The sequence below is a fragment of the Phragmites australis genome, chromosome 10, assembly GCF_958298935.1.
Source record: "Phragmites australis chromosome 10, lpPhrAust1.1, whole genome shotgun sequence".
In the NCBI taxonomy this organism is placed as follows: domain Eukaryota; kingdom Viridiplantae; phylum Streptophyta; class Magnoliopsida; order Poales; family Poaceae; genus Phragmites; species Phragmites australis.
The window spans coordinates 24,964,165-25,035,783 of NC_084930.1; the positions used below are offsets into that span (position 1 = coordinate 24,964,165).

The 71,619-nt window shown below is 46.9% G+C and overlaps 4 protein-coding genes and 1 pseudogene across 4 annotated transcripts in view; 4 read left to right on the forward strand and 1 right to left on the reverse strand.

The window, feature by feature from the left end:
• Positions 1-7,953: 7,953 nt before the first annotated feature.
• LOC133930436 (protein MICROTUBULE BINDING PROTEIN 2C-like) lies at positions 7,954-11,758 on the reverse strand. The gene is made up of 5 exons (XM_062377086.1): positions 11,566-11,758; positions 11,369-11,437; positions 10,618-10,977; positions 8,814-9,032; positions 7,954-8,305 (listed from the first exon to the last, which is right to left on the reverse strand). Exons 1-5 carry the CDS (start codon positions 11,695-11,697, stop codon positions 8,156-8,158), a joined length of 930 nt encoding a protein of 309 aa, XP_062233070.1. The 5' UTR covers positions 11,698-11,758; the 3' UTR covers positions 7,954-8,155.
• Positions 11,759-28,462: 16,704 nt separating this feature from the next.
• On the forward strand, positions 28,463-39,891 carry LOC133930178 (uncharacterized). The gene is made up of 3 exons (XM_062376858.1): positions 28,463-28,684; positions 28,799-29,233; positions 39,880-39,891. Exons 1-3 carry the CDS (start codon positions 28,463-28,465, stop codon positions 39,889-39,891), a joined length of 669 nt encoding a protein of 222 aa, XP_062232842.1.
• Positions 39,892-40,110: 219 nt separating this feature from the next.
• Positions 40,111-44,647, forward strand: LOC133930438 (rhamnogalacturonan I rhamnosyltransferase 1-like). Its single transcript, XM_062377087.1, has 8 exons — positions 40,111-41,023; positions 42,056-42,123; positions 42,224-42,312; positions 42,428-42,593; positions 42,678-42,967; positions 43,086-43,290; positions 43,406-43,563; positions 43,977-44,647. Exons 1-8 carry the CDS (start codon positions 40,708-40,710, stop codon positions 44,218-44,220), a joined length of 1,536 nt encoding a protein of 511 aa, XP_062233071.1. The 5' UTR covers positions 40,111-40,707; the 3' UTR covers positions 44,221-44,647.
• A 242-nt stretch (positions 44,648-44,889) lies between these two features.
• Positions 44,890-46,623, forward strand: LOC133930179 (uncharacterized; annotated as a pseudogene).
• Positions 46,624-70,662: 24,039 nt separating this feature from the next.
• The window catches only part of LOC133930439 (phosphatidylinositol 4-kinase gamma 5-like), a 3,993-nt gene continuing 3,036 nt past the window's right edge, over positions 70,663-71,619 (forward strand). The window contains exon 1 of the mRNA XM_062377088.1: positions 70,663-70,941. The gene's annotated coding sequence lies outside the window, so the exon portion shown is untranslated. The remainder of the gene's footprint in view (positions 70,942-71,619) is intronic.

Consider the following 71,619-nt stretch of genomic DNA (forward strand, 5'->3'; position numbering starts at 1 on the left):
TGTTTTTGGTACTGAAAAGACAAGTTTGGCCTTTGCTCAACCAGGCCAGCCCTGCCAGCAGTGGCGGACCCAGGATTTAGCGATTGGATATTCAGTATTAAAAAAAATGTTCAATCCAAAATACGAGAAGTCCATAGTAACGTAAATTTTAAAGTATAAATTGTTCATAGTAGAGAAGTTTCAACTAATTAAAAGAAATTACAAAGCATTTAAACAAAATTACAATTTAACTTTGTGTTCCTTTATGGCTTGGAAGCGTTTAATGATGTCTCTATCCTTAACTTGCACAAAAAATTTACGCTCAACTGCTGATTGCCGAACTGGGTAGTCACAACATAAAGATCATAAATACCTGATATTTGTTGCTATGTGGGCTCTTTTTAGTTAGGGAAAAATGCAAACCCCCCCTAAAGTCACTTGGATTTTAACTTTCCCCTCCAAAAATTGTTTTGTTGCAAAAAAAAACCCCAAAGGTTTGATTTTGTTCCAAAAACACGTCCAAAAATTTAAAAAATTTAAAAAAATCACAAAAAATTCTAAAAAAAAACTAGAGACAATTATAAGACCTTTTGTGAAATTTGTTTTCAAAAATAATATCCTTTACATCATATTACATGGAGAGTAAGTTTGAAAAAAAAGAAAAACGTGCAACTCATTTATTAATTCGAGTTAAATGCATAGTTAATTATTTACTAATCCAAAAATTATGAAACAAATTTTTTTAGTCTTCTTACATGATCCTCTATATTGTAAAAATACATGAAATCTTAAAATAGTTATTGTAACGTGCAGGATTGAGTAAATATGTTGCAGATAGATTAATTCATAACTAATCCATAACACCCCAAAATTAGTGAAATCACTTTTATTAGTTTACTAAAACAATTAGTTTACAATTTGCTGAGTGGTCTGATGAATTGAAGCAGCAAAGATATATATACGTAGTATATATGCTATATACTTAATTTTTTTCAAAAAAGTTAGGTATTCAATTGAATACCCATGCATCATGGTGGGTCCGCCCATGCCTGCCAGAATCTATGTGTGTCCTCCCGCGCTATTCTTCTTCTTCACAAGCAACCTCAACCCCTTTCAGAATCTATCTCTGTCCTCCTGCGCTTATAAATACGCTCCGTGAGCTTGCTCCTTGTCTCCATCCAATCCAACACAGAACTGAACAAGCAAAGCAACAAGTGCATGCAGTTGCATTCAGGGTTCAAAAATGCGACGGTAACCGCCCAAAATGCGCGATTACCGACCTTTCCGCTGCGGCTCGATTTCAGAAATCGCTCGGTTACCGAATTTGAATTCAAATAATTCAAACCGAAATTAAAAAAAAATTCCAAAAAAATCTGATAAAAAACTAGAGATAATTTTAAGAGTATCTGTGAAAACGAAACTTGAAAAAAATATCGTTTCGACATCCAAATTGATGAGCAAAGTGCGGGCATATTTCAAATGGGCTCGTTTCTGTTCTGGGCCGAATGAACAGTATCCTCTGGCCCATTTGTGGCCCACGGCGAAAGGATAAGGTGGCGTTGGTCAGCGCGTCCAGGCTTGCAATCACTTTCCCCATTCAGCTCGTGAACGTTGCTGGAGCGGCTCCGGCGACCGGGCGACCGAATCCGTGGAAGAAGAAGCGACTCCGGCGGGGAAGGTTCGGTAACCGACCGCTTCACCTCGGTTACCGACCGACTTCATTCGGTAACCGACATCGTCAACTGCCCGGGCGCGGAGAGTGGAGCAACATCGGTAACCGATTTCCCCCCTTCGGTAACCGTTAAAAAGGGCTCGATTTTTGTTCATTATTGGTCGGTAACCGATGTAGTTAGCTCGATTTTAGCAATGTAGCTGTCAGTAGCATGTAATTTTGACGATGCAATGCATTATTACTTCGGTTGTGAACTGTGTAGTAGTTCTTTCATGTGAAATGCATTGTTCGGTGTTGAGCTCGGGTGAATCGTTGAGCTATAGACCTTATTACATTGAATTGTTCATGTACATGTGAATGATGGTAACATATGTGGTACATAATCGGTTATGTAGGTGTATATGATGCTAATATGCGGTCAAATTAGTTTATTAGTTAGGTAAGCATTGACAATTTTTGTTCAATTGAGTTGGGTAACGATTTGAACACATGTTGGCATATGTATTAGTAGGCTAACCTTCGAGATTATTTCTTCGTACAGAGAAATTGCAAACTAGTCAATGACAGATAAAGATGTGGTATGGCAGCATGGGGACAATTTGGCTTCGGGTTTTAGGTGTAATTATTGCAATAAGTCGAAGAAAGGCGGTGGTGCCACAAGATTGAAAGAACATTTGGCAGGGCGAGGATCAAATGTTGTACACTGTGATAGGGTGCCTCCAGATGTACGCGATTATTTCAGACGTGAGCTAGATAGGGCAAAAGATAAGAGGAAGGGAAAGACAGACGAGAGGCTTCGGAGGCAAGAATCAGCTAGAGTTCAAGTAGATGGTCATGCTAAATTTTTATATGATATTAGAAAACATATTATGATGGTTATATACTATTTTTCCTCATGATTTAGTGGCCAATTATTTGTTTATTATGATTTACACCTTAATTATTGAAAATGCATCCACACATGTCGGTAACCGCTAAAAATCGCTCGGTAATCGCACAAATGCGCTCGGTTTTCGACCTGCCGGTAACCGAGAAAACCGCTCGAATTCTCGAGCAAACCGCTCGGTAACCGGTCCAAACCGACCGGTTACCGAGACCAAAAAAATCCAATTTTTTTGCAAAAATTCAAAATTTGCCGAATGAATTTTCTCCGAATTTTTTTGAATTTTTGGACGGTTACCGCGCTTTTTCGGTAACCGCCGGAGGTCGGTAACCGACCTCCGGTCGGTAAGTAAAACCTTGGTTGCATTGGCTTTAAGTCTCCTGTGATCTTGCTCAGAGTCCAATTAAGCTGCCACGTAAACTCGTCGTCTTGTCGGTCGTGCTTAACTCCTCCAATGGCGTCGCGTCATGTGTTTCTGGCGCCTCTCCTCGCGCTGCTCTTCATGTCCAGTGCTCTAGGAGCTGCTGGGACGAGCGATGGCACCTCGGCTGGCAGCGTGAGCTCCTCGAGCAGCTCTAAAGCAGCTGATGCCGCGGCCACGGGCAGGTCGCTCGCGTCGTCGCAGGGCGTGTTCAGCCTCGACCGCTACGGCGCCCGTGGCGACACGCAGGCGCTGGCGAAGGCGTGGACGGCGGCGTGCGCCTCCTCACGGCCGGCCGTCGTGCTCGTCCCCAAGGGCAAGCTGTATCTGCTGTGTTGGGATTTTAGCAGAAGTATTACTAGGATCATCAAGCCAAGCACAAGATTAACACATAAGATACGATATTTTTTAATGAGATTTGATCAAGGTGCCTATATCCTAGGAGCATAATTACGAGTGCTCCTCTCTAACTGTTTCAGTCTTACCTTTGATTACAACAGTGGTGCTTTCTATTTAAAGGCCTAGAATTAGAGTTCGACTACAACTCTAATCCTAATCCCACCCAATTACAACTCAAGTCTATCTGTAACCTACTATGTACACATATTCATCACATATTCCAACAAACTCCAACTTGACGAATATGCACACCAACTTGAGTCAGCCATGTGTGAACCTCCGTGTATCTAGACTTGAGCCGTCTATCTCCGCTGCTCATCCTAAACAGTCCGACGAGGATGCCTCATCGCCAGAAACGTATTCCACAAAATTTGCAGCCCCTACCTCCATGATTTCACCTTTCAGCTTGTACTGATGACCTCCCGTCTTCTCACCTATCATCACAGTCTTGTCATCCTGCATCACATTCAATGTCTTCTTATCTGACATCGCCTGATACAGCCAACCTTCTCCATGCAGAAATCCAAGCGATATTAGATTCTTTCTAAGTCCCGGCACATGCCGCACACCCTCAAGTAGCACTTCTTGTCCATCATACATCTTTAGCTTGATATTGTCGACTCCCATAACACGATAACTCGTGTCATCTCCTAAGCGAGCAAGACCAAAATCACCTTCAGAGTATGAAAAGAACCACTCCTTGTTTGATGTTGTATGATATGAACTTGCCGAATCTAACAGCTATGCTTCACCATAGGACTTTTCACTTGATAGCACGAGAAGATCACCATCGCTATCCGAGTCATCTTTCTTGGAAACCACAATATTTGCCACGCCCTTCTTCAGTTCTGGACCATCTTTCCTTACATGTCCCCAATCCTTGCATTTATAGCATTGTGGACCCTTCTTCTTCTTTTTCTTGTCAGTCTCCCTGCCTTGATCACCTTTGACGAAAAAAGCATCTCCAGATGAACTCTCACCAGCATTGTTCTTCCTCCTTTGTTCATGAGCAAACAACATCGCAAGAATATCATCCACTTTGACTGCCTCTTTACCATACGTCAGTGTTGTGACCAAGTGCTCATAAGACCTTGGCAAGAAACACATAGGAATAATCGCATTGTCTTCATCATCAATTGTCACCTCCACCTTCACAAGATCAGCAATGACTTGATTAAAGACGTTTACGTGCTTAGCAAGATCCGACCCCTCTTGCATCTTTAGCCTGTACAATTTTTGCTTCAAATAGAGCTTCTGAGTCCATGTCTTGGACATGAATTGATCATCCAATTTATCCCAAATCTTCTTAGGTGATGTTTCATCCATGACATGGTACATGATCTGATCGGAGAGACACATCCTTATTGTTGCCGCCGCTTGTGCTTGCATCTCTTCCCACTTGTCATCATTTTGTCATCATCTACCGTGATTGGCTTCTTGTCGCTAAGAGCCTTCAGGATCCCCTGCTGCGCCAGCAAGTCCTTGACTCTCGTCTACCAAAGCCCAAAGTTGCCAGTCCCGTCAAATCTCATCACCTCGAATTTGGATGCCATCGATGCCATTTGCCTTTGCTGCAGACCGCCGAATCCCGCTCACGTGTGCTGAACGCGCCTCCGCACGCTCATACCTGTGCTCCGCTTGGACGCACCGCCCCGCACACGCCGAACCGCGCGTACGCTCGCCTCGTACACCGCTCGTGCATGATCCGCCGCTCTCAAGCCCCGTCGACAACCACGCCGCTTGCACAAGACGAAGTCGACCCGCTCGATCGCCGCCCATTGTTCACCATCAATCGCCAAAAAATGGTTCACGAACAGCTTGATTGCAATGTTCTGCAATCCCTCCATGAACTTCTCTTCGGTTCCTCTGTTTCTGCGCCTCTGTTCTATTCTATTGCCGCAGCCCTCGGCTCCTTTTATTGCCCGGCCACCGAAGCATTCCTATCCGACACGGCAAAATCCAACCGCTTGGTCTCCTGTCTGTTCACGATCCAAACCGAGCAGCTTCTCCCGGCCAAACACATCACGTGAAAGAAAAAAAGACTCCACCGACTCGGTCTCGATCTCCTGCTGTCAACATAAAACTCCAAAACCGATGCTCCTTGACGCCCGCATGCAGCCACAATGGACCGTGAACCCCGTGACCATCGGACGGGACTCAAGAGGCACGGCCGCCCAGGCCTTATCCAAAGCCGCATGCAAACTCCAGCCGAATCACCATGCAATATTTTAATCCCATATGCATGCATGCTTTGCTAGAACACACACATCATCTAAGCCCATGCAATATTTTAATCCCATATGCATGCATGCTTTGCTAGAACACGCACATCACGTAAGCCCATGCAACTCCACTACGAGACAGGCTTCCGTATCCGACTCCGTATTTCTATCAGCTCGCAGCCACACACGACCTGCATGGCCTCGCCTCCGCGTAACCTGCCATCGTGCATCGCGTCCGGCCAAGCAGCCATAATACAAGTTGACTGTGATAGACACCAAAACGCATGTATAGCATGCAGACTTGCAAAGCACCGCACATCACCTGGCCGTCCTTACCCACCGACCGCACGATGTCGAACACCTCGCGCCATCACATCGCAACTCTTAACACTTCCAACAACCTCCGAAGTTCACCATGGTTTTCAGCCGCACCGTCGAACCTGACCGTCACATCTGATCAACCCCTATCGAACAGCAGCCCCCAGCCGCCATCAACCCGATCTCCACGTCTGGACGGATCCCCGTTGATGTAGCCTATCGGACGGTTCAAGCCGCAACGCTCAAAGTGTCCGAATCCACCGATCGAGTTGTCGATCGCCGCCATGCTCCACCTTGCGCCGTCCTTCCTCGGACCCGTGCAAGCCTTGCGTGGTGTGGAACATATCCTCGTGTCTTCCCTTGATCTTTCTTCATGGCTTTGATACCACTTGTTGGGATTTTAGCGGAAGTATTACCAGGATCATCTAGCCAAGTACAAGATCAATACACAAGCACAATATTTTTTAATGAGGTTCGGCCAAGTTGCCTACATCCTCGGGGTATGACTACGGACGATCCTCTCCAACTGTTTCAGTCTTACCTTTGGTTACAACAGTGGTGCCTTCTATTTAAGGGCACATAATTAATGTTCGACTACAACTCTAATCCTAGTCCCAACTAATTACAACTCAAGTCTATTTGTAACATACCATGTACATATATTCGACACATATTTCAACATGCTGAACCATCTCACGAACGGAGAATGATTGGATGAGATGGAATCGGTCCTGTTGATGTGAACTAAGTAAAACTTGTCTTTTCACGTACCAAAAATAGGGAAAAGAAACTAAAATGGATTAAAATGAGTAGAATGTTAGAGAATCAAACAACTGCATGTTTTGAGGATCATTTTGACAAAGCTAATGTTAGTCAAAATGTCGAAGCCACATGTTTTGGGTATCAAAAGTGTAATTTTCTCTATAAATGATGTGGCCAATGTGTGCCTGTATTTAGCCCAGGAATTGCTTGGCCTAATCAGAAAAATAGAAGAAGCTGGTGGGCCTAGGATTTGTTCCTTGGGAGTTGCAACTGTATTCAGGCCTAGAGAGTAGATTCTTCGAATTATCTAAACTAATATTGTTCACAATTATCTAAACTACTATTGTTCACAACTCAATGCGGTACTGATAGGTCTCAGATGCAGCATTATACAGTCTTTTTTCTGACATTTTTCTTGCATGGTGCTCTCTTATTGAGACCAGGGTTTCAAAAACCAGTCCCCAACTATTTCGTCGGTTTTCACAATCGCCGCTCAAAAACCAATAAAAACCGGTAAAATTCAGATAAATTTTGCCAAAAAATGAATTTCAAATTTGAATTTGACCAAATTCTACTGAATTCCCCACTAGTTCTGGTTATCGAACTGCAGCAGATTGACCGAAATTCACAATACCGACCGGTATTCGACGAATTTGTAAACCTGGTTGAGACGGCATCATTATGCACTGCTATATTACTGCAAAAGAAATTGAAGGAGTTCAACACAAAATAGAAAGCATCAGTTTTCAAGTTCTCTACCTCTCCTAACCTGCCTGAGGAACCATTTTTATCTGCATGTTCAAGCATTTAACCACAGGAATAAACCCTAAGACAGTAAGAGCATCTCCAACCGAGCCCTCTTCTCACCCCCTATCCTATATTTGAGGAAAAAACGATAAAAAACGGTCTCCAACCGACCCCCTATCCGACCCCCTTTATTTGAGAAACCCTCAAATCTCATCCCTCACCCCCTACATCTAGGGACTCCTCATCCAACCCCTCATTTGGGAGAGAGGGGAGAGAGAGAGGGAGAGAGGGGGGAGAGAGAGAGGGAGAGAGGGGAGAGAGAGGAGAGAGAGTTACCAAATATTAATAAAATAGAGGTGATTCGAATATAGGGGGTCAAATATGAGGGATCGGTTGGAACGCGTTGAGAAATAGGGGATGAAATCTGGATGAGGAGTCCCTAAATAAGAGAAATAGGGGGTCAAATATGAGTAGTCGGTTGGAGATGCTCTAACTACCACAGATGTCTACCAGTGGAAAGAAGATAGCAGCGCTGGTCATCAACAAAAAGGACAGCTAAAGTTTTCTGACCAGCAATGCAGAGCTCAGGACCGAATAAATATGATTACAAAATGGACTGTTAGTTCCCAGTGTTTCCCATAACCACCAGAACGATTTCAAACGCGCCTCAACTCAAGCCAACACTTACAATTACATCAGCAGTTCAACATTATCATACATACACTACATAATTAGAAGGGGCAATTCGGGCATCATAGTACAAAGACCTGCAGCCTTAACCGTGCCTCTGCAGCTAAATTTAATTGCTCCTCGTTAGGGTTCTCTCTTGCAGCCGCAAGAGCTTCAGCATATGTAATCCTTTCCTGCTCTATGTTCTCAACCTCAATCTTGTCGATTTCACTCTGGGAGACAAATGCAAGATTGTTAGCTCAATAGAGTCATCGCTCAGTGCAAAGCATATACGCAGTTTTCATTGTCCTGATATTTTCATAGCAGAATCCATAATAATCTTGCAAGATGAAAACAGTACACCAATTATATTTTTTGGATAAATCATTATAAAATTTCCAGGGTTGCATCAAAACTTTGCTCCCATATGCTGAGATTTTAAAGCCACAAACTCTACATTACAACTCTCTAGCTCTTTTCCTCAATTATTTGCCCAAAATTTTGAAGAACTCCTCATTGATTATAGTAAGGGGTAACAATGGTAAACCACAGATATACTGCCATAGTATTTCTAAAAGCAGCACAAATTTTAGAAATTGCTATTGGATTCTCAGCAACAAGCTAGGAGTAAATAAAATACCATAACACCAACTTACATCATATCTAACTTTAATTAGACATTTAATGATTCAAGGAGGTCAACATCAAAATGTACAAGGTGATTGAAGGATGTGTGCTTACCATTGATTGAAGTGCTTCTAATTCATACGATGATGGTATACTACCATCATAACAGTCACCTGAAACATTTTCCAAAACATTTTCGAATAACGCCATCAATGAACTTATCTCGAATTCCATATTGGAAACATCTCCTTGAAGATCTTCGACTTTCTTATTTGACATCTTTACCTCCAATTCCAGTTTCTCTAAAGATGCTTGTTTGTCCGCAAGCATAATCTAAAGAGGGAGGACGAAGAAAAGGTTAAATAAAAAATAAAGGCAAGCTAGAAAAATATTTAGCATCTTTGTCAAATAATATTCAAAATCCAACATAACATATGTAAGTGGTGAAATCACTATATGCAAAATGAAAGGGAAGAAGGACAACCGATGAATTGATCCATAGTGCAAAAGGACAACTTTATCAACCAAAGGGACAGCTATAATTGCACCAAAAAGATGCAATTTGTGCGCCAAATGAGGATTAGAAATCTTTTGGCAAACTGCACATCATACTAGTTAACAATAACCAGAGTTTCAAGACACCAACAGCCATAGTAAAATGCCAAGTTAGAGTTACAGATGTGTTGTGTGGCTGCAGTACAATTCACTACTTAACACAAACGGCTGCTTAATGTCTGCTATGTGTTAAAAAAATTTAACATTTCAAATCATTTTGACAGATGTTTTAACCACTGTTCTAAGCAATGGCCACCGTGTCCTTGTAAAAGGAGATACCAGTTGCTGCACAAACCTACTTGACCCACAGCTCGAGGACAAACTGTCTTTCATGTCATGGCCAGCCAGGGACTGCCATATCGGCCCAAAGAACTGGCACAAGGGGCATAACAGCAACATCATGTTGGTTCTTATGGATTACTTTGTCTAGTTCATTTGATTTGATTTGTGAGTATGAATTAAGATAATTATCTGTTAGTATCTAGTAGTTAGCTTAATATTGTTAGGGATACAGGGTAAGTCAACATACATGGAAGCAAGCAAGATAATAACAAGTATTCTATCCTTATCTCTCTCTACCCATGCACGTCTATTCCTCCCTGTCCCTCCCTGAGAGCTTATGTTTTCTATCTTCCCCTGCTGCCTACAACCAAGCATCTTATTTCTCCCCATTTATGCCAAGCCCATAACCCGTTTACAAGGTAAAGGTAGCACATCCATTACATTAAATTAAACCTAAAGGTCAGGCCAATTATATGGTTTGACAGCTTTCTTTGTTTACTAGGGCCATCTTTCTAGTACAAAGATATGTTTTCGGAAAAAAATCTAGTAACTAGTAGTACAAAGAATTTAGCAAGCAGAACTTTGTCAAATCTTCTGCTTCCTGCTGAGCCCATCCATAATTGCTAGAAACACATTCAATATACGGTAAATATGTATTAGATGCTTATTTTATTACTCTATAAATACTGGTACATTTATCTGAATTTTAAATAGTAAAGCCATGTACAAGAGTGCTATAAACGCTAATAGGTGGGTAACCTATCGTTAACTGTTTACTGCTATTAAGAAGGGTTTTTTTTCATTTGAAGAGTAATGACGCAGTGCTAACTTTTGATAGTGGTGTAGACTTGTACCTTACTGGTTTCTATTTCATAATACAAAGACAATATCGACTTCTACAAATTTTACCGGGATCATAACGCATTGGATGACAAGGGTATGGTGGCCCAAATGTAGCAACTAATGGCTATAAATCAAGGTAAATTGAAAGACAATCGATAAATACTCAACCGAAAAATAGGAAAATTTAGCTCACTGATTCAGAGTATGTCACAATGTAGGGTCAGTAAGAGCAATTCACCTTCGCGTTGTGCAACTGAGAATCGGTAGACCTGATCAAAGCTTCTTTCTCAACCACCTGGCACCTTAGCTCATCAATGGTGGAATATGCTGCATTCATCTCGCTCACTGAGCTCTCTGCAGACCGCAGTGCCTCCTCCTTTTCAAGCAGTTTCTTTTGCAGCCCATCGATCTGCTCGCACAGCACGGTCATCTCACCTTTATCCTTGGGTTTATTTTCAACTCCCGATAGACACAACGGCGCAACTGAGCCGTTTTCGCCATTCAAATCTGGGGCACTCTTCTTGGCTTCATCTCCAGGATCCCTCCGTTTTTTCGCGGACACACTTTGTGGTGTCTTCACACTTTTCAAATCACTCGCCTGAAAGAACCAATAATCCATCTTTAGGTTCATCACTATGAAAGCCAAAGAGAAAAGTTTCATGAATAGCTTGTAACAGAGTGTCAGAATCACATACAAGGAAGATTCAACTGTATAATTTTCCATCAGCAAGGCTACAAATTTTACCAAAGCTGATATAACTAGAAGATCTACCAAAGCTGTCGTTGTGAGAACGTCTAATCTGAAAGGGGGATTCCACCTTTTCTTCCCAAATACTACTAAACACCGGAGACCGATAGTTGAAGGAACCCACATTTTAAAAACCATAGAGAATTCGAACACAAGCAACCGGCACCAGAACAAAACTACGCAATCCACAGCACCCAAGAAACAAACGCGACTAAAACAGAGAGAGAAGAAAGGCAGTCACCTTCTTGGCCGGCGCCGGCGTGTACACCAGCGACGCGCGGCGCGAGTAGGACGGGTTCACCCTCCGATCCTGCGACCAATAACAAGCACGAAACAACGGTCAGACAGCGCACGAGCCCCAGCGAGGGCCTCCAAACACCCCCCCCCCCCCCCCCCGGGCGCCCGGGCGAGATCTGCGTGCCCACCCACCACACTCACCATGAGCGACTCGACGAGCGGTACCATCTCGACGAGGTTCTTGAACAGCACCCGATCTACGTTCCCGCCGCCGCCAGCCGCCCCGCCGTTGTCGGCCTCCGCGGTCTGCGGCTCGTGGGATCGATCGAGCATTTCCTTTCCTTTTTCGAATCGAATCGAAATCGAGAGAGGGAAATGAATCGGGTCGGGTATTTGGGATTGAGGGACGGGAAAACGGATGGGATGGTTTGTGGTCGTGTGACGCTGTAACGGTAACCGTTACAACCGCTTAAATTTTTAAAAAATTTCGGATAATTTTTTTTTTTGATAAATATAAAATTTGGAGAAAAATTCGTGAAATTGAACTCTTGTTAACCGGTTAAATTGGACTGATTACCGAGCGATTTTCTCGATTTATCAAGCGGTTTTCTCAAATTTTCCGTATTGCCGATAACTGCTCGGTTTTGTCGTTAACCGCTCGATTTTCTCGATTTATCAAGTGATTTTCTCGATTTTTAGTGAAGTTTAATAAAAAAAATTAAAAATTATTTTAATCTTATAAAACAATAACTAATTCATCTGAGCTTCAAATCAAGTGAAACAAATTTTGTTGGTTTTCTTGTAACATGACCTACATAATAAAAGTATTTATACTTATAAAAAAGTTTAAAATTTTATGTGAGAAAATGTATTTGTTAAACCAAGTTAAATGCATAGTTTACTCTTTACTAATCAAAAATTATGAAATTAATTTTGTTAGTCTTCTTACATGATCTTATCTCTTTTAAAAATACATGAACTCATCAATTAGTTATTGTAACATGCAGGATTATGTAAATGTGTTGCGACTAGAATAATTCATAACTCACCCATCACACCTTAAAAATTAGTGAAACCACTTTTATTAGTTTATTTATACTATTATTTACGTAGGAAAAATAATAGTAGACATGAAAAAGTTAATTATAATGTTGTTTCTTAATATATTCACTTTATGCTTGTGAACTTTGTAAAAATTATAGAGAAATTAATAAAACTCTAAATAAAGTGAAATCAATTTTAAAGATCCTCTTAAAATACGTAAGAAAAATATATGTTTGCATGTTAAGCTTTTCCTTAACATGAATTAATAACGGAGCCGCACGTTTCAACTTTTTTCATTTTTTTCAAACTTCCTCCCTATAGAATATGATGCAAACGACATTAGTTTGAAATTGTTTTTCACATAAGGTCTTAGAATTGTGTAGTTCTTTTTAGAATTTTTTTGGATTTTTTGGATTGTTTTTTTATTTTTTTGAATTTTTTGAATTCAAATTCGGTTACCGTTCGGTTTTTGAAACCGAGCCGGACCAAGATGTCTGTTTATCACGCATTTTGGTCGGTTACTGACGAATTTTTAAACCCCGCCGATGACTCGGGTCGGGGTTTAAGGCTGCGGCCTGCGGCTGCTTCGAACCTTCGAGATGTTGGCTCCGGTCGGGATAAGTTACAGCTGATCCGAGGATTAAATAGAGATCATGTTTTTTATTTTATAAATATTTTTAATCTCTCCGTCTACGAATCAAGAGTCCGATATGTAAATTATTTTATTATGCTATATTTTTAATTTTTTTATATTATTATATTATAGTAGTTGTTAGTTGTTTTATAAAGCTTCAGGAGGAGGCTGGCTGGAGAAACAAAATGGAGATGCCCGCTTTCGGTAGAGGGAGTAAAGAAGGCGATACTCTTATTCCGGTGGCTGCTGAGCGTTTCTTTCGCTCCCGTTTGTTCTCTGTTCCAGCATGCGCCGGCCGGCCGGCCGGTCCGTGCCCGCCCGGGCAAGCAGGAACTCGCTATGTAAAGTGTATTTTGAAATAAAAAGATCTTCAAAAATATATTTTGATTTTTAATTTCTTCTACAATATATTATCAATTGCTATAAAATTAATACCACATTAAAAAATACTTTTAAATATGAATATATTGATGCAACTTTTGTAAACTAAACATGTATATGATTTAACTTATTATTGATCAAATTTACAAAATTTGAAAATTTCAAATAAAAATAAGCCTTACATAGATGGATGAAGGGAGTATCAATGTATGTATAATATACTGTGCTTGAGTGCATTTAGTATATGATTTTCAAACTACCATTTCGAGTGTGTTTTAAAGAAAAGGGGGAAGGAATGTGATGAGGAGATCACTCCTTCACATATAACAACAATAAATAATCCTCTAAAATATTTAGGAGAAAGAAATAAGTTATCGTCGAGGACGACTTTAATTCAAGAAGGGATGAGGAGGAGGACATCACTACTGCAGATATGCATACTACAAGTAATCGTCTAGAATCGGTTGTTGATGCGTCATTACAAGGTCCTATAACACAAACTCGTGCACGTCAATTAAATCATGAGATTAGCTCATTCCTCTGTGTTCATAATCATACATATGAGGATGTGATACTATTAAATAATTTTTATGATGTTTTGTTACTCCGTAATATGGGAGAAGACAGCTCAAGTTGATCCCTTGTCGGGGATTATCGGAGCTTTTCAGGATCTTGTCAGAGTTTGTCGGGAGCTGTCGGACTTCAAGTCGAGTTCCTACTCGTGGGAAGGTTGGAATCCCGAGTATAAGCAAAGTAAATACATTAGATAGTATACTATGAGGATGAGATGCTACTAAATAATTCTTGATGTCTTATTACTCAGCAATATAGGAGAAGACAACTCCAGTCGAACCATTCTCGCGAATTGTCGGAGCTTGTCGAGATCTTGTCGGAGCTTCTCAGAGCTTATCAAGAGCTTGTCGGACTTCAAGTTGAGTTCTTCTCATGGGATAGTTGGTATCCCGAGTAGGAACAAGCTAGTCAGGTTTCAAGGCAATTCCTACTCGGACTCCAAATTCATTTTGGATTCAACAAATAGCTATGCAACAAAAGAAAAGATATATCTGTCATACGGAGTCCAATGAAAGTGTTTAGCCACAGGTTGGAAAGATTACGCCATAATCTTTCCAACAGATCCAACCCCATCAATAGATTCCTCGTGACTCTACAACCTCAAAACAAGTCAATATTATAACATATAGAGTTAGAGTCGTGTTTGTGTAAAGAATGAGGGGGTCCCCTGTCAGGAGGACCCACACCACCAGATGCCAGGTGGTAGTTGATATTTCGGAAGTCCTGGCCCGATCGTGCGACCAGGCGGAACTCCCGCAACCAGTTCCCTGGTCGCAACTAGAAACCCTGTGACCAATCCTCTGGTCATGGGTTGGGACTTCGCAACCAGGGGGCTGGTCGTGGGGTAGGTACCCACATAACATGCCAGGATTACACTTAATGTCCTCCACTCGAGTGCTTACCTTCCCCAATCGCCCACTCTAGGCATGAGTGGTCGTTAGTAGGCGGGTTGGCAGGATGACCCATCCCGTTGCATTAATGGTTACAGGATGTCATTACAGGCGATGTGACAGCGTGACATAGGTGTGATAGGGTGTGCAGGGCGACCAGGGCTGCGTGAGCACCCGCTTCCATCGCCATTATTAGCTAGCTAGACTAGGTCTAGGTGAGGTAGGTTTGTCCATGTTTTGGCGTGGACTGCTTGTGCATACTTCTTTTCCCCTGGTATATAAAGGGGTGAAGACCCTAGTTGTAAGGATGGAAAAAACACACAGTAGAACATCCATAACCAAATACACAGGACATAGGGCCATTATCCCGCGAGAGGTCCTGATGTGCATTTGCCCGATCTTCTAAAGGTAATATGATAAATCGATTGGTGGAGTTTCAATGTAGATGATCCAAAGGCTCTGAACATAACAGATTGAGAACCCTCGCAACCACTACACCACTACTCTGTGGTTATCAACGGTGCCAAGACGTGGTTGACCTTGCCAAGAAGATTTTTCCTGCAAGTGAATCAACAACACAAGCAAGAACATGTAGATACAATCTGAATATTGTTAATTACCAATTAAGTACTCGAGTTGGGGTTTTACAAACCGAACAAGCGACGAAACTGTATAAAACAGAATAATCTAAGTAAAACCTGAGCCTAAACTACGACGGCTACTGTATATGGGGGGATGTAAGAAGGTTGACCTAGGGTTGTGCAGCCATGGAAAGAGGCATACACAACCTGGATTCCGATACCGACACGATTATAAGACCCAACTAGGTTCAAAACGGTGCGTAACACCTTATTTCTTTGACTCTAACTAAAATATAAGGAATATTTGGTCGAGCTCATATCCATTGGAAATGGCTCATCGTAAGCTTTCCAGAATATCCAAGATTAACTAAAACGAACTTCGTATGAAAGAGTTATGCCCGTTTTACTGACGCGATGTCCTGCGACTCGACCACGACCACAACAATGACTATAGCTCAGCCTGGTGTCCGAGTAGACTTGGCCTTCGAGGGGTAATATCCGGGTAAGGTTGTGGTGCTTTTTCCACGTTCCTAAGCAATAAAACATCACAAGAATTTAGTAGGAATCCATCTAAGGAAACATGAACAGCGAGAAACGAGTTCACCTGGTGGTCTAATTGTCATGCACGTGCTCTTGTAATGAGACCTTGTATGATTTGAGGATTATTGGCAGTATTGATCGTATCCAAAGCAGCTCATTATCACAAATTTCAGTAAGGTCAGATTTAGTAGCAAGTATAACCATCCTTTTAGTCTAATTCCATAGGACTTAGAAGTTGTTGTTGCTTTCTCCTTTTTGGGTGGAAAACTTTTTCTGCTACTTGCTGATTTTTAGATTTATTCTCAAACTCTTTTATCTTATTTTCAGCTATCTCTTATTCACATTTCATAATTTCAGCAGGGGTTAAAGTGAACATGCTTGCATGTGTACTACATCAAAATCAACACAATCATGGTACGAACCAATAGAAAAATGTACCCTAACTGTTTGCATTACCTTCACCTTACCACTGTTGTTGATCCATTGAATATGATAAGGGTGAGGATGGTTTCTTGTTGACAAGGTAAGCTTCTTGATCATATCTGAACTTACCAAGTTATTACAGCTTTCTCCATCAATAATGACTCAAACACGATAATCCTTGACTATGAGGAACATTTGAAACAAATTGTGGCGTTGTAACTATTCCGCTTCCTCCGTGACAGTGGCATTGAACAGTTCCTCATGATTGATATCCGTCTCACGACCATCCTCATCACCTGCATGGTTAGCTGCAAGAGCATATTCATCCTCAACATCACTAGCACTTACGTATCCACCGTCTTCTATTACAACGTATGCTCGCTGACTTGGGCAATCCTTCATGACGTGGCCCATTCTCTTGCATCAGTGGCATACAATCCTAGTCGATCGGCCTGTAGAAGCAACCGAAGAAGGGCTTTTGGCTGGACCCTGCACACTTATAGATTTTCTTACCTCGGGAGCGTGTGACGGTGTCAAAGGTACTGTTGAACGCGCTCTACTCGAGAAGGGGGCATCAGACCATGTAGCTGAATGTGGGGCTATTTTTACTTGTCCCGGCATCGATTTTGATGTAATCGAGCTTTCAAAATTGTTCCTTGGCCTCTGTTATCGTCCCTGCAATTCTTTTTCTTTCACACATGCAAGTTAGAACAATCTAGGAACATTATTGTATTATTTGTAATCAACTATGTCCTAAATTTCATGTCATAACCCTCCATAAAAGCTTGCCATTGCAGCCTCCTCATCCTCAATAATATCACAACGCAACATACTAATTTGTAGCTCCTGATAATATTCTTCTATGGATCTATCACCTTAGTTTAAGCGCTACAATTTCTTACGCAAATCACGTTTAAAAGAGGGTGGAACAAATCTGTTATGCATAGCAACCTTTAAAGCATTTCATATGGTAGGCGCTAATCCATCGATGCATACTCTATTCCACTAGATAATTGCAAATTCTTTAAATTCACTAGTAGCTTACCTAACTCTATGCACTTCAGGAACTAAATGGGCATTAAACTTCTGTTCAACCATCATCTCCCAATCTAAATACTTTTCAGCATCATAAGCACCTGCAAAAGATGGTATGGTAAACTTAACCTTAGCAAATGGATCATCATTAACACGTAAGTTATGTTACTGAAAATTAGTACCTTTCATACCTTGACAGTTGAAGTTTAATCGGTCCCGTTGTCATGCATCAAAGGTGTCTTGTTCTTGCCTCAAAATTTCATCATCTGCGACGGACTCCTCCTTCTCATGGTCTGCGCCACGAGGATCCACACGCCCATGGTTTGGTGGCTGATTAAACACTCGATCAAAACGTGTACTGAGCATAGCAATACTATCATTAAGTCATTGCAATGTAGTGTTTGTCTCTGCAAGCTTCTTATCGAAGTCATTAGTAATAACTTGTCAATGATCATTCAACACCATTGTGAGTTCTTCCCTCAAAATACACTCATGTGCATCCGATGCTTCTCCTGCCATGGTTAGTCGAAGATAGAAAATAACGAAAGATAAATTATCCCTATCGACTACTAGGTGGTGGAGGTGGAGTCACACACTCTCAAGCATCTTATCATACTCTTGCAAGTGTTCTTACCAATCACCATAGTTGGTACAATCTGTGGCTGGTTCGTGATACCTTATCGGGTGCGAGTGAGGTAGTTGCAAGGGGAGAAATCATTCTGATCGAGAGAAGGTGTAGCTTGGATAGGCAGTATTTAGTAGCAAGGAATAGCAATAATTGAAATCGAATTAGCAAAGCTGAATAAAAGTCCATAGTACTCATCACAATTATTGGCCCGAACACGTTCCTAGAACTAGCTCAAGCAAGACGAAAGCTATAGCAGACACAAGCACAATGGAATAAAATTCGCAATGCAAACTGATTCTTTTTTTTGAATTCTCTCTCTTTTTTTGCACTCTTTGCTTCTTCTTTTTTGCACTCTTTGCTTCTTGCTTGCTTTTTTTTGCGAATGTGACACAAACTCAAAACTCTTCTACGACCTTTTCTAACACCAGTGAGATACGTGGGTCACAAACTTTTCTGGAGAGTAGGGGTATAAAGGTAATAAAAAGGTACTCTCCCTCTCTAAACTTTGGCTACCTCTATTTCGGCTATGGATTGCTACTCGAACTTTGTCGAACAATGCTCGATATGAAGGATGTATGGGGGTGTCCAAGAGCAGCTAGAAACAAATATACTCGACTAGACTGTGGAGGCAAAATCGAATGGATAGTTGAATCCAAAAGGATGGTTGAATCCAACTAGTGGTAGAATCCGAAGAGGTGGTCGAAAATGACTAGAAATCGAACCCGCGTAGATGGTTGAAGTGACTAGTGGTCGAACCCGAGTAGATGATCGACTCGACTAGTGGTCAAATTCAAGTAGATGATTGAAGCGACTAGTGGTCAAACACAACTTGATGGTCGACTTGACTAGTGGTCGAACTCGAGTAGATGGTTAAAGTGATTAGTGGTCGAACACGAGCTGATAGTCAACTCGACTAGTGGTCGAACACGACTTGATGGTCGACTTGACTAGTGGTCGAACTCGAGTAGATGGTTAAAGCGATTAGTGGTCGAACACGAGCTGATGGTCGACTCGACTAGTGGTCGAACTCGAGTAGATGGTTAAAGCGACTAGTGGTCGAACACGACTTGATGGTCGACTCGACTAGTGGTCGAACTCGAGTAGATGGTTAAAGCGACTAGTGGTCGAACACGAGCTAATGGTCAATTCGACTAGTGGTCGAACTCGAGTAGATGGTTAAAGCGACTAGTGGTCGAACACGACTTGATGGACGACTCAACTAGTGGTCGAACTCGAGTAGATGGTTAAAGCGACTAGTGGTCGAACACGAGTTGATGGTCAACTCGACTAGAGACACAATCTCGGCTATAGCAAACAAGGTCAGGCTGGGATACCCGATGACTATAACAGTGAAGACTCAGCACTAGAAACTAGAACACGATGACCAAGACCAGCAACAAAGACACCAACAATGGACTCAAACTCAACAATATGAATACTGAAAACAAAATTGTGAAGGCACAAAATGGTTTGGATAGCGGAAAAACTAAGATCAAAATATTTGTGTGAGGCAATTTTCTGGACTCTAGGTAATGGAAAGTGACGAAAAAAAGGGGATAACTAAGACTACCTAACAGGCAACCGAGGCTCTGATACCACTTGATGCGTGTTTGCTTGATTTTCCGAAAGGTAATATGCTAAGTCGATTGGTGGAGTTTCGACGTTTCTGATCCAAAGGCTTCGAATAGAATAGATCAAAAACCCTCGCAATCACTACACCACTACTCCGTGGTTATTAACCGTGCCAAGACACGGTTGACCTCGCCAAGAAGGTTTTTCCTGTAAGTGAATCGAGAACACAAGCAAGAACAGGTAGATGCAATCTAAATATTGCTAATTACCAATGAAGTACTCGAGTTGGGATTCTACAAACTGAACAAGCGGTAAAACTATATAAAACAGAATAATCTTAGCAAAACTCGAGCCTAAACTACGATGACTACTGTGTACATATAGGGGGGACGTGAGGAAGTCGACATAGGGTTATGCAGCCATGGAAAAAGACGTACACAACCTGGATTCCGACCCCAACATGATTACAAGACCCAACTAGGTCCAAAATGATGGTGCAACACCTTATTTCTTTGACTCTGACTAAACTAAAAGGAATATTTGGTTGATATCATATCCATTGGAAAGGGCACATGGTAAGCTTTCCAGAATGTCTAAGATTGCCTAAAACGAACTTCGTATGAGAGAGTTATGCCCGTTTTACTAACGTGTTGTTCTGCGACTCGACCACGACCATGACTTCGACCACAACCATGATTAGAGCTCAGCCTCGAGTTTGATTAGACTTGGCATTTAAGGGGTGACATCCAGGTAAGGTTGTGGTGTTTTTCCCACATTTCTAAGTAATAAAACATCACAAGAATTTAGTAAGAATCCATTCAAGGAAGCATGAATAGCGAGAAACGAGTTCACCGGGTGGTCTAATTGTCGTGCACATGCTCTTGTAATTGGACCTTGTATGATTTGAGGATTATTGGCAGTATCGATCATATCTGAAGGAGCCATAGGATCATTAGGTCTGAACCTGGATAAATCTTTGTGTTCTTAGTTTCCACACCCACACTGGTACCACCACTTAAAGTGTCGATCACGCGCCCTCAATCTGGCATACCCCGGACACATTGGCAGGGATCAAGCTATAGTTGGCGCGCCAGTTAGGGGCCATGTTTTTGTGTTTTGTAGGTGCTGATCACACAGTTGGGCGACCCATTGCTGGATACGCAACGACCACCTAGTCTTGTTCCAAGGATCCCGGTCATCGGAGGTGTTCGTCATGGGGTATGACCCAAAAGAGCCTGGTGCGCTCCAAGTGTGGGACACCAAATTAGAGCCCGTGAGCCCCAAAACCCAACATGAAGTCTGCATGGTAGACCATGTAGCCGGGGGAAATGGAGGCCCACAGATCCCGAGTGCGGTTAGTGAGCCTCAGGCCTTACACCCAAAGGAAAACTTACTCGAAACCGAACCGGCTGATGCTCCAATGCATCCCCATCAGCTGCAACGTCTCCCAGAGGAGTGCCTGCGTAGGGAGTAGTCCTTGGTGCTCCCCTCCATGCCATATCAGATCGACTATGATGCCATGATGCCTGTGTAGAATCTATAGACTATAAGGATTCTTCTCAGCCACCCACCGGTGGCTATACAGAGGGCTCGCAAGTAGCACCTTGGTTGCGTGACCCCACCCTCCTGGTAGAGATCGCTCAACGCCAAACTATGGTGGCAGACACCACGTCCATTGCGAGGACAGGTGAGGGTCTCGGTCATCAAGAGTCACAACAAGCTCCACGATAAGACAAATCTCATGCTCCCTCCATAGAGGGGAGTACCTGGAGACCCCTGACGTGTCGAAATAGCCAACCCACAGATCTACATGACTCTCTCCGCCAACGTGATCTATGCGGTGTGATACAGAAACAGAGGGCCGGCTAAGAACAAGAAGACAACTCTCGGCGGGAACAGGAAAAGGGCAAACAACCCTACCACTCACTGCCTCCCTGCAGGGAGGCGTCAGATTCCTCCACCCCATCACCAGAGCCATGAGACCATTATCTCTCCGCTCAAGCACGAGTCACCACCCAACAATGAGCAACACCCCATTACGGGACAGGGTGCAATGCCTTGTCCACCGGACTGCGAGAGGTGCGCTGGCCAGACAAGTTCTGCCCCATCCTAGCCAAGAAGTACAACGAATCAACCAATCTGGAGGAGTTCCTGCAGATCTACACTACTATGGTGCAGGCCGCGGGGGGACTTGGGAAGGTCATGGCAAATTACTTCCTGACTTCCTTGATCGGCTCATCCCGGTCCTGGCTCATGAACCTCCCCCGCGGTTTGGTTCATTCCTGGGAGGACTTGTGCGACCAGTTCGTTGCCAACCTCCAAGGGGCTAACACCTAACCAGGGATCGAGGACGACCTATACCAGGTCAGGCACCGATAGGGTGAGTCGCTGCGGGACTACATCCAGCGTTTTACCAAACGCAGAAGCACCATTCCTAGGATCATGGGTGAGTCCATGGTCATAGCCTTCTGGAAGGGAGTCAGAGACCAGAAGATGGTCAAAAAGCTGGCCCCCAAAGAAATCCAAAGCACTGCTGAGCTCTTCGAGCTCACGCACAAGTGCATGCAGGCTGCCAAGGCCCGAGAGCGTCAGATTGACGTGAAGCCATGACCACCATCTGGCTGGCCCACCTCTTTCACAAGGGTCAGCCGAAGGGAGAAAAAGAAGACCAAGCCCGAGGTCATGGTGGTCAAACAGACTGGCCAACCCTATCGATGCTTCAAAAAGAAGGACGAGAAGAAGGGCCGTGGCTACTACTCGATCCACCACATGGACGCCCGCGACATGACCGAGTGTAATGTCATATGCAGCATCATTGACATGAAGCTTGGGGATCGGAAGCCCAGGCGCGATGACCAAGGGGAGGAGAGGCTGACCCCGACCAGTCGAAGCTGGGATTCCAGTAGGACAATCATATGGTCCACCATATCTTTAGCGACGCTGTGACATATTCCTCGAACATGGAATATAAGTCGGTAGTCCACAAGGTGTGGGCAACCACACCGGGCCCGAGCAAGAATTTGAAGTGGTCGGAGGTGCCCCTCATCTTCATCCAGACGGACCATCCTGCATCTATCAAACATCCTGGTGGCTACCCCATCGTGGTCGAGCCTGTGATGCAGAAAATTCAGCTGGGCCACATACTGGTCGATGGAGGAAGCTCCATCAACCTCCTCTTCGATGACGCGTTGAACACCCTTCAGATTCCCAGAAGTGTGCTGAAACCTTCTCCCCCATTCTTCGGAATTACCCCAGCTCCTCAGCCAAGCCACTGGGATAGATAGAGTTGCCCGTCACCTTCGGTTCACCAAGTAACTTCAGGACCGAGAGGGTCCTGTTTGACGTGGTAGATTTTGGGACCGCCTTCAACATGATCCTTGGACGACCGGCGATGGCCCAGTTCATGGCCATCGCCCACTATGCGTATCATGCAATCAAGATCCCTGGCCCAATTAGCGCCATCACCATTTTTTGTCAATGCGAAGACGACCCTTCAATGCAATAAGAGGAGCCTTGACATGGTTGAGCTAACTCCTGGGTTGCAACCTGAGAATGTTGGGCCCAACGGTTGCCCGATGAAGGTCCACATCGGAGCCAGTTTGCCTAGATGACTCTGATCCATCTAGGACAGTCCATATAGGGCATGGCTTGGATCCCAAATAGGTACTCACACTCATCACCTTCCTCCAGGTGAACACGGATGTCTTCTCATGGAGTCTGTCTTATATGCTCGGAGTCCCTAGGGATGTGATCGAGCACAAGCTATCAATGAGATTGGACACGCAATCGATCAAACAGAAAGCACATCGGCTCACAGCCAACTGAAATTAAGCACTTTGTCAAGAGATCGACAAGCTCCTAGAAGCCAAGTTCATCCAGGAGGTGTTGTACCCAGAGTAGCTGACCAACCTAGTCATGGTCCGGATGCCCAACGGTAGGTGGATGATGTACATCGACTTCAGCGACCTCAACAAGGCATGCTCGAAGGATCTTTTCCCTCTCCTCCAATTCGACTAGCTTGTGGACTCAACCACCAGTAGCTATATGTTAAGCTTCTTAGATGTCCATTCTGGGTACCATCAAATTAGCATGTGTAAGGGGGATGAGGAGAAGACTGCTTTTGTAACACCCTTCAGGGTATTTTGTTATGTAAAAATGCATTTTGATTTGAAAAGCACCGGTGTCACTTACCAGTAGTGTATTCAACTCGTTCTCTGGCCGTAGCTCGGTAGGAATGTCGAGGCGCATGTCGATGATGTGGTCATGAAAAGTAGAAACAAGGATGATCTGGTCGCAAACCTCCAAGAGATGTTCGATAACTTGCGGAGGTACCGCATGAAGCTGAACCCAAAGAAATGCATGTTCGGAGTGTCATCGGGGAAGTTGCCCAGTTTTCTGGTGTCCAGTCAAGGAATAGAAGTGAACCCTGACAAGATTAGAGCCGTTGATTAGATGAGATCCCTGACTAGGTTAAATGAAGTCCAGAAACTAACAGGGTGCGTGGTAGCTTTAAGCAGGTTCATCTCGAGGTTGGGAGAGAGGGGGTTGCTGCTCTTGAAACTCCTGAAGAAGAACGACTACTTCCAGTAGACACCTGAGGCAGAGGCTGCTTTCCAGGATCTCAAAAGGTACCTCTCTTCCCCTCTTGTACTGACCGCTCCTCGACCAGATTAGGAGCTCATGCTCAATGTTGCAGCTACACCACAGGTCACGAGCGCGGTCCTGGTTGTCAAACAAGAAGGTCCTCAGTGACCAGTGTACTACGTCAGTGAGGTCCTACATGATGCGAAGACTCGGTACACACAAGCTCAAAAGCTAATATACGCTATATTGATGGTCTCGCGCAAGCTCAGACACTACTTCAGGGCCCATAAAATCAAGTTAATATCGTCACTCCTTATTAGAGAAATTCTCTATAACAGGGATATGGCGGGGAGAATAGAAAAATGGGCAGTAGAGCTCGGGGAGTTCAACATCCAATTTGTTCCCTGAACGACTATCAAGTCCCAGGCCCTGGTGGATTTCGTAGCCGAATGGTCATCCGTTGAGCCCAAGCAGGAACAACGACCAGAGCTAGACAAGCATTGGATTGTGCACTTCAATAGGTCATTCACGCTGAAGGGTGTGGGGGCATGACTGGTCCTAACTTCACCAACTGGCGACTGTCGGAGGATTAACTCCTGTCGCAGGGATCCCGAGAGACCCCTTTTTAGAGATTCGGCAGGGGGGATGATCCTGAATAAGTTCGTCGGAGAAATGAATGAGAGTAAATGCAACGGCCGGTGGTGGGGGATGATGACCTAGTGCAAGAAGAGGTAAATGCACCGGAGCTTAGACAGGTTCGGGCCGCACAGAGACGTAATACCCTACTCCTGTATGGATGCAATAACTGTCCTGAGGAAAGTCTCTCAAGGATGTAGCTGGTTACAAGAAATATGATCTAACTAAGAGCTTGAGGCTCCCTGTTTTTTGGCTGGAACTATGCTCTGGTCTTGTGCTTTTTGTTCGTCTATGGTTCGGTTCTTGAGGCTTGGGTGCTTGCGGCTCTTGTTCGGATTCTCCGTCCTCTCTCGATTCAGCCTGCTCTCTTTTTCTCGGTTTTTGCCCCCCTTCCGCTCCTCTGTGCCACCGGCTCTTTTAAGCACTGCCGGCTACGACATGCCCCGAACGGGAAGGAGGAGGGCACAAGTTCCAAGACGCCATCCCTGGGAAAGGCGTCATCATTTCTTCTGGGCAAAGTGACCGGAGGAAGGAAAAATACCGCCCACCCGATCACCTATCACTGTAAACGCCATGGCAACGGGCGCCATGGAGAGGGCCCACCTGACAGCCGCAGAGCAACCCGGCGTGCCCGCCCTGTCTTGTTCCTCTGCCACAGCAGGGCGGCAGACGGAACGCAATCCTTGCGATGATACGGGTGATACGGGACGGGACCCGTGCAATTAATAGCCCCACGCCCCTCTGCCAAAGCATGGCAGGAATTGACGCTGTGGCGGGAGCAGTTGGATGTGTCAGGCCACGCACGCTCATTAAATGCGGCCTCGGACCTCTGACTGGCGGACACCTCATCGGTGGGCCCCTCGGGGGCCTTTCTGGGTCGTCGGGGAACCGAGTGCTCTGGGGTACTGTTCACCTCCCCGAGCATTCTCTCCCGGGAATGCCTATCTTTGTCTTCAGGGTACCGGGCGCTCGGGGATACTGTTCACCTCCCTGAGCACTCTCTCCCGAGCACTCTTGCACGATCCTTCGGGGAACCGAATGCTCGGGGGCCGCCGCGTGCAGCCCCGAGCACTCTCTCCCGATCCTTCGGGGAACTGAGGGCTCGGGGGCTGCCACGTGCAGCCCCGAGCACTCTCTCCCGAGCACTCTTACGTGGATCCTCGGAGAACCGAGCGCTCAGGAGCTGCCACACGCAGTCCCGAGCACTCTCTCCCAGCACTTGGCTCTTCTGATCGTCGGGGGACTAGGGCGCTCGGGGGTGACCGGGCACCTCCCCGAGCACTTTCTTCCCGGTACTTAAACTCCGCGGATCATCGGGGAACTAGGGTGCTTGGGAACCACGGACTGTGGCCCCGAGCACCTTCTCCCGGGACTTGAACTTTCCTCACCCCGCAGGAGGGACCTCACGGGATGGCGACACGTGGCGGATGGCTGGCCTGGCCTCGGGACTCAGGGACCCCCGGTTCTTGATACACCGACAGTAGCCCCCGGGCCCATTGGCAGGTGATGGCACGGAGACTGCGGATGGGCCCTTCGTCGCGAACGAGGCTGAGGCTGACGTGGACGCCACATCGCAAGCTTTCAAGAGGTGGCCCTTTAGATCCGGGCCTCTGGTACGGCACAACAGTGACACGAGTGGACGCGCGTCCACACAACTCCCGAAGGGCATGACAACGGGGCGGGCGGCACGCGCGGCTGCCGCGCGGATCGAGGAAAATACGCCTGGCAGCCGCTGACGCCGCACGACCAGTGGGAGATTCGCCTGGCGGTTGCGTCGACCGAGGAAACCGTCCCACCGAGTGCACCGTTGGCAGGAGACGTTTGAATTCTCTGAGATATAAGAGGGGGAGGGGGACAATCCGCCCCCCTCTTTACGCCATCTTGCGACCTTGCTCTCGTTTCCTTCGCGCTCCTGAGCCCTTAGAATCCCTTAGGTGATCAGAGCGCTTCTCTCTCTTTCTCTCCACCACCCGGACAACCTCCCCCTCCGACGAGATGCCGAGAGCCGGGGGAAGCCGCCGTGACAGGACTCCGGACAGCGTGCTACCGGAGTCTCGCTTGAAGAATGAGGAGGCAGCGGAGAAGGTCAGGAAGCTGCTGGTCCCCGAGGGCCAGCAAGGAGCCTCGGTGGTGACGCCGGCGACGACCATCCCCGGGCGATCGTCTTGTTCACATCCTTCATGGCGGCAGGACTGGTGCCGCCGTTCTCGACATTCTTCCTCCAAGTCCTCGACACCTACGGCGTGCAGTTGGTGCATCTGAGCCCCAACTCCGTCGTCGTACTGGCGGTGTTCGCGCATCTATGCGAGATGTTCGTGGGAGTGGCGCCTTCGGTGATGCTTCTTCGATATTTTTTTCGTCCTGCGATCGGCCGGGAAGAAGAGGGGGTACTCCACGGCGGACGTCGCGGGGTGCTGCAATCTTCGGCTGCGAGACGGAATGGGGGAGCGGTACATCCCCCAGGTGCTGCGAAGCAAATGGGAGGAGTGGCGGCGGGACTGGTTCTTCATCGACGTCGACCCCCATGACCGTCTCGCCCTACCGAAAGTGGCGGCGGAGCCCCAGAAGTCAATGTGGGAGGCGCCGCCGCCGGAGGATGCGAGGTTGGAGCCGGTGTTCGAGCGCATCAGATTCCTGCGCGACGCCGGGCTGACCTCGGTGATGGTGGTGGCGGACTTCCTGCACCGCCGCCTGGCGCCCCTGCGGGAGCGGGCCCGGCCATGCTGGCTCTACACCAGGCCCGAAGACATCACCCGGACCCAAATCGGCACAAGCTGGGACCTAGGCGCGGCGGAGCTGAGGGGCATGATCCAGGTGGTGACATGTGTGGAGGACACGAGCCGGGCGGAACTCCCGTGGCCGGAAATGGCGCTCTGCACCAACCCCGAGCGCACGACGATCCTGGCGAAGCTGCCGAAGTTCGACGCCCAGGGCTCGTCGACCGGCCGAGGAGCCGGAGCCCCGAGGCCCCCGAGCTCCCTGGGTTGGATGAGGCGGCCAGCGAGGGGGCCGCAGCAGTCCGGTGCGGACCGGTGGCCCAGGCGCCGCGAGCGGCGAGCAGCAGACCAGCGGTGGGGCCGCTGCGGGCAGCAGCCGTCGCACCGAAGGAGGAGGCACCACCGACAGCGGAGCGGTGGCGGCGCCGGAGGACCGGGGGAAGCGCCCCCGGTTCTACATTCCCGCGCCAGAGTCCTCGCCGTCGCCATCGGCATCGGCGGCGTTCCCGGTGCTGGAGCCGCGCCTCGTTCAGATGGGGCCCGATTCGGCACCCGGAGACCACGTGGTGGCCCCGCCGAGCCCCCGACGGAAGAGGAGAATGGAGGACTCCGGGCCGGCGCTGCCGGACCCAGAGTTTAGGATCCCGGTGGCCAAGTGGCAGTACCAAGGGATCGAGACCGCGTAAGTCTTGCTTTTCATTCCCTCTTGGGCGTGCTTCGCCCGAACTAAACTTTGATTTTGATCTTCGTCTTTCTCCTGCAAACCGCCTACGGGCGCCGCCGAGGTTCAAGAAGCACCGGTGCCGGTGCCAGCGCCCGGGCCAAGCCGACCAGCGGAGCCGAGGCAGACAGATGCAGCGATGGAGGCGGGGACGGCGAAAGCGGCGGCCGTGATGGAGCCAGCGGACGCGACGGTCGTGATGGAGCCGGCGGACGCGGCGGTCGTGGCGGAGCTGGTGGATGCGGCGGCCGAGGCGGGGACGGTGGAAGCGGCAGCCGAGGCGGGAATGGCGGGAGCACCGAACTCGCCGGGACCGGCGGACGTGGCGGCCGAGAGGGCGCCAGCAGACGCGGCGGCCGAGGCGGAGACGCAGCCGTCGCCCGAGCCCCCGGCGCCGGTCGAACCTACTCCAGGCGTGCCAAGCCCGGGGCGGATGATGGTGTTGCAACCTTCGGGGACCCCGAACCTCCCGGAGGAGGCCCGCGGGGAACCCCGCACCCAACCGGCGCCCGGCCAGCCTGCTGACCCCCTCCCGATCGCGATCGAGAGCGTCCGGGTGGCGGTCGAGCGACTGGGCGCGGCGGTGGACGTGGAGATGGCGCAGCTCGAGGCGGAGCGTGCCAGGCTGGACACGGAGAGAGCGCAGCTCACGACTGCTTGGCGCGCCTTCGAGGCTCGGCTCGTCGCGGCGCGCGCCGCCAACGAGGAAGAACAAAGCGCCGTGGAGGAGGCCCGTGCGGCGGTCGCGCGGCAGCAGAAGCTTTTGGAGGATACCCGCACGGAGATCGCGCAGGAGCGGGAAGTTTTGGAGAGCGCACACGCAGAAGTTGCGCGGAAGCGAGAAGACGTCGCCCGCCTGGCTGAGGGATCGCGGCAGAAAGCTGCCGTGGCCCTCGCCAGGGAGAGGCAGGTGCAGGAGCGGGAGGAGGCGGTCGCGAGCCGCGAGAGGGCGGCGGAGGCCCTCGAGGCTGACCTGACCTATCGGGAGGGCGAGGCCGACCGGGATCGCACCGATTTCCATCGTTGGGCAGCGGAGCTCCAGAACACCGAAGGGGATCTCCGACGCTGGGCGGAGGACATCGCCATCCGGGAATTCGACACCGAAATCACGGCGGCGGACCTGGGCGCCCGGGAGGACTCGCTGACCCGCCGGGAGGGTGAGGCTGCCGAGGCGGGGGTGGCCGCCACTGCCAGGGAGGAACAGATCGCTAAGCACGAGGCGGAGCTGACCGCCCCGAGCTCTATCCGAACTGGTGGCACAGGCGAAGAAAAACGCCGGCCCTGCACCCGACACCGGCTCTTCTGGCGCGGCTAGGGGCCAGGGACTCCAGGAGCAGCTGCGGATCGCGAAGGAGAAGCTCGAGGCTGCTTTTGTCTCGCGGGTCAACCTGCAGCAGATGTTGGAGGACATACTCCGGCGGATGCGGCGGTCCGTGGCGAGGGCCGGCCTTGGGCGACTCGTCGTGGACAAGAAAGGCGACGCCCCCGGACGACACGTCCTGGGACTCCAGCAAGTCTGCGAGCACCTCGAGGCGCTGCCCTGGGCCATCCAGGAGCTTGCCGCCAGGGAAGGGCGCGGCTTGGCCCAAGCGGTGGCCGAGCACTTCCTGGCCTGCTACCGGAGCAGAGACTCGAACTTCCCGCTGGAACCAGCTCGGGAAGGAGTAGTCGAAGCCGAGGGAGAGGCCGCCCGGGAAGCCGTTCGGAGCACCGCCGCCGAGGTGGCGGCCGGCTTCAGGCGGGAAGTGCCGCCGCCGCCAGCCCCGGGGGTGACCGTGATGACTCCGGCTCCGACGCTGACTCTGCCTCCGATTAGGCATTTTGTAGTAGTTTCCTCTTCTTTTATTTTTGTCTTGATGTAAATACGGGAGTGATCCCTTAGAAATGCTTGTATTCCCTTTGTAAATATAATGGAAGCTTTTCTTTGGGCTCGCAACTCCGGTATTCTTGAGTACTTAGCGCTTCTTCTGATGTTTCGCCTTGATGCCCCGAGGAGTACTTAGTCGGTTTGATCCCGACCTTTCCATCCTCGAGAACGAAGTCATCCCGATCGTCCCTTTCGGTGCGTTCAGCCCCCGAGCCCTCGCGAGTCCGCAGTGGCTAAGTCAAGAGACAAAGACACGAACTTCCTTGCTCGGGAGATAGATCGATCCAGCACGGAACACGCCATGACCGGTGAATACTTTTCCATCTTGCAACCACTCAGTCAGCAGACCGGAGACACGCGCGGGCGGAAACGCGACCAAGAGTCCCCATGGTTCGGTGGTGCCCGGGCTTAAAGCGGACCGGACCGAGCACCGACAGCCCGCCCCCGAGGCCTAGGCTCCGGACTACTCAAGCAGCTCGAGCGATAGGATTACCCAGGGCACCCAGGGACTCGGTAGTGCTCGGGGCCCTTAAAAGCGGACCGAACACCACGACCACCATGAAGGACTTCGGTCGGACATTACCGCACGCACGGTATACCTTTCTACGGACCGTTCTATCGTTCTAAGAAAAAGTAGACACACGGTAGGGTTTTGTGCGCGAGGAGACCATCTCACCGGGCATATTAGAATACGAGGGCCCCCGAGGACAATTCGGGAACAGAATATTATTGAATTTAAATTCATTCTGAATTTAACCACTCACCGGATAGCTGTCGGCCTTTCGGCCAACCGATCCAGGAGGGGCGTGCGCTCCGAGCTCGGGGTGCCCGGGGACTTGGTTCCCGCAGCTGGGGCGCCCGAGCATCAAGGGGCACACGAGGAGCTCGGGGTCGGGTCATCTCGACCACTCATGCTTAAGCGGTAGGACCACCCGAGGACCCTTGGAGCCGAGCAGCGACCTAGAAATCAAGGCCCTCGCGGTCGAGCCGCCTTTGCTTTGATTGTCGATCTGTGACTTAAGAGAAAATAGAAAATCCTTGCTTGGTGCGCTTTGTTAGTGCGGTACTTGTTATAGACTGCTCTCGTTTTCGACCCGAGACCTCTCGAATACCCAGACCGGCGAACAAGAGCAGGCAGAGGCATAACCCAGAGGTCCTATGGTTCGGTGGCGCCCGGGTATGACAGGCCAGACCGAGCACCGACAGCCCGCCCCTGGGGCCTGGGCTCCGGACTACTCGAGCAGCTCGAGCGATAGGATTACCCAGAATGCCCAGGGACTCGGTAGTGCCCGGGAGCCTGCCACGACACCGAACACCACAGCCTACCACGTCGGACGTAAGTTAGCAGAAACTGCCGGCACGCATACCGATCGGGATTCTTTTATCAGCGGGGAAAATGAGCGAGCGAACTTTTTTCTCGCACAATCGAGCATCTCACCAGACAGATTAAACATATGGAATCCAGAAAAGTGAAATTGACACACGATTGTATTTCAACATTCATACTGAATTGACAATTTTTTACAAGGTTGGGCGACTTACCCAATTAGTGGTAGCCCCCGGTCAACTTGGGCGGGGGGGGGGGGGGGGGGGAAGCCCCCGGCCTGGTTGACCTGAGCCGCGAGCATGGCCATCTACGGGTAGAACTTGCGCAGGTGCTCGATGTTCCACGGGTTGAGAAGCGGCTGCCCATCTTCTGCTGCCAACCTGAAAGAACCTTCTCGCGGGACCCCGATCACGGTGAAGGGACCCTCCCACATAGGGGATAGCTTATTCTTTCCTTCGCGTGACTGGACGCGTCGGAGAACTAGGTCCCCCACTTCGAGAGACCAGGCCCGGATGTGGCGCTGATGGTAGCGCCGCAGACTCTGCTGGTACCGAGCTGCCCGGACGGCGGCACGCCGCCGGCGCTCCTCCAAGTAGTCGACGTCGTCGCGCCTCTGCTGCTCCTGTTCGCCTTCAGAATAGGCATGCACCCGAGGGGAGCCTAGGGTGAGCTCGGAGGGGAGGACCGCCTCAGCGCCGTAGACGAGGAAGAAAGGAGTCTCCCCGGTGGTGCGGCTTGGCGTGATCTGATTAGCCCATAGCACGGCAGGCAGCTCGTCCACCCATCCCTTCCCGTGCTTTGCGAGCACGTCATAGGTCCGGGTTTTGAGGCCCTTCAGTATCTCCGCGTTGGCGCGCTCAACTTGCCCGTTACTCTGAGGATGAGTGACGGAGGCGAAGCAGAGCTTGATGTTGAGGTCTTCGCAGTAGTCCCCGAACAGGGCACTCGTGAACTGGGTGCCATTGTCGGTGATGATCCGGTTCGGGACGCCAAAGCGACTGGTGATGCCGCGGATAAACTGGAGCACCATGTTCTTGGTCACCTTGATGACTAGGACCGCCTCCGGCCACTTGGTGAATTTGTCGATGGCGACGTAGAGGTACTCATAGCCCCCGATTGCTCGGGGGAATGGACCCAAAACGTCCAACTCCCAGACCGCGAAAGGCCATGACAGGGGGATGGTGTGAAGAGCCTGAGCTGGCTGGTGAATCTGCTTTGCATGGAACTGGCATGCCCTGCAGCGCCGAACCAGCTCGGAAGCATCCTGGAGAGCTGTAGGCCAGTAGAAACCTTGCCGGAAGGCCTTCCCGACCAGCGTGCGGAACGATGCATGGCCACCGCACTTGCCCTCGTGGATCTCAGCGAGAAGCTCGTCGCCTTCTGCCCGGGAGATGCATTTCAGGAGGACGCCTCCTGCGATACGCCGGTAGAGATCCCCATCTACTATGGCATAGCGTTTGGACTGCCGAGCAACTCTTTCGACAGACGCCTCATCCCCGGGAAGGAACTTTTCCTTCAAGTACCCTCGGATGTCATCCATCCACGAGGCATCTTGAGAACATTCAGCAAGTGCAGCGCACTCGCCGGGCGGCGGCACCCTGACGGGGCTTCCCACTGAGGGCACCGCCGGGGTCCCCTGAATTGGGTTCGAGGTTTCCCCTTCATCCTGTTCGGCAGGCAGGACGGAAGGCTGTGTGAGTCTTTCTTCAAAGACTCCGGCAGGGATGCGCGCACTGGAGGAGGCTAGGCGGGAGAGCTCGTCGGTCAGAGCGTTGTCGCGGCGAGGAATGTACCGCAGCTCAAGGCCATCGAAGTGCCTCTCTAACTTCCTGACTGCTATCACGTACGCCACCATTTGAGGATCCGTGCACTGGTACTCTTTGGATACCTAGTTGACCACCAGCTGGGAGTCTCCCTTGACCAGGAGGCGACGAATCCCGAGCCCCACCGCAGCTCGGAGGCCGGCGATGAGACCTTCATATTCCGCCATGTTGTTGGATGCGCGGAACTGCAGCTGCACAACGTATCGGAGTTCTCCGTTGGGGAGGTGAGAACCACTCCGGCCCCCGCGCCTTTCAGCGAGAGGGAACCGTCGAAGTGCATGATCCAGTACCCGGGCGCATCGTGCCTGGGATATGCAGAAATCTCTTCTGGGACGACCTCGGGGACGGGTGTCCACTCTGCCACGACTAGGGTTTAGAGGCGGTCGGTCGGCGGTAGCAGGCGGTAGGTGGCCAAGCGGGGTTACAGGTCCGCAGTGGCATAGCCCGCAAAGACGCGCATGCGTGGTGCTGGTGGGCAGCAGTTGGACTAGCCGAGTAGCGGGCAGGTGACTTTTAGGCTGCGTCGACGGGCGACTAGTGGCATGACCAAGTATCTAGCTGACCAGCCGTGACGCGTCCTGTCGTCCAGGGCTCCACCACTCCAGGCGGGGCAGACGGGTAGTGCGGTGAGAGCGCACGTCACAGGCAGTTGGCAACTGGCTAGGCACTAGGACAAACTCTAGAGCCGAAATGAAAGACGAGCTGATTTAGCGTCAAGATACTCTTAAATTTTTCACTCTAATATTTGTAATTTTCTTCGGTTCATCTGAATACATATGGTTATTCAATTAGATAGCTTACTTTTGTGCTAAAATTCGATATAACGTATTGAAATCAGATAGCTTACCATAAAGAACCGTCAAGTTTTGCTAAGGTCGCTAAGTTGTCAGTGCTGAAGTTTCTATGTAACATGTTTATAGGGTATAACTTTTTTATGCAAGTTAAGGAAAATAATATCATCTAGCGTTTTCAAACCATAAAGAAACGCCATGTTCAATTGTACTTTTCTTAATTATTTTGTAATTTTTTCTACATTAGCTAAGATATCGTTAGCTAAATAATTTGTGTACTTTAATTATACTATTGTAAATTTGTGATATTTTCTGTTAAACATGGTTTAAAAAAAAACTCATTCCGTGAATCCTGAATCCGGCACTGCTCCTGCGTCAGGCCGCACGCCGGCCGGCGCCAGCAGACCAGCTGCATGCTTTCAGAGGCCCAGTTCGCAAGCCAATCGTCAGAGGCAAAAATAGCAGCGTACCTTGAGAATCGATCGATCGATCGCTGGATGTGACGATGTCGATGTTAGTCCGGGGATGGAGAAATCATGCATGACGAATGCAACGAACCGACAGCGGCCGGGGAGGACGATCGACTCTCGATCTTGACAATAATTGCCTGGCCCGGCTGCAGCTTGGGATGCTCCGTGAGATGCTTGCTGGATCAAGACTGGTGGTACCAGCTCTCGCGTGTTTGTCTGACTACCAGTTCGTACGTCCTTTTCAGGTTACAGATTTCTCTCGCTCTCTCAAATTATGCAAAATTTAATAACGTCGGAATGAAAAGTTAGCCAAGATGCGCATTGCAGTTCTCACATTGCTGTAGGATGCTGCTGCTCGTGAGCTGTGTCGGTTTTCGATGAAGGACAGGACGACGAGATGTTAAAGCAGGCAGTCGGTGGACTGCAAGTGTCTACCAACCAGCATGATCAGCGGAACACAGTAGTGGCATCACGACCCACGGATGGACACTTGCAACGCACTATTGCCGACCTTTCATGGCTTTATGGAATTTGTATTTGTTTTAGCTGGTATAGCCGTATGGCGTCATGCAAAAATTATCCAGTAACTCTTGAAAATTGTCTCTTTTGTGACGGTTTGGATTTCAGGGCCGCTTAGAACAAATATACCTATTACACAGTTTGGTACTGTGGTTTATTTAGTTGAAATTGTATACCAGGGAAGTATCCAAGAAAAATACGGAGAATAAGGTAGATCAGCTCGTCTTTTGGCGTACCTGCATGTTGGGACCGGACAACATTTCTTCACATACGAGAAATGGAATGCTAGTATGGACCACAAAGAGAAATTTCACCCAAATTGAACTCGTAAAAATTTAAAAGAGAAACAAGTTATGGCTACTACTGTACCAACGCATTATGTGCGAACCTGCCTTCGGCTCTCCAATCCTTGTCTAGAAGTCTGCTGGGCTCCAGTGTTCCTCTTCATTTAACTCTGTTTTTGGTTTCGCGCTGTTGATGAGATGTAGCTTTAGCCACTGTTTATTCAACTTTACATCACTATATTCCCTAAAAAAAAACTTTACCTTGCTATATTCCATAAACAATAAATTCTAAATTGTTTCTCTACCGACAAATTTAGTGATGAACTTTTCATATACACGTCGAATTTCAATAGTTTTAAACATACTGATGTTCGAAGTTTGGAATATCCGACATTTCTAAAGTCAAGTGAAATTCAATAAAGATGGTACACAGATGCAGGCACATAAATATATTTTTCTCTACTCGCGATTATTGCAAAGTTATGCATTGAAAGTACAAATGCTAATTCTCCGGCAGTGAGCGTCCCATTCACACGTCTTCCAAACGGCACATTATTGCGAGTATGAACAGTTATCTCTTCTAGAAAAACGCATCTGCAGCTAAAAATTAATATTTCCAGTACATCAAAATGATTGAAGCAGAGCAAAAATATTCTCAAGAACATTCCTTGCTTTGCTCGATCAGGTAATATGCTTGATGCGACCGGCGACCATTTCAGAGAAAATTATTAACTAAATCATGACCATCATGCAATGATCACATTTAATAAGTTAGGCTACCCTAGCCAGTTTATTTGGTACACACACTCTTGGTACGTTATGACCTGTCACGTTGCCTTTTTTTTTTTCCCGTGATTCTTTAGAATGTGGACTGCCTTCTCCGTCAAGCATCGGCCGGCCAACGCGGACGTGCATGGGAAGCGTAGAAAAGCATGGTTATATCATTTTTGGCCAAACTAACAAAAGCAAAGGTTTGAAATTATCATCAGTGGTGGACGCAGACAAGATGGTAGGAACTTTCTCTTATTTGTGCTCTAACTCCACATCCTCTTCATCCTTTTATTCTTTTTCCTCCTCCTCCACTTCTAATCTTTAATAGATTTTCAGCCGGCAGGTGCTGGAGCCCCCTACAGATCTACCCCTGATTACCATGTATTAGATGTATTTGTTGTATTGCTAGCTACAAATGTAAGACCACTCATAATGCTTTATTTCTTAGATGATATATAAGAGGAAAGAGAGACTAATAAATTAATATTAAAAAACAAGCTTTCAGTACATGCATATGTTGCTTGTTTATTAAGATCTTCTAAAATAATTTATTGTCTCATGATCATTTAGGATTGCTTAAAGAGTTAGTTTCTTCTATAAGAAATAAGTTTATTTTCTTGTCTCTATAAATTGCTTGTTACATTATCTTTTTGCTTAAATAAACATCTAATTAATATCGAGAAAATCTACGATTCGTCATTGAATAACTACTGATTCTACAATCCGCCATCGAATAAATTCTGTTTACTTCTATACCATCGAATAAATGTTTCAGTTCCTTATATGCCATCGGCTTCCGATATTGCCCTCCGCTATACTGTTCATAAACAGTACCCGAGAATAAAAAAAGTCACAAAAAAAATATGTCGATTTTTGTGCACGCTCTATAATTCATAATCAACCTATTTTAACTGTATTCACCTAAAAATACTGTGTAAAATTCAAACTAAAATTTCTCAAAATGAGCTACTTTTGTAATACTGTGCATTACAAAGAACTAATTTTTTCACCGCGGAAGATAATTTTAGAAATTATTGCATCACATTAGAGGAATATTAGTAAATTTTCTCAGATTTTTTGTAAATTTTTATGAGGCTTAAAAATTGCAAGAAGTTACAAAAGTAGTATATTTTGAAGAATTTTAGTTTGAATTCTATACAGTATTTTTAGGTAAATACAGTTAAAACAGGTTGATTATGAATTATAGAGCGTGCACAAAAATCGACGTATTTTTTGTGACTTTTTTATTCACGGGTACTGTTCATACTGTTCATGAACAGTGCAGCGGAGGGTAGTATCGGAACCCGATGGCATATAAGGAACTGAAACATTTATTCGATGGTATAGAAGTAAATAGAATTTATTCGATGATGGATTATAGAATCAGTAGTTATTCGATGACAAATCGTAGATTTTCTCATTAATATTTAAAAATTAGCATTGGGAGTGGCCTAATGCTGTATGTCTTCGTTTATACATGACATATTTATCAACTGCCATCGTTTAATCTGATGTTTTTAGGGTCAGTTTGTGTTACGCTGTGTTGTGCTTATTATTTTGTAAGCTGCAATGGAGAAGCATTTACAGCAAACCTCATAGCATATTTGAGAAAATAATACTACGTTTATGTTATTTCTGTCGTGCTAGTTCTGTAGTTTGAAACACAATAATATTGTGACATATATTATTAAAAAAGTTTTTGCATAACACCAAATTTGTGAAAGTAATTTCTACGAACGAGATCATTATAATTAATCCTCATTAATATCAACTGGAGCATTACAAGTGGAAAGGTGTTCTTTCTTACTAGATGCTTAATTATCCTATTTCAAGAAGAAACTTAATTTAGTATACATTACTAATGATTAGGAGACAAACAAATTTACAGGGAACACACATATTTTGGCAGGGGCATATATGACGTTGCGCCTTTTCTTATGTTAATAAACATTACAACTTTCTAAATCATCTAGTAGATATTTAAGAAAAGTAATTCGAGCGCATTTTTGCCCCAGAAACTTCTATCGATTCCACTGTTTTGACCACGAACCAAAGCTAGAAATAAAATGAGCTAGGAATTGTCAAAATAAGAATGCTAGCATAATAAGACTGGGAAAAAATTCTTCAGAAACGACACGGTCCTACGCAGTCAGTTGCTAAACTACTAGTATCTTTCTACCAGTTACCAGTCGCCCTGCATCAGGAAACCCTAAAAACTAGTAGCAATAGCAAACAAGTAACAACACCAGCATGTGACCAATAAAAAACAGCGCCAGTTCGGTCCCTGGCCCCTGCACCAGCGCAGCGCCGATGCAATGCAAGTGGCTGTGCCTCGTCTCGTCGGTTAAAAACGCCGCGCCCACGCCGGCGGCCAGCCCGGTCATCTCGTCACGGGCGTAAGTGAGAGACACACGCCGGCCGCCCCACTCCAGTCCACCAAACGTGTCCACCCCACGCCGCGTTCACTGCACCACCCAACCGCCGCCGTCCAATCCGAGCCGTCCGTCCCCACGGCTTTCCGCGCCAAGCTATGGTTAGGGTCATTATGGTCGAATCTGACCAAGCGCTCGCATTTCCATAGATTAAAATTTTGTTTAACAGTTTGTAGATCTATATAATATCTAAATTTTATAGGATAAAATAAAATATTTTAAATATTTATGTTCAGTCTAAAATAAAATATTTCAACTAAAAACCCTGAATCTATTCATAACTTCAGCTCTAAAAATTTCTAAGCTACTAATAACCAACTCTAAAAATTCTGAAAGATAGAATTCTACCAAATAGGCTCTAAATCCCGAGATGAATAGCACATACACACATGAGTGTATTCAGTGATCAAAAGCGTATCCATACTACATAAAATTGTGCATTCAATCTTATTTAGAAGTGTGCTAGAACATACCCGTGTGGGCATGAGTGTGTCCAACTCATATTTTTTTAATTAAATTTTAAGATAAATAGTATATATACACATGAGTATATTAGTGATCAAATTGTGTATTCGTACTATTCTTCTAATCTTATTTAGAAGTATCCTAGGACGCGTCGTGTGTATGTGAGTGTATTTTTGACTCGTATTTTTTTAAAATTAAATTATAGGATAAATAGTATATACACATGTAAGTGTATTTAGTAGTCAAACTCTTGTTGGTGCTACATAAAGTTATGCCTGCAGAGGTATTTTGAAGTATGTTAGACGCACCATGTGACGCGTGAGTGTATATCCGACATCTACAGTAGAAAAACCAATTCCCGCTCTCTCTATACGTGCTTGCTCATCCCTGCGTGTACCGTCCTGGTGCCACCCACCGATTACGCCCTCTTCGGGAGGTTACGACATGTGCAGGACAACAGGGGAGCGGGTGGAGTTTTTATATTTTGAACTTTATAAAAAATATATTTTATCAATAGACCTCTGCAAAAATAATTTTTGAAAATAAATCCTTTTGTTCAGGGAATTGATTTTAGTGCCGTGAGTTGAATAGCACAACACCATAACCACAAAATACACTCCTACTACTAATCAACTTTATAATAAAGCTGTATATTTATACTCAAAAGAAGTATCATATATTAGAATATATTAGAATTGGCGCTGAGTGACTTACTTAGTATCGCAACCGGTACAGAAGGTCGTGCTGCCGTCTAAAAGTAAGTGACTCCATCTGTTCTGCTCTTGTCATTCGTTCTGTTTGAAACAGATATATGTCTGAATAAAACGTTGTTGTTACATTTGAAGCAAGCACATTAACAATTATTACAATATTGTGCTATTTAACCACAATATTAAATATTATAGTGTTATAAAAATATTTAATTTTTTAACATTGTTTCTCGTGGATCTAGAAGTAGATTTTTTTTTAAAAGCCCAAAATCTAAAAATTTCACGGGCTGCGGGGGGCATTAATGCCGCTACGCGCACACGAGCGAGTGCACCACTGCCGAACAACCACCACCACCAGTCCACCACCACCGCACCGAGGCTGGCAAGCCAAGGCGAGGCACCGACGCCCACCGCGAGCCCAAAATTAACTAGGCGTCCACACAAATCGCTCCACCTCCCCTCGCTGCTCCGCTTCCCCGAGATCCGCTCCGCCCGCCCGCTCGCTTCCCTCCGGCCTGTCTACGGCGGCGAAGTTGCCTCGCGCACGATATCGCTGCGGCTGCCGGCAAGCAAGCGCGGCCTGATTGGGTGACCGGTTCTTGGCCGGGTTTGGCTGGCCATTCGACGGAGGACTGGAAAAGGAGGAGGTGGGGAAGAGGCGAGGTGCCTGAGGAAGGGGTGGGCGACCAGCCGCCAGATTCGGGCGAGGGAGCGCGTTGGCGCGGCTGGTGAGGTTCGGCTTCTTGGAAGCTCCGAAGGTGGCGGTGGTCGAGAAAGAAAAGGGGGAGGCTTTCTGCGGTGCTGCATTGGGTGGAGGCGAGGTGGGTGCTTGGAGGAGGTGGTGGATTTAAAGAGCCTTCAGCTTTGGATGGTCGCGCCGGCGGCATAGCTTCTTGGTTCGTGGCGCTCGGTTGGTCCATGGTCGATGGGGTGGAAGGTGGCGTCAGGGTGGAAGGTGGCGTCAGGGGGTAAGGCGGCGGCCGTCGGCGGCGAGAAGTTCAGGTTTCCTCCGTCGTCCGCAGCCGCGCGGTCGCGGATGAAGCTCTGGGTGGTGCGCGCCACCACGACGTTGCTGCTCTGGACCTGCGTCGTGCAGCTCACCGCCGTCGGCGACACCTGGGGCCCGCGGGTGCTCAAGGGCTGGCCCTCCTGCCTCACGGCGCCGGAGGAGGCGGCCGACGCGCTCGCCGGCGCCACGCGGCCGCAACCCGTCGTCGAGAAGGCCGCGCTGCCGCCCAAAAGTGAGTGACTCCGTCTGCTCTGCTCTGGTTGCTTGCTCGCTTTCGTTCGTCCTGTTCGGAACTGCTATGTGCCTGCACAATGCGGTTCCCAGGACATTGACAGCCGGCCTGCATTTTGGTAGATTCTTCGAAAGTTCCTGTGTAGGTTTCTCGGGGCTTGGATGAAGATGACTGGTAGTTGGTGAGAGTTTCAGTCATTTTCGTGTGCTTCAATTGCCAAGCCCTGCGTAATTTAGATAGCGTCATGCGGATTTCATTCTATGTTAGTGTCACCTGTAGTGCTTTGCACAGCATTTGATAACGTGGTTACGCCTTTCGTCTTTTCAACTTTGTGGAATCAGCAATATCCGTATCAGAGTTTTACGAAGGTCGTGCATGCCGTTCGCATTGCGTTCACGTAGTATTGGGAATTGCTGGATCTTCATTTGGTTGGTAGGTCAACAGTTTTTGTCGTTCTGGTCATTGTATTCTGATCATGGCATTTGCATTTTGGGTATTTCCATGTTAGGATCATACTTTTTAGGTGCGTTACATTGGCATATGCTTGGGGTTGGGTGGCAATCATTCATGAAACTGATGTTTTTGTCTTCCACAATTTCTTATCATTTTTTTCCCACATGGATGGCAAAGGACATGCCCAGCAGCTCCTAGGTAGCTGCAGTAGGTTTCTGTCAATTTACTGCCTTGGTCCGTTTACTAGTAATTGTATTTGGTGAAACAACTCTTGGTTCCGTCATTTAGGAGGCATTTAGCTTTTAGGAGTTAGGACACATTTCAACTCCTAAAAGGAGAATCGTGCTATTTTCCCCTGTACCTTAAAGACCTTGGTTATCCAGACATGTTTGCACATTGTGTTTCCATTGACAAGTGTATCACCTTACCCTCGTGAAAAATGGTATTAACATGATGAGTGATTGGAAAAGTGTGCTCAAGATTTTCCTCTTGCTTGTCAAATACTCAATGTGCCTAGAGAATGTAATGTGTATTCTAGTGTTTGCTTTCACTGATGTTTTGTTGTAATTGCCTTTCCAGGAATATATAGGAACAACGGTTATTTGATGGTTTCGTGCAATGGTGGGCTTAACCAAATGCGAGCTGCAGTAAGCAAATTGGAAAGCCTTAATTCATATTCATTCAGCAGTTTGCTGTATAACTTTTAACTATTAACATTGGCTTCTGGTCTTCTCTACTTTTTATCAGATATGTGACATGGTTGTAATTGCAAGATATTTGAATGTCACTTTAGTTGTACCAGAGTTGGATAAGACTTCATTTTGGAATGATCCAAGGTGCGGTTTGGAGACTTAATATTTATTCCCTTTTTGTAATTTGTTTTTTCAACTATCACTGGGACTTGTGTCTATGTTGTGGAAGCTAACTTCACCAATCCATTTTATCCTTCAGCGAGTTCCAAGATATATTTGATGTTGAACACTTCATATCCTCATTACGAGACGAAGTTCGCATTCTGAGAGAACTACCCCCAAGGGTAAAGAAAAGAGTTGAACTTGGGATGTTTCACTCAATGCCACCGATTAGTTGGTCGGATATCTCCTATTACCATAAGCAGGTAAGCTGCATCTGCATTATGTCAAGACTGCTCTGCATTGCAGAATTTATTGTATCAGCTGACACTTGATTAATTTTGAATCAGATTCTTCCTTTGTTTCGGAAGTACAAGGTTCTCCATTTGAATAGAACTGATGCCAGGATAGCAAACAATGATTTGCCAATAGAGATTCAGAAACTGCGATGCCGAGTAAATTATGCCTCTCTCAGATTTACCTCACAAATTGAAGAGTTGGGCGGTAGAGTAATTAGAATACTTCGCCAAAATGGCCCTTTTTTAGTCCTTCATTTACGTTATGAAATGGATATGCTGGCTTTCTCTGGCTGTACACAAGGTTGCAGTCATGAAGAGGCAGAAGAGCTCACAAGAATGAGGTGAAAATTTTGGACTTATAACTTTATCCTGCAGTGATATTTCATTTGCTATTTCTTATTTGTAGTTGGTCTTAGACACCACTTGACCAGATATGCTCCAAACTACTCTTGGCTTCAGGTATGCTTATCCATGGTGGAAAGAGAAAATCATTGACTCAGACTTGAAAAGAAAAGATGGCCTTTGCCCATTGACGCCGGAGGAGACTGCTCTTGTCCTCAGAGCATTGGACATTGATAGAAGTATGCAAATATACATTGCTGCTGGAGAAATTTATGGTGGAAAGCGCAGGATGGCTGCTCTAACTTCAGCATATCCGAATGTGGTATGGACACAACAGAATATGTTTTGCATCTATTGTATCGCAATTTTATTATACATTACTCTTCCACCTCTCTTTTTTCTCCCTACTGATGTTTTGCTTTAACCATTATGTGTAGGTAAGGAAGGAAACACTTCTGGAACCTTCTGATCTGATGTTCTTCCAGAACCATTCATCACAAATGGCAGCACTGGATTACTTGGTATCTTTAGAAAGTGATATATTTGTTCCAACATACGATGGCAATATGGCTAAAGTAGTTGAGGGTCATCGGAGGTTTGTACTATTCCACTTGGTCGTACAGAATATATTTTGCGCATGCAGTATTCACCATACCAGGATGCATGTTAATCTGATTTGTATCATTTATTTTTCTTTTGGGTGGTGCTTTAGTGCTGTCCTGAAAAAGGGAAAAGTAGATATTTTAAAGCACATTGATGGTCCTATATCCAACCTCCCACTACTAACAGTGCTGCTTCAAGACAGCATAGAAAGACTATGCCTTTATTTTCTTTCTTTCTGAATCTAAATTTGGCATTATGTTCTTGGAATGTAATGTTCTAATTGCTGGTTGATCCTCATTGATAGTAGTAGGGATATTTCATCATATGCTTTCTGCTATATTCTGCAAAGTTGTGCACTTTTTCAGATGTAGTAATTACATGTCTTCTGTCATTTGATGGATGCAGATTCATGGGTTTCAAGAAGACAATCTTGTTAGATCGAAAACTTATTGTTGAGCTAGTAGATCGGTATAACAATGGTTCTCTCCGCTGGGATGAGTTCTCTAAATTGCTCAAGGCTGCCCATGTGAAGCGGATGGGATCAGCTTCGAAGAGGACAGTGATTCCCGACAGACCCAAGGAAGAGGACTACTTCTATGCCAATCCCCAAGAATGCCTCCAAGATCGTGATCCTTTACAGACATCATGATATCCACTCATGTCTATCTTTCATTCACATTATACCATTCTTTTGCAACTTAATCTAAAGCTGGCTCATCGTTATTTGGGAGCCAGAAAGGCAGATCGGCTTTGCTCTGAGTCACAGTTACAGTTAAATGGCTTGTAGACTTAGGAGAAGGGGAAAGGAGGTTGTTGGATGTAGTTGGTAAATACACATTATAGAAGTGGAGGGGATTTGTTCATTCCACCAAATAAAGAGATGGTCTTGTATAGATGGTGATAGAATTTACCACTAAAGAGTAATGTAATTTAAGCGAGAACTGAGAGGGGTTGCCATATCCGATCTTTGGTTGTGTAACATAGCAATTGTTCCTGATACCCTCCCCCATCCTCTCCAATGGCCAAATTTTGTCTAGCAAGTTGTTGAAAAATATGTATACTGTTGTTTATTGTACCGATATAGCCTGTATTATGTCACTTGTGCAGAATGTTACAAAACCACTTGCAGTTTTTATACTATTATCACTACATAGAATTCCTACAAGGAGGGTGTTTGTTTACCTGTGAGTTGGTGATCTATGGCATGATGTATGATTAATATACGGGGAAAACATTGGTGAAAGAGTAACTGTCAGTGTTCATAATCTCCGTGTGGACAAAGCATGCAGATTTGGAATTGAACTCCGCTATTACTAACATGAAGCGGATTGCATTGTTGACTCTGAGCGTTTTATCAGTTTGCTTGTGTCCGTTGGCGGAATGCCTAGTTCTTCTTGAGTACTGCTGGCAGCTGGAGCTGCAGGGTGCAGGCTGGATGCTTCTTCGTTATCACTTGTCAGTTGTCGCATCCAACTGGCTCTCTTGATTCTTCTTTTTATATTTTGGCAGATTTTGCCATGTTTGGTCTGAAAATATTAACCATCTTATGTTGTTGCAAAAAAATAAGTAATTAAGATGTTTATTAAAATGGATAGTACCTACATTACTCTAGAAATCTGGTTAGCGTTACATCACAGGCTGTTCTGGACTGTCAAAGCTTTAAGCTATATACTCATGTACAATGGTGCCACCTAAGCATCGTAGCCACCTTAGCAAAATGCTAGTTGGAGAAGAGAGAATAAAGGTTGGATAGAATATTATTATTTATGTTTTGTTGATAGTAATTTTTTTAGTTTGACGGATAAAACTTGAACAGAATTTGTCAAAATTTCGTAGGATCTGTTTGTCATATATTCAGTTTTTCATTAAAATATAATTACGTGAGATCTTATTTTTATTAATTTAATTGCAATGAATACAATGGTATAATTGGATCACAAATCAAATAAACGGTTTACGAGATAATATTATTTAAAATGTGCTAATAAAAAAGTACATTTACTATGATCAATCAGAATATATCATATTAGTAGAGATAAAAGCTCATCCAGAATATAAATGACCCTGTCCAGTATTTTTTGGCGGATGGGTTCACCCAACATCTCATAAGAATATTTTCTCAAAATAACCATCCTATTTAAACTGTACTTCAACCAAATAACTTAAAAACTAGATAACCATATCCCATCCAGATATAACTTATAAACCAAACACATCCTAAAAATCTTATTGGGTCGCATGGAGACTCCTATTCTTTCTCATTCGTATATAGGTTTATGTGGAAGCTAAGGGATGACATAAAAGACAGCACTATTACGCTGTGTGCAATCCTGCGACCGACAAGTGTGTGATCTTGCCGGATGGCAGCTGGGCTAGCGCCGAGGCTCGCACCGCCCGCCTGTGCTTCGACCCGACCGTCTCCTCGCGATTCCATGTGATTGAGTATGTGTAGACGAGGATGACTATGTCACAGGGGTAGATATCTACTCATCCAGAACCACAGCATGGAGTCTCAAGGAAACTGAATGGAGCGATGATGTTTCACTGTGCGATGGTTCAAGAAGTGCCCTTCCTGAATGGTTTTCTGCACACAGTCGCGCTCTCGAGCGCAATAGTGGCAGTGGACATGGAGAACAATTCCTACACAACCCAGCGAGGAATTTGGATTCATCTGTCAAGCTCAGGTTCGCTGGTGTCTCGTTAATGTTGATAAAGACGATGCTTCAAAACTGTCAGTTCGGATTCTTGAAGACTATGGCACAGTCAGCACTTTGCGGCTGTTTGGACGGAAGAACTTGCGGTTTGATCTGGACTGTCATTTTTTATTGCAGTTCATCCAGAATGTAATTTGGTTTCCTTCGTCTATGGATGGGACGAGACTTTGATGGCATATGAAATGGACCGCCGATGAAGTGCGGGTCATCCGCAATCTTGGGCATGACCGCATGGCTGCTGGGACCCCTATCTTCCATATGTCCCCTTGTTCTCGGGGTCATTAGCACTAAAACTGTTACATGCAGAGTGCAGCTCCACATTTGCTAATGCAAGGTGATATCGGCGCATTAAGGAGTATATGGCTTTCCACGGCTATCCAACAGTTCTAGCAGTCAGTCAGTTGAGTAGACCATTTTTTCAAAAATAGATGTTTTTATTGATCTCAGTTAATTACATCAAGGTGATACAATAGAGTTGAGAACACTCCCGATCTTTACATAACAACAATGCACACCGCCAAACAAGAAAATAAAAAACAACATAAAAGCTTTAAACAAAGGTAGAAACAGGAGTCGCTATAGAGCGCCGATTCTTCGACTAGACCGCCACCCATTTTCCTAGGTAAAAAACTCCCTGACCACCTGCTCCAAGTGCTGACACGCTTGTGTAACCATAACCCGAGAATCCAGCCTCTGTAAGATGACCCAGGTAAGGAGCCAGTGGGTACATCGGAAAATGGTACATAGAAAAATAACCTGCAAAGGTGAAAAAATATTCCTCTTATCAAAAACTATATTATTCCTGCATAGTCATAACGATTAACAAGTAGCAGCCGTCCCTAGTAGGATTTATGGTAGTTGAGTAGACCATCTGAATATGAAGTTTCATTTTGTTTGTTGGGCGCATTCCTCTTTGCGATGTATAATTTTGACAAATGTTGTTTCGTCATCGAGGTCGTGTAAACTGCCTTTATGAAGTCTAGCCTTATTATTCTTTCAGCTGAACTAGTTATGTTACTTGTTTTGTTCTGCTTTTGTTTGCTGATGCTTGTGTGCACCTTTGTGGGGATAACACTGATTGGTATTCTTCATGAAAAATACCAGAATCTGTTTGTGAAAGTACGGCTGACGTTTGCAGTTAATTTGCCCATGCGGCCATGACTCTTGCGTCATGCCTCTTGTATTTGCCGGCACTTTTCCTATACTATATTTTCATCTCTTTTTTTTTGTGTTGGAACCATAGTCATCTAGTTGAATAGATATTTTTTCTCAAACCGGCAGGAGAGCTGCCTGTATGTAAACAGTTAGCTCACTTTTGAAGATTGTAGCATGTAGTTTTAATATTTATTTTTCTACACGTAGCTTTGATCATCTGAATAGTTGGGGCATTGCTATGTAGTGTTTATATTTCTCTGACTTCACATTTATTTTATTTAAGCTGGTCGTTAAGACATCAATCAATGAAGAAAAAGCCAACTTTCCTAAAGGAAGACTTTTTCTTTTATCTTGCTTGTTTGGAAGAATATTGTGTTAAAGGTTCAAGACTAGAAATACATGTTGGCCTTGGGCAAGGAAGCTGCTTATCACACATTCACACTCCATAGATCAATGAAATCTCTGCTTGACACAGAAACTTGTGAAGAGACTTGATCCCTGGAAAGGATGCAAAGTGTCGTCATCTGACAAACTTATCATACCAAACACTTGTCTGACAAGCATTCCAATGTAGGAGTACTCTTCTACCTGCTTAAGGAGGAGCCAATGTACTCAACAATTAGATAAGATTATGTCAACGTTCTTCTGGCATGGTACTGGGCAACAATTTGAATGTCATATGATGAGGTGGGAGGCTGCGTGTCGGCCTAAGGAATTTGGAGGTTTGGGAGTGCTTAATACAAGACTAACGAATGAATGCTAAAATGGATTTGGAAACTAATAGTCCCTTCGGTGTCAACTCATGTACAAGAAAAGTATGCCAGAGGGTGACTTTTGTTAGAGCCGAAAAACCACGGAGGGATCTCAATTCTGGAGAGGTTTGCAGCAAGTCAAACATTTGTTTAAGTGGGGAGCTATTCACTAGGTGAACAATGTGGAACTCGCAAAATTTTGGACAGATGTTTGGTTGGGAGACACACCTTTGAAAGTACTACAATATCCTTGGTTGTTCACAATTTGTGCTGATCCTGATGGACGAATGAGCGAAGTTGTATCTGTAGGGGAGCGGAATTTGACTTTCACGTCCGATCCTTGTGGGGAGAAACAAGGTCATGATTTGAGATGAACTAATAATGTCCTCTTCAGAAAATATCTCAATCAAGATCAGGATGAGGTTGAATGGGCTATGCAGAGGAATAAACAATTCTCAACTAAATCTTTGTGTAAATTTATTAGCTGTGGGGGAGTAATTAGTGCTAACCTGAGTAAAATTTTCAGGATAAAAGTGCCTTTGAAAGTGAAGATCGTTCTTTCGCAGGCATACGATAATAAGTTCATAATCGTGTTCAGTCAAGAGAGCAACTTGTAAAGAGGAATGTGCCGGTAGATGGAAAATGCGTGTTCTCTTCGGCTGCTCAACACCAATTTATGTTTGGACCTTTTTTGGAAGAATGTTTAGACTTGTTTTTTTATTTAGGGAAGCAGGAATTTTTTATTCTTCTATTTTTTAAATCCAAAAATTGTAAATATATGTGTCCATTTTTAAAATTTTGCTATAATTTTATGAATACAGCGGGCTAAAGGATTATATAATTGGAATATTTCAAAATAGACGTATATATTGCAATTTTTTAATTTAAAAATATAAAAAATTGGGAAGCAGAATGTTTGGACTTGTTTGCAGGAAAGGTATTCAATTGGGCCCTCTTTTCCATGGGCCGGCATGACCATCACCAAGCAAAACCTGCACATGGGCCTCTCGGGTGGGCTGCTGCAGAATTGACTGGGCCTCCCATAGGTGGGCCCCTCCTAGCTGCCTTTCGGCTAACACGGGTGCTTTATTCATTCGGCGTGGGTCTGACTGGGTTCTCATCAGATAATGGGAGCCTCTATTTCGAGGTCGCCCTCAGACGCCCGAATTTGTGGTCGCCCTTGCTACCCGTCACATGGTGCTCCCTTCTTCCTCCTCTACCTCCTTAACCTGCCCCTTCGTCCTCCCTCGTCCCACCATGTCGAACTCCGGTGACTACTCCAGCTTTCAATTTGTGAGTAGCAACATTTAATTTGGAGCCAAAAACCTCCAATTTAAGGCCAAAACTTCCGATTTAGACTAAAACACTTTCGATTCAAAGGCCCAAAACTTTTTGAATCTAGCAAAAAAGTTTATTTGTTTGGGGAATAACTTTCAGTCTATGAGAAACATTCGATTTGGGGAAAAGCTTTTGATTATTGTCGAAAAACTTTCGATTCAAATCCAAAAGCTTTTGATTCGGGCTATGAATTTTTGATTGAGGTGAAAAAGCTTTTGATTTGGCTATTCACAATCAAAACTTTAGATATCGGGGAATGAAAGGTCATTTTCCCAACCAAAAAGTATTGGGCTCCCAAGTAAACAAAGCGAAGGAGAGGGAAGGTTAAGTGCCGCGAGCGAGGGAGGCGTCGTCGGTGTGCAGGACACTGGACATATGGAGCACGAGGCAGCCAGGCGGAGGGGGACACAGCGGAGCCGATGCTGCTGAGTTGTTTCATGAGCGGCAGCGATAAGCTTCTCTTTCGATGAACCAGAGGCTCCACGTGTTGGCATTATGTTTCATATGGGGACGTTTCAGTGCGACGTGCCAATCTTGCGCAGTGTCCGCTAGATAGGTATCTAGAGGGTAACCTCAAAATAAGAAATCTATCCAATAATGGCATTGGCAGCATCAGGTCAATAGATCTGGTCGGTCCGCCCTCTGTACAATAGATAAGAGTAAAATACACCCGTAGTTCTTTTTTTAAAAGCCACAAGTCAACGGTTATACTAGAAGAAGAAACAATGGTTCTTACAACATCACAAACGAGAAATAAACTTGTCGGATGGACTAAGGAAAAGAAAAGGAAGCTAAACAACATAGTCTAAAACAGTTAGTTGAAAAACAATACAGACCGCAAAACTACACCACCGCACTAGGCACCAAGGTGCTGATGTAGCCCACCGCCTGTCATCATTGCCAAGCTCTTTGCCAGAGCAACGCACTAGCTACGACTTCACCACAGTTGCCACGACCACCTAGCTAAAACTAGGCCCAAAAAACAATGCCGAGATCTGATGGAACATAGCAACAACTCACCACCTAGCTAAACTGGGTCTATGAGGGCAAGACCTGTGCTGATTGAGCAAAGCCATGCACAGAGCCAAAAGCCACCAAGGCGTGGGGAAGGATCGCCAAGGCGATGCCTCCAGGGAGGCCATGACATCAGGGGCGCTGCCATCGCCCGTCCGGAAGACCAAACTAAGTTATCACCCAGGAATCCCCCTGGAGCGGCAAGGGCAAGGGGCACTATGACGACACCTCTAATGAAGGGAGTGTTGCCCTAAGGCAACATTGTCGTCAGCACCGGTAATAAGCTGGGCAAGGCTTTCTCCCAACACCCCACAATCCACGAGGAGTGAACCCCGCGCAACCGAACCACATGCGCCTCAGTGACAAGAAACTGCATCACCGCCCGCACGGCCCTCCGCCATGACGACCTATGGCAGCACACGCCGACATGACTGTCTTCACCAAAACTGGACACCACCATGCGGGACCGGCCACCTTCGAGCCACCATGCCCTGTAGCACCACCACTCCTAAATCGAGCCCATCGCCGTTAGCCGTCACCGTCACCATGCCTTTGCAGTGCCACTCACCACCATCCACTACCACACCACAACTTGTCTTGTCACCTCGAGGTGCTGAGCACAAATCTGGACGCCACCTTACGCCCATTGTGGCTGACGCATAGGGTCCCATCAGCCGATGCCCCTTCCAGCTACCCGGCTCCCCTTGGACAACATCTCCTCCGGCACCCCACGGACTCTGACTCCCCTCCGGCGGTGATTCTTCTGCCTCACTGGCCGTGCGGCTGGGCGCACAGCAAGGTGATGCTCGATCACCTCTCTAGGGATCCCGGGCATATCCGACGGCTGCCATGCAAACAAGTCAGCATTAGCTCGGAGGAAGACGATGATCGCGCTTTCCTATTTGTCGTCCAGGTCACCACTGATTCTGGTGACCTGGGACGGGTCTTCGCCCACCGCGACCTCCTTCGTGGGGATGGAGGCATCAGCGGCGAGTCGGGATTTGGATGAAGAGGGTCCCGGACCCCCTGGATGTCCTTCGACCTCAGCCCGAGCGGAGACCAAGGCCTAGTATAGCTGCTCGGCGCAGGAGATGGCGCTGCCAGTTTCGGCGAGCACGGAGATGGGACCGGCCGGGCCCGGCATCTTCACCATGAGGTAGGCATAGTGTGTTGCCACCATAAACCTGGCGAGCGCCGGGCGCTTGAGGATCACGTTGTAGGGGAGAGGGACCTCCACGATGTCGAAGACGACGTTCTCCATCCGAAAGTTATCCCGGCTCCCGAAAGTGATGGACAACTCGACCTGCCCGATGGGAAGGGTGTGCCCCGGCGTCACCCCATAGAAAGGGAGCGACGGCTTCAGACGCTTCGGAGGCACCTGCAGCTTCTTAAACGCCTCCTGGGACAGGAGGTTCATGCCTACACCCTCGTCGATCAGCACCCGGCTGACCTTCACATTGCAGATGTTGGGGGACACTACCAGAAGTAGTCGCCCCACCCTTGCAGTACTCGCGGGATGGTCCGCCTGATTGAAGGTGATCGAGGTCTCCGACCACTTGGGGGGCCTTGCGGCTGCAGCGCTTGGGGTTGCTGAGCACACTTCACGTCTCATTATCTTGACGCAGCGGTGAGAGGAGGGCATGTACGCGACCCTGTCGATGAAGGCGACGGTGTGCTCAAGCTCTTGAAACCTGAGCTCTTGGTTTTTGGGGGCGGCTCTGTCGTCGCCACCCTTGCGGCGCTCCTCGCGCTCCTTCTGGCGCCGCTCTGTGAGACCCTTCACCGACGGGCACTCGGTTAGGTCGTGCCAGTTGGTTTGGTGGATTTCACACCATTTTCCCGCCTCTGGCCTCGTGGGAGCGTGCTTTCTCTCGAGAGCCACTCGGTGTGCCGGCCTGCGGGCAGCGCCTTCCGTCGGCAGGACAGGGGCAGCGTCGTGCTTCTTTCTCTTTTTCTTTCCCGTTTATCGGAGCGGAAAGAACCTGCTTTGTCGGCTACGGGTTTCTCGGGGCGCGGAACATGCCACATCCGAGCTTTCGCCACCTTGGCGCACTTGTCGGCCAGCGTGAAAAGTTCCGTGGTGGTCTCGATTTCGTGCGTACCTAGCTTCTCGAGCATCCGCTCGTCGCGGACGCCCTGCCGTAAGGCGACAATGATGGCGTGGGGGGTGATCTGCGGGATGGTGTTACGGACCTGGCTGAAACGCTGTATGAACTGCCTCAGCGTCTCTCCCTCCCGCTGCTTGACGGCATGGAGGTCGCACTCCAGGCCGGGGCACACGAAACTGCCCAGAAAGTTTGCCACAAACTGGTGGCATAGATCATCCTAGGAGCAAATAGAGTCTGGGGGTAAGTTCATAAGCCAAGAGCGGGTAGAGCCCCTCAAGACCACGTGGAATTAGTTGGCCATCACCTTTTCGTTCCCACCTGCCGCTTGAACGGCGGTGGTGTAGATTTGGAGGAACTCGACAGGGTCGATGGACCCGTCGTACTTCTCTGGTAGTTTAGGCCGGAACTTCCTGGGCCAGTTGACCTGGCGGAGCTCGCTAGTGAACGCCCGGCAGCCCGTGCCGTATCCCCCGGCGCCGGCTGTGCCCTTAGGGGCTGAACGTCGGTGCGCCGGGGAATCCCGACGGTCGTGGGCCGGCATAGAGGAAGCTTGGTCCTCCGCCTCGGCCTCACGCCGGGACTCTCGGTGGCTCTCGAGGGTGACACACGCATCCTCGATGGCCCTCCACTCGTTGAGGTGCAAGCGGAGGTCCTGAGCTCCCGTTGTGACCAGGGGGGCGACACTTCGCCTGGAGCCCCCCCGGCCGGTTCTGCCGCCACCCGAAGATGCTCCGGCTCTTGTTGCACCATGGAGGGAGGTGGCACGGAAACTTTGGGCAAGTACTTGCCAGTGAGTCGTGCCCACGAAGTCGACCACCTCCCGTAGCCAACGGCCCTCTGGTGTTTCCCCCGCTGCTTGGACAGGCGGGTGCCTAAGGGTGCTTGCACCGCAAGCAAAGCACTCCCAGGGCTGGCATCACCGAAGTTGAGTTTACGCCGTAATGACGCCCAGTGTTGTCCAGACACCGACCTTGCGACAGGGACGATTGCCGCTTGCTGCGGGTTTGGTGGCCCGCCCGTGGCGGCCGCGGCCCTGCTAAGCCTGACGCCATTGTCCCTGATGTACGGAGGCACCGTACGGGCCGACTGCTGATGCTGCTGAGGACCAGCAGGAGCTGGGGCCCCCTGGGCCTCGTTTTCCACCTCCTCGCTCGAGTTTGAGTGAGTGCGCTAAAGACGATGTCCGCCCGCCATTTTTCCTGCAAAAAACGAGGCAGATTCAAGGAAGCAACCCCCCTACCTGGCGCGCCAGCTGTCGGTGGATGAACACCGCAAGCGGAGATCCTGAGGGACCCCCTTTGAGATTCGATCAGAGGGCTGGTCCTGGATCTACCTCGTACGTGGGGTTAATGCGTGTGTGTGGGACTTAGGCGGGACGAATGATCGTCGGCTAGTAGGAGTAAATGCACAAGAGATTTAGATAGGTTCGGGCCACACGGAGGTGTAATACCCTACTCCTATGTATCTAGTGTATTATTAATGCTCTTGGAATGCCTTTCTCTGGATCTCTGTGTTACATGGTTTTCTGGTCTCTTGTTCTCTCTGCTTTCTTTGAAGTGCTCCCCCCTTTTTATCCTACCCCAGGGGGGAAGCCCTCCAGGGCATGCCTAGAATGAGGGCACAAGTTTTCATAAATAATAAATGAAAAACAACCATCATGGGACTACAGTTTAATATTACAGGGGTTGAAAATGCGCCCCTCAGACGGTCCCGTCGGTCTTTACGCCCCAACTTTAGCAGGTGCAGGGGGGCCCACCGGCCAGCCACCGCATATCCTCTCATGCCCGTCAGGTCAGAGTTGGTCTGACACGGTCTGACGCAGTAGGGTGACAGGTGATACACCTCGGGCCCATCGAAGATATCTTCAAGCCGTCTTCCTTTATGGGCCCCACGAGGGGACATGCGATGGGACTCGTCGCATTAATTATGCCCACACCTCCCTGCCAGGTGGTGGCAGGGGCTGGCGTAATCAGTACGGCAGGCGTGGGGGAGAGTGGTTGGATGTGACCGTCCACGCTCTCCATTAAATGCAGCATCGGGCCTCCCACCGATTGACACCTCACCGTGGAGTCTTTACGTGGTCCACCAGCAAGGGGTTCCTTAGGTCCTCGGGGAACTCTGGGTACTCGGGGACCAATAGTTCTTGGCTCCGAGCACCCCCTTCCAGGCCTGGCTCTTCTCGGGTCCTCGGGGAACTCTAGATGCTCGGGGACCAACTGTTCTTGGCCCCGAGCACCCCCTCCCGAACTTGGCTCTTCTCGGGCCCTCGGGGAGATGGTCCCCGAGGAAGGGCGTCACGTGACACTACACTGTCCTGGCCTCGGGAACCCTGGTTCCCATATCACCGACAGGAGGTCTCGTGCAGCTTCTCCGGCCAGAGCTCAACCGAATTCTGATGTTTTCTGCGCGAATCAAGCTCGGCGACGCCTTCTTCTCTAACTCTGACAAGCCGCTTCCGCTATGCTCCATCGATGCACCACTATGACAACTCCTCCATCTGGCCCATGACACGGTGAGCTTCGCGGTGCCCAACTATAGCTTTTGTGCATATCATTTCCACCTTCCCCATCACCAGCGCAACTACCACGCACTCGAAACGCCACCGCCTCCCTGCTACTCACCGCTGGCTGTCTTTTGACCGTGCTTACCGATCAAAGACCCTAAGAATGGACTCCTTGTTGTGCGGGGGTGCCTAGGGTGCCCCCAGCTGGTCATGTTGTCGCCTCTTTCGCCGCTGGTGACCGCTCCCTCCACCACTAGCCGCCTGTGGCACTTAGGCCACTCCCTCCGCCACCGGGCACTGACATGTCAATGAAAATGACATCATGGGCTGCCACATGGTGAAACTGTCGTCACGTCAGCAAAACCACCGAGAAAACCACTCCAGGGGGTTATGTGATCTAGTATTTAAAGTCGGAGGGAGGGGAGGGTTAAATAAACAGTTTTAAAGTTCGGGTGGTTATCTGGACAGTAGCCATAGTTCATGGGAGTAATTTGGACTTTTTCCAAATCGAATTGAATGAACTAACTAGAATCATTCAAGATATATTTCATGTAATGCATGCACTGACAAGCACGTAACTATCACTTAAATTTCTTGGTAGTTACGTTCCATTTGCACCTGTCTAATTCTTTTTCCAGTTGCTCATCCATCATTATTTTTTATTTTTTATTCATGATTCTTGTTAAGTAGTGTTTGACAACCCCTAGAATCGCTTTTGGTTTCTTTCTTCAATCAACATTGTTAATCTAGGGTCTCAAACTAAGGTTTCAGATGTAGTGAGTATGTAGTGAGTGGAGAGGTGCAATAGTTGTTATCATAACCTGGTTTGGGTGATTTTATATAGGCACCCAACCCTCCACAACTAGAGGCTTGTGTTTGTGTTTTTTTTCTTTCATTTTAGGTTGGCGGCAAATGTAGTTTATGATATGATTTTTTTGCACTATTTTCCAGCAGCATGTTCAAGTAAATTACATATCTATGAGCAAGCCAGCCCCTCCGCCTGCCGTGCTCTCACCTGCCGTGCTTGCTTCCAAGCTAACCTCCGCTAAGCTACAGATCTAGCAGCGGTAGCTCGGATCCAGACGGTGGCAATAGAGATCCAGGCCTGTGAAACTTCATCAGCTAGAAGGCAGAGGGGTCCATTGACCCGGCAACGGGGTGCAGGTTGCTCGAGAGAGCCAGGGCAGTGGCAAAGGTGCCCATGAGGTCAGATCCAGGTGCAACACCATTGGCCCCCTCTGATCTATTGCAACGCCACCCTGGCCCTTTTCTCGATGCAGCGCTGCTGATCCATAGCCTCATCTTGCATCTGCATGCCTCCTGGCATGACATGCACCTGGTTGCCTCCTTCGCTCAATCCACCAACGATGCAGATCTAAGGGAGACCGCCATCATGCAACATCTAAGAAGACAAGACTGACAACATTCTGATCCCACCGCTTCTATGCATTATGTGGTGCTGTGGCTATGCTTCGCCGCCCTCCACCGGATCTATCCTCCGCGTGTGCTACGAAGACCACTACTTCTAGTCCCGTCAGGATGTGAAGCAGGGTGATGATGACCTCCTTTCTGGGTGTCACTGTTGTGGGGATCCAGGCAGGCACTACGGCTCACTCCTACGAGGTGCCATGTGTGTCAATCCGCTCCAAGGGTCATCCCCGTCACCTTCGTTGCGGCCCGTCTCCGCGTCGCATTGAGCATTCATCGTCTCTACGACACATGTTAGAGTCAGAGCACAGCCATGCTTTCAAAAGGTGGATTCATGGTAGATGCTACCGCTACCTCGCAAGTGACCACAAGGTTAACTCTTGCTGGAGACCCTTTCGCTGCATCCATTGCCGTCACCCTGGGCATTGAGAGTGGCACTACCGCTTTTGGGCCCCATCTCCTGTCGCGTGTGCAAGCTCTCCGTCAGCCCAACCTCGCCACGATCAACAAACTCACAGCTAGGCGCACATCGTGGCCACATCTCTGCCAAGTGGACATCACACTTTTCCTAGCCCCTTTGCTATGCACGGCAAGGATGTCGCCTTCGCCTGCCATGATAAGGAATGTGTTGAGTGTGGCTGCCTTTGTCACACATATCTTGGCTATGCCACCCTAAACCTTCAATCCATGCTCACACCTATGGTGAATTCGCTGCATTTAGAGCTCCAACGACTGCTCATGACCCACTTGGAGGAAGTGGTGTGCCCGCTCAGGGATGAGGCCTCTACCATCAAGCTATGGCCGGCTCGTGTTACCAACCATTTGGAACACGCAGAGCTGCCTAGCGAGTATCTCGCCGCTACTAACATGGATGAGCTCTTTGGTCCCTGTTCTTCGGTTCTACGCTCCCCAACCCCGTCTCTCTTCGCTTCGTTCATGGCTGTCCGCATGCCTTTTGAGGACCGTTTGCCATGCGAGACTGCAATTGCAACTGCTGCAGACCTTGACGTTTGTGAGTCTCCCATTGTTAACAAGATGGATGTTTTTCCCACAAGGACCTCCACCCAAGTTGTTGCCCCTGTCGACCCCTTTGTCACCACGGATGGCTGCCTAGTCGACCACTGAAGAGCGGATGGGTCCCATCACCCATGCTAGCCCCTTGGTCCCCATTGCGGCTAGCACTTTCCCATCAAACACTGAGGTGCGATTGGGGCTCACGGCAGAACACGGATTGCAACTCAAAGCTCAAGCCACCAAGGCATAAGATTGGCCTAGCACTACACCTACAGCCAAGATCCCTCCGAATTGTGAGCTCCTGGTTGATACTTCCTAGTCGACCACTAAGGATAATGTGCAACGTCTGATGCTTACCTCTCAGAGATTTTGGATTGCTATTTGGATCTCCTTTTTGTGCCTACTCGAGACTTAACCGAAGTACCTAAGCACCCTCCCTCTATGAAGGCCGAGAACCCCCCCTTGCACTCCATCACAACCTCCACCAACAATGACGGCACCGGCAAGCCGCAAGCGAAAGGCTTATGATAGGTCGATCGTATGCCGAAGTGCTCACCTTACCTTGAAGTACCTGGCCAAGTTCGATGGGTCTCCGCCACCATCGCCGGAGGAGCTATCTTAGATCATCTCGGTTGTCAGCCTTCAAGCTTTCCTTGCGCCATGAGTTGTCGACCTCGCGAGTCGATCCAGTGCGGGTCCAATCGACCATTGTCGGTTTTTTTTTTGCTTTAGTTGCTTTCACTGTTGCTAGTGCTACTAGCTTCCTTGCGTCAATTGTTGCTATTTGCTGTTTATTTTACGTTGCTCGATCCCTTTAAGATCGTTGTAATGCCCAGTCTGTACTTCTTCTTATTAATACAATCGGTAGCTCTCCTACCTGGTTCGTTTAAAAAAATGATAAGATTTTTGTCGACACAACTTTCAACTAATGTTTTTTCTTTAAATATCATTATGTATCCTCTACATAGTTCTCAATTTTCATCCATGCTTCTTAAAAGGATCACATCGTGCCCATTTTTATCGTGGTTTGCTGGTTCATTGTCATAAAACCCATGCCTTTTTGACACTTGGTACCACTTGAAGTTATGTGGACTACTTGTTTCATGAAACACGATTCCTGACCAATGTATGTGTGTTTTGACATACGTCATAATTTAGCCTTTGTTCAGATTATGGTATATTTGGTTGATGCATAGCTTTGCTATAATTAAAGTTAGACAAATGTGGTTGTTATAAAAAGTGTGGTGAAAATTATTATCGTCACACTTATGATAAACTTTAGCTCCAAAATAAGTATATGACACGTGAGACAATATAATAAGAAAATTTGATGAGCCATAATTATGAAAGTGAACCAAACACATGTTTATAGATGGGTGGTGTAACAAATTGTGACAAGTAAGCAAACACGTGGGATATATCTTGGTTAAGGGAAGAAGTAGGTATAGGTGGTGATGTTCATCCTCTGGCTTTTACTGTTGACACACACAGTCACAAAATAATATCTTCGAATCAAGTGGCACGTCCGTCCTGCAAACCAAACACAAGAGCCGCCTTGTCCCTGCACTTTTTTGCTGAGGTGGAGCGGATAATACTGCCAGCGTACACTGACACCTCAGCCATCGTCCCCATCACCTGTTAATTGCCGCTTCAACCTCCACGACAGCAGAGTGCAACCATACTACTCTCTCTCTCTCTCTGTTCAGTGAACAGACAAAGGAATGGTCCCTTGTTTGTTTTGCTCTGGTGAGGCTGACGGCTCCAGATGCGCCATGCAACCAGGGGAGTCCCTGTCGGAGAAGCCCACGGGATTATACCAAACACCCATAGAATTTCAGAAATCTGCAGCCCCCTGATATTCTCCTCGTCATCACCACCGTTGGAAACTTCTCAGACAAGTGTGCGTATTCCTGTGGGTGGAGATGGATTTCTTTTAAGAAAACACACATTTTTTTGCGAGGAAAACACACACACACATATGGCCATTCTTCGTGCTATTGTTTTTCAGTAAACTAACATCAATGGACGTATAAAACATTTCGCTTCATGGCTACCCTCGCATCACTTGTTGCAAGAAAACTGCCCTCGCATGACGGCATGAGAGATGGAATCCATGTGCATGCTGCAAAGTATCCATGTCATGAACGAACAGCCATCTCAATCACCTGAACTAGAGCGGGCACTGCGATGACTTACTTGATCCGGATCCCTCGTGCATGTGAGTACGATCCCTGCAAGATGCCACGACCGATGAACCGAACCGGAGAAACTGTAAATACTATATATAGGCTGGATGGTCTAGACTCCGGCTTAATCAAGGACTTGTTTGGAACCGAGGATTTCGAAACAAGTAATTCGATCATTTTAGTTATGCCTCTTAGTTATTTATTTCTAACTCTTGCATTCTAAACATATCCCAGATGAGGTTGATCGGATCCACCAGGTTAAAATATATCACCGTCCAGACAAATCATCGCTCTGCATTGAAGCATCTTATCACTTTGTTTTAAAAAAAAAAAAAAAAACTGAAACAGGAGGAGAGGCCCTTACCGCACTATTTTCACACAAAAAAAAGAGTTTATGATCATCGGTCATCGCTACAACGAAGGATGCCTGGCAACAAACGGCATGCCACGGATCGATATATATCGTTCTCAGTCTGAGCTGGAAAAGCGAGCTGGAGGAGAGGTTCCATACTCCTTCCGACAGGTTGCGTTTGTGCACGTCGCCGTCGATCGATCCCCCGCCGCGTGACGCGTCGTTGTCTCGCGTGTGCGCTTTGCATCTTCCCGGACGCCTCCCTTCCTATCCGCCGTCGCCTTTGCCGCCGGAGCAACGGCGGCACGGCAACGGGACGCCATAGCTTAGATTCGTGCGGAGCTGTCGCTACAAGCTGAATGCAGGCATTGCATATTATGTAGTGCTATTGGCAGCTTTGGATGGGATCGAAGTACAAGGAGTGTGATGATACTGGCTAGGGGCTTTGCACAATTGGGTCGATCGTGAACCGAAGTGCTGGCCACCGTTTGGGATATGTGCAGTGCCGTGGAGCTTTCTAAACTTTGGTTGCTAATGTTCTTACTCGATTAGACACGCAAACAATTACTAGTAGATTTATCTAGGAAAATATTATAAATGTTATATCTTGTTAGGTGCTGTAAATTATTATAATAAAATTAATTAGTGGTCAGAGTTATGTTTTAAAGAAGTTCTTCATGTTTGAGGGGTCACCCTTTCGCGGTTTGTGGGGGCAAACATGAAGTGCCAATGATCTGATATCCGGCCAAAGTGAAGAGGATGTTCTAAACATTGTTCCGGGTTAGGCAGCCCACTAAAAAATCACAATTATTTCCTCTTACACTTGAAAGTCCGCCTGAAAGGAGGTTTCAAGTCAGGGGGCGAACAAATATTTAGAGCATCGACAATGATGGTTTGAAGTGGATCCCAAGGCTAATGCCAATATGCCGCATGCTTGATCCTTTTTACGAGAGTCACCCCTGAACTCTAAACTTAAAGCTTGCCTCCTCGAAATAATGACTACTAGATTATTGCAACACTACTTTTGCGCAATATATCACTACTATAGAAAAGATCATCACTGTTGGTTCAAAATTGACACCACTATAGATTTTTGAACTGACAGTAATTGTATATATCACTGTCGGTTCCAACTATGAACCGGCAGTGATACTCAATCCAGGATGAAAAAAATAATAAATTAAACATTCATGCATTAATTTAATGAGATTAGCATTATAAATGATCATATTAATAGCATTTACACTAATTATAGCAAAAGCTGCCGTCATGCAGACGATAGCGCAAAAATCCTAACGCGCGCGTCAACTAACCCTAAGCTAGCTAAATAGTCGTGTTCGAGATGAAACTCGACCCACGAACGGAAGTCCTTGGCCTTGTCCTTGTCATTGCCGTCGTCATCGTCATGGTCGTCATCGTCGTCATCATTGTCACCGTCGTCGTCCTCATCATCATTGTTGTCGTCGTCGTCGCTGCTGTCGTCCTCGGTGTAGGCGTCGTCTTCCTCCTCGATCTCGTCCTCCTCTGAGCTCATCCAGACCTTCTTGGCCGTCGGCAGCTCATCGATGAAGAGATCCCACGCCTCGTCATCAGAGGAGGGGGATCCTGACGAAATGCCGGAGTCTGAGGAGGTCGGGGGAGCCTTGTCCGACAACCCGCCCAGCGGGGTCTCCTCCTCAGACGAGGTCGCAGGTGTAGGAGGCATCCTTGGAGAAGACGATGGAGGCGGTGGTGGATCCATGGATCGTGCGGAGGTGGAGGTAGCTGGCGGTGAGTGCGCGCGCGCGTGAGAGAGAGAGAGAGAGAGAGAGAGAGAGAGAGAGAGAGAGAGAGCAATGTCATTTAAAGTCACTGGGAAGCTGAGCAGTCGCGCACATGAAGACATAAAGATTTTTAAGTATCACTGTCGGTTCGTAAACATAACTGGCAATGATAGCCATTATCACTATCGGTTATAAAAGGCACGTCTTTTGATGAGCTAATATCATTGTCGGTTCGTTTTATGCACCGGTAGTGATACATCACGCTGATTCTTAGCTAGAACCGGTAGTGATATTCAAATTATCACTACCGGTTCGTGTTACTAACCGACAGAGTTATTTAGTATCACTGTTAGTTCTTGCTGGCTCGGCTTTTTATGTGCGACTGAAGTTTGCACGGATGATTCTTTCCGTGGTAGTGTATGTTGCTTTAAGAAATATAACTGCATCCAAATTAAGAAATTGCACTTACAGTAACATATAATATGATCTTACACAAATTGAAAACTCTATTACGAAAAACTTATTTGTGTTATGTTTGGATTGTCTTTAATTTTTTATTAGTCCAACATAAATGGTATTTGTGTCATTGGAGCTCTTAATTGCTAGAGGAAGGGAGGGCACGGAATGAAACAAACGTTGTTTGATGAAGTCGATCGAAGAGATGATATTGATCCGTATACATGTATGTGCCAATTTAGAAAAAAGAGATACAAGTAATGCTTTTTATATCAGAGATACAGAGATAGAGATATAAAAAGGTAGTCTTAAGGCCACACCTTAAGACTACCTTTTCCATCAAACATTGCGGGTCCTTTAAGTTGCATCATCATACGTGATCCCACCTTAAAAACCATCTTTTTGCAATAGACAACCCTAATAAGATACCGCAAACAGAAAAGATATAGCTAACTTGTGGCAATTCACAAGAGGCAGAAACGGCTGAAAAACATTGGAGACAAAAGGTGAAACTAACTTTGTTGCAATTCTCAACAAACTCCCACCAGTAGTGCTGCACTTGAACTTGCTACCGTGAAAGAAAAGAAGAAATCCTTGGACACATCACGAGCCTTATCTCTTATCATTTTGACAGGAAACCGGCATGAGTTAGACGCTTGACGTGGAGGAGCATCAAATGCTGAGACGCCACCGGCGCACGGTTCCTGTGTGCAGGGAGCCTGGTTTGCTTGGACTGCAGTGAACAAGGGGCCAACGCAACGGCCCTACGGCATGCATGCTCTGCTAGCTTGTCACGATGAGTACACCCGGCCCCATGCAACGGATCCAAGCCCACAAGAGCAGCATGCATCGGCCAGGGGTGCCAAGCTTGGCTCTGCCGGTGCCACGAGTACGAGCTGTGCCTCCGTGTTGCGGCATATAAAAGTAGCCATAGCTGTGAAGGAGTTCATATCCGGTGAAAATACATGTATCTTTACACGTACATTCAGGCAAACGGATTATGGCTGTACTAAAATAGGCATATACACGTCACTTGCCTTTTTCTCCTTGGTTGATGCAAAACTCCAAAATACCAAAAACAACTTTGCTTAGAGCAAAACGAGAAAAAAGGTCCGGGATATGAACCTCATTAGTCCATATCCAAGAGATACTTAAAAATTTATCCTCTATAATACTATTATAGCATCCCTTAACACTATTACAGCATCATCTATTTTTTTATCCAACAGCTACTCTATTTCTCACCTTACATTACTCTACTTCTTCCCTCGAGTCCACGTGCATACTGTGTGAATAGTGATGCGAATGCTATAGGGTAGCAGCAAATTTGGTGTAGCACATTCTCACTCCGCAACACTGTTTACCTCGATACCGTAGCTGTTGAAGGTAAAATTCCAACACAACAGTATTTTTCAGGTTCCTATAGCACTAGAAACCTTCCCTGTTAGATGTCCTTAAAAGATCTTCAAAGAAGATCCCAGGACAAGGAGATCTGGTGAAAAAAAAAGAAAAAAATATTATTTGTTATTTGGGGAAGCATGCCCCCGCATCCCACCTAAATTTTCGATGCACCCCACAAAAAGTATAAATTTGTACATCCGTCCCGCTTCTTATGAGAACCTTACAAAAATACAAGGTTGTGATAGTGTCCCTGGAGCTTTGTAAAACATTAACATACAAAAAACATGATGTAGGAGAATATAGCAATGTGTGTTGACAACAGAGACCAATGCTAGAGTTGTCGCGATATCATCGGTAGCTAGCACTACTCGAATCACCAACGCACTTAGCATTTTGAAAAGTGATGGTCTCCTCCGCTCCTTCGATTTGCCCACAAGGCCTGGAGGTTGGGTAGGAGGATGATTCTAGGTTTGTGTTGTCAATGATCATGTCATATCACAGATCGAAAATAGGAATAATCTATTCGCTGACGAGGACCATTGTCGATTTGGGTATTGTCAATCTTCAATTGTTAGTATTCTTAATATGGCCACACTAATAAGACACCCCCCAATATCACATTCATCGTTCGAACCATTGTGTCACACTAGGAAGGAGTTGACTACAAAGTCTTTCATATCGAGGTGAATGTAGATCTACAAGATTTGTTTGCTTTCCTTAATTCTCTGCTCCTTCAACGATGTTTACAGCTCTGGCATCCGAATTGGGAAAGTTTCAATTTTTTTAGGGACTGCCATAGGTACTTCCACCTTTCCTTCATGAAGCATAATACCCTTTTTGAATCATTCAATGAATGATTTCATTTACACATGACGTCGCTCGAGATAGAATTTAGCGTAGCAAGATACTTATGTTTTTCTAGAGCAGAGTGTTCCTCTTGTACTCTTTACAATCCTTTTTCTTCTAAATGAATCACACCGGAATGTTCCGGTTGTTCCCTGAGAAATTTTTTTTACTAAAGATTGCATTGACCATAACAATTCATCGCCAGAAAGACCATTGCATGTGCAAGGGCCTTACGGTAGATTGCAAGTGAAGGAGGAGTTGCTATGATACAGATTATGAGAGAGGGGAGGCGAAAGTTCTGGGGGAAGTAAGCTACTAAATTTACGTCGATGTAAAGAATAAGACGTCCTCTGTCAGAAGGGTCCAAACCGGTATATATCAGCTGAGAGTTGATATTTTCAAATCCATAGCCACCCATGCACGACCAAACGGGGCTCGCATGATCAGTTCCCTGGTCATAGATGGAAACCCCGCTACTAGTAAGGGCTGATCGCGGGACAGATACTCACATAACCAGTCTAATTACATTTAATACTATTTACTCATGCGTTTTCCTTCCCCAGAAATTCTTTCGGCGGGCAAAGTCATGGGCCGGCGCAGAGACGGTATGACCCGTCCCGTAGCATTTAATACTACAGGATGGCCTAACAGGCGAGGGCAACAGGTTGGCAGGCAAGCGTGACAGGCTTGTAGCGGGCGGCATAGTGTTTGGCGGATGGGATAGGGTGTGCAGGACGAGCCGAGCATGCCAACCCCTTGTAATGATGACCTAGACATAGCTGTTTTTTATTTCATTAGACACACACACCTACAAATAGCCACCAGAATAGTTGATTACGCACCCATCGTCCGGTATACTCCGGATATATTATCAGAGATTAATCCTCGATAATTTGTGCAGTATATATGTTTTTCTGAATCTTCCTCCAACATTGCCTAGTATCCCGTTGTGCAAAAATGGTATAATGAAATTGATTCCAAAAAAATCGAAAGTTTATGGATGAAAAGACAGAACATGTGTAATAAGTTTTATGAATTCTCCCACACATACCATATTCAAGTGTGCCCATCATGCATATTCTAAAATAGTTATAAAACAATAGTCAAAAACATGTATGAATAGCATATATGTTACATGCTATTTCCGAAGAACGACATCAAATAAAAATATGTGAAAAGTTCCCGAAATCACCCTCATGCGGGGATGACAGTGGCAAGGCACTAGAGTAATGGCAGCAAGTTAGAATTGTGGTTTATGGTTCCTCACGTTCCCTTGACCCTACATTCAAGTAGCAGGCTGGATCAGCCGTGGATAACAGTTGAGGATAGGGGTTGCCCACTAGAGATATTCAAAACCTTAGGCAGGTCAAGTTTCGAGATGGGCCTACGACCAACTCCACTCTCTATGTAAACCTAGACATGATGGCCAACCGCTCAGATCTAGACGACACCACCATTGCTCCCCACCCTGACGATGCCCACCAATGCTCTCGAATGCACTAAGACCATGGGAAGTCAGCTTGGAAGGCATATGGGAAGATGCGTGGGGAAGGAGACCAAAGAGGTGTCACAAACACAAGCCGTTGAGACACTAGATCTGGTCTCACCCTTGACAAATCCGGTAAAGTTGCCACTAGAAATGGGCTTGGAGGCGGTGAGGGATGGTGAGGAAGGCATGTGCAGCATGTGAGATCAACCATGGCCGACTGGTCAGTGCCACTTCTTACATCGTGCGCTATGCTGATTGTAAGACCCCAATTTTCTAGGATCTTCTATGCCTCCTGTATCAGTCCCTAGATCAAGTAATTGATACATATAGTATAACAGTTGTAATATCACAGTCAAACATTGTATATAAAGCATTAAGGTTACAGAGTACAAAAGGTTATAAACCATATTGTATATTACAAACTTGGCCTAATGGCCAATAAAAGCACAGTGGAAGACAACAACCCAAAGCCACAGGAAGCTAGAGTGCGAACGCTACTTCTAAGTCTATCTTCATCCTCATCTTCTCCTCTAGCGAAGTCGGCTTCAGTTTCCTCATCTTAATGACAGCAAAAGTGGGTATGAAAGGTATTTAGCAAGCCCTATACTACTTCAAGAGTTTGATAGACGTATAAAGGTAATTCAAGGATAAGGCTTTACGGTTTGGTTTTGAACGTAAAACATTTTATGTAGGAACTCAGTTGTATTCTCTACTATTAACCTTAAAACACTTTGGAGTAGTTAAAACCAGGTAACAAGTCATATATGAGGGATTTTCAGTCCTAGGAGGGGATACACCTCACTCCACAGTCTCTATCACCACATCTAATATACCTCTAGTACCACACAGATCCTGACAGATTTAGCCAGCAACCTCATCTCATGGACATCTAGTCCACACACTCACTAATCAAGACACACACACTCGGAGTCTAGTCAAAAAGGTTATGTATTCGCATGTCCATGATCGTGGACCCAGCTATTCGAATAGGTTTATACTCTATAGACATTGTATATTGTACCCACATGATATGCTTAGCCTCTAACCGTTGCAAGCGGAGGAGCGAATTATATTGAGACACTTTAATCACCTTTCCTGTCGAGCTTTTCTACGAGACACCCTAAGTACTAGATGCCTTGTACTAAATGCCAGGTTCCATTTTTAAGCACTTGCCGGTCTCTGCACATTCAAATAGAGGGACAGATAGTCACTTGACTTCTTGTTGCTCTCAGCCTCCTAGTATGATGGTCAACCTAGTCCGGTGAAAGAAAAGTCAAGTCCTGATCATACAGGACGCATGGTTGCACTGGGGTGGTTTAAGCATGGTGACAAAATGACTTGGTCCTTAAGCGATCATGGCATGTATCTTCTGGCAATGAATATCACAAAGGTAACTCAAGCCCCAAGAGCATCCTCGTCCAAAGTACTACTCTACCTGCCCAAGCAAAAAGGTTTTCATCCATTTTTACGCACCACCCGCCATATCCCACACGACATCAAAGATCTCACCATCATCACAGAATTCATTACCATCAAGGATTCATGATATATTAGTTAACATTGATAACAATCAAGCGATGTCTCCGAAGAGACGTACTTTGAAAGCGACGTATCCAGGGAGATGTATTCAATCCTAAGCATGATAGATATCAAGGCGTCGTTTGACGTTAATATAGATAACGACTGATAAATCCTAGGATGATATGTATTCTGGATGATAACATTTAAGACATGACAATTGTTTGATAGATTAACTACTATAAGCAGTTGAATGCACAATATATAGTACATGAGATAATAAGTTCAGTTTTTTAGTCGATCATGTAGATTATTTGAAAGCATAGGTTCAATATGATCAAGGAGATAGGACTTGCCTTCTCTAACGTTCTTCTCTAAGCCCTAATGCTTCCTGCTCAGCACTCACAAAACTCCGCTGGTTCTGTAAACGCGATTACGATCAATAATGAACTATACTAGAGAAAAATCAAACAACACCAAATGAAAAGCCAAATGAGCCCTAATGGATGTCACACTATGATAGATAGGCATATCTCGAATTTACATGAATTTTGATGAAAGAGTCGCAAAAATCGGAGCCATAACAGAGAAGTTATAACTCCCAAAAGATTTAATCTAAAATTAAATCAAGAAATATGAAATAGTACTATTCATAGGTGAGGCCCACTGAACAGTAACTTGGGTTGGGCCAGGCTTGGGCCTAGGTCACACAGTGCTAGGCTACGCTGTGGTCGACCTACTCGGGTCAGGCCAGCTGGGCTGGCTTGGCATGCCAACAACACGCTGGCCGAGCTGCAGCCTGCCTTGGTCGAGCTGCGTGGGGGCAAGAGCAAGCCGAGCCAAGAGTGCAAACAGAGTGAAGCGACGAAGGGGGAGCGACGGCAAGCAATAGTGGTGGAGCCGCGCTGGAGGGCTCATCGGACTCGCGCTCCCACCGGTGACTCACGAAGAGAAACAGTCGTTGGACCTCTACATGTGATGAGGATTCTATTTGGGGGCTTAACGTCAGCCAACAGTGACTGGAGCGAAGTCAGACGATGGCCAGAGTGAAGCTAGGTGGCAGAGCTTGGCTGGAGCAACGGAGAAGAGGAAAGGGAGGTGGGTTGTCGGCTAAAGGTTCCTACGGGTGTGGCACGATGCGGGGAATTCGGCCAGGGGGTCCAAGGGCTGATTGCCGGACCGTGGCTTGGCCAGCAGCATGCAAGTGAGGTACGATGGTGCTCGGTCACCGTGGAGGGGCGCACCGGCGTCGGGCCAAAGGAAAAATGACACGCGCAATTGAAAGGGGAGGGCGAGGGGAATCTCACCGAGCTTAGAGTGGGAGAGGGAGAGGACGGTGGCCGGTGGTGAAGTTTTGACGGTGGCGGCATCTGCATGTCTCCGGCGTGTGCGTGCTTCGGTCCAGCTTCTGGGCGAGGCAGGGGCGACACCATGATGACAGGGAGCTCCTGGTACTCCTTGGCTTCTGGTACGATAGAGCTACAACAACGAGCATTGGCGATGGCAGCTGTGCTGTGGCGGTGATGAGGCGGGGAAATAGAGAAGGGGAGACCGAGCTACGATATTTATAGAGGGAGGGGGATGAGCAGAGAGGCGATATGGAAATCTGTGACGTCGTACGATCGTCGGCGAGGTGGTAGGCGACGCCCACCTTAATTCCCGTGGCATGGTCGCACTACATCGGCCATGCGCGTGCACGGGTGGGAAAGTCATAGGTGTCAGGTGGCTCGGTTGCGCGCAGAGAGAGCAGAGAGAGGGGAGAGAGAGAGCGAGAGCGTGGAGATGGTGAGAAAGTCAATGACACATTGAATGCGCCGTCCATTGTGGTTGCGGGGTGGACAATGCAGTGGCGTCGCGCTGGTGAGGGAGACGGCGCGGGAGCTCGAGCGGAGAGGGCGCACACCGGATGGCCGACACGTGGACGGTTGGGCTCGCACGCGCGCGAGCGCGGGCGAGCACGAGTGGGCCGATGCGCGCGGGGAGAGCTGGGCCGGTGGGTTGGTTTGCCGGGCTACGCAAAGAGAGAGGGAGGGAAGATTAGGCCCGGGGAGAAAAAGAAAAAGGGAAAAAGAAAAGGGTTTTGAGATAAATTTAAAAGAGGGATTTGAATTTGGATTTGAGTTAGGTCTTGGCATGATTCAATTGGGGATATTTGAATTATGAGATGAGTAAAACTCTGAGATTTGAAAGATGACTTGAATAAAAAATATTTGAATTTAAATTGAATTTGAGCTGAATGGAATCTAAAAATAGATTTGAAATTGAGAGACATTCAATTTCAAATCTCTACTTAAAGAATCATAAAAAACAATAAACTAAATATACATGACTCAATTAATGCAAAAAAAGTTTAGAAATTTAGATAGCGCATTTTGAAATACTTAATAATATATATGAATATATACATACTAGTATGTATATATTAAAACATATTTTCTTAATTTTATTTGATTTAATTAATTACAAATTTTTAATTTGAAGTAAAATTTACTATTAATTAATATGTTAAAACTTACTATGTTACAGTGATGGTAGTTTTTCCTCTCTCTTTTCGAGAGAGAAAGCGCAATGCGCTGTTAGACAATATTGCAATCACTTACCGCCTAGATTGGGCATAATCGGCTCGCTGAAGGGCCGGTATCGTTCCCGTGGCATCTGATTACATTGGGTATGCAATAAACGAAAAGTAACGTAATCAGTTGACGGTGTGATCGTATCAGTGGCCCAACCAAACGACATCTAAAGTGAAAGCCGCTTAATATTTCCACGCAAAAGCAGTGGAACAACAGAAGATGCTCTAAGCAAGATCTTTCTCCTAAGTGGTTTATTTTTCCAAAAGAAAAAGGAGAGGTGTTGTGCGACTGCTACCAGGGGCACTGGTGCACAACCTAAATGCAATTACAGAAAATATAGGGTTGCAAATGCAAATAGGAGGTGGACCCCGAGACGCCCGTTGCCTCGACCAATCCCCTCACGGCATCCTCACCACCTTCCTTACCTAACCATGGTTACTGGTTAGCCTGCCTCCTTAACCCCTCTCAAACCCATCCCTCTCCCTCTACTTGAGGCGCCCCGCCCCTGCACACGAACGCACAGCGCGGACGCCGAGAGCGATTGAAGAAGCGGACTGGGAGGTGGGAGGCAGAGCCACTCAGTGGGGTGCCGGCAGGTGGGGGTCTGGTGCCAGCGACCGACAGGTGGTGGTACTGCGCTGGTCGCCGGAGGGGGAGGTGGTGCCTTCTGGGGGCGAGTCGGCTGCGGCTGCGGCGCACTGCCAGATCTGCAGCTCCGCCGGCGGCGGGCCGCCATTCCCGAGGCTCCGCATTGGATCAGGTACGTGCAGGAAATCCTCCTCCCCTGGTTTCTTGGGGTTCTGCGTTCGCGTTTAGTGTTTGTTTCATTAATCCTGCCGTGTCTATTATTTTCTTCCGTTTTTGCCTCATTTTTTTTAGTCGGGAGCGCAAAAGCTGGCATTCTTAGCAGGGAAAAACTGTGCTTTCTTGCGCATATATGCAGCACAGATCCATTTCTAGTAGCTTCCGGAACAATAGTTTCCTTTGCTATGTTGCTGCTCTAAGCTCTCAGCTTGGCCCCTGATTCCTCAGCCTGATGACTCAATCGCAGTGGATACACGTTGAAGTTGTTCTACCTCTTGGCTTCATAGCATTAAGCATTCTCCTCTTCATCTGCTTCTAGCAGCGGCTGATCTGCGTCGATCGAGGTGTGGAGCAATATTTGTGCCTGTGCAGCTACTGCAGTAGTGTAGATTCAGCTCACGAAGTACAATATTCCTGTAGTAGAAGGGCCACTTTTGACAATTGCTCACAATTTTAACTAGCCCTGATGAGATGAGGTGAGGTGAGGTGAGGTGAGTGAAATGGCTGATGCGTGCAGCTACCGGAAAGAACTGAGATGTGGGTTTTGAGGTTTCTTGTTTCGGTGCGTGGGAGTTTTAGTGGCATGCCTGGATCTCACCAATTGACAGAGGTTCGGGGTAAGCAAACACAGATG

Coding starts and splice junctions, on each gene's coding strand:
- LOC133930178 (XM_062376858.1), top strand. CDS start 28,463: ATGGAGGCGGGGACGGCGAAAGCGGCGGCCGTGATGGAGCCAGCGGAC. Junction 28,685..28,798: donor CAGCAGACGCGGCGGCCGAG/GCGGAGACGCAG, acceptor AACCTCCCGGAG/GAGGCCCGCGGGGAACCCCG.
- LOC133930436 (XM_062377086.1), bottom strand. CDS start 11,697: ATGCTCGATCGATCCCACGAGCCGCAGACCGCGGAGGCCGACAACGGC. Junction 10,978..11,368: donor CGCCGGCGCCGGCCAAGAAG/GTGACTGCCTTT, acceptor TGGTTCTTTCAG/GCGAGTGATTTGAAAAGTGT. Junction 9,033..10,617: donor CTCAGTTGCACAACGCGAAG/GTGAATTGCTCT, acceptor CTCCCTCTTTAG/ATTATGCTTGCGGACAAACA.
- LOC133930438 (XM_062377087.1), top strand. CDS start 40,708: ATGGGGTGGAAGGTGGCGTCAGGGTGGAAGGTGGCGTCAGGGGGTAAG. Junction 42,594..42,677: donor TCTCCTATTACCATAAGCAG/GTAAGCTGCATC, acceptor ATTTTGAATCAG/ATTCTTCCTTTGTTTCGGAA. Junction 43,291..43,405: donor CTTCAGCATATCCGAATGTG/GTATGGACACAA, acceptor CATTATGTGTAG/GTAAGGAAGGAAACACTTCT.